The sequence below is a fragment of the Glycine soja genome, chromosome 16 (assembly GCF_004193775.1).
Source record: "Glycine soja cultivar W05 chromosome 16, ASM419377v2, whole genome shotgun sequence".
Lineage (NCBI taxonomy): Eukaryota > Viridiplantae > Streptophyta > Magnoliopsida > Fabales > Fabaceae > Glycine > Glycine soja.
The window spans coordinates 5,627,357-5,699,445 of NC_041017.1; the positions used below are offsets into that span (position 1 = coordinate 5,627,357).

At 31.6% G+C, this 72,089-nt stretch overlaps 6 protein-coding genes and 1 pseudogene across 7 annotated transcripts; 6 read left to right on the plus strand and 1 right to left on the minus strand.

Moving 5' to 3' along the window:
- The first annotated feature begins 4,079 nt into the window (after positions 1–4,079).
- On the plus strand, positions 4,080–6,316 carry LOC114389230 (U3 small nucleolar ribonucleoprotein protein IMP3-like). The gene is made up of 3 exons (XM_028349859.1): positions 4,080–4,298; positions 5,577–5,651; positions 5,948–6,316. Exons 1-3 carry the CDS (start codon positions 4,210–4,212, stop codon positions 6,177–6,179), a joined length of 396 nt encoding a protein of 131 aa, XP_028205660.1. The 5' UTR covers positions 4,080–4,209; the 3' UTR covers positions 6,180–6,316.
- Positions 6,317–13,921: 7,605 nt separating this feature from the next.
- Positions 13,922–20,449, plus strand: LOC114389081 (triacylglycerol lipase 2-like). The gene is made up of 9 exons (XM_028349671.1): positions 13,922–14,240; positions 14,499–14,615; positions 17,387–17,527; positions 17,965–18,075; positions 18,432–18,575; positions 18,930–18,970; positions 19,101–19,180; positions 19,616–19,711; positions 19,822–20,449. The coding sequence occupies exons 1-9, from the start codon at positions 14,061–14,063 to the stop codon at positions 20,142–20,144; spliced, it is 1,233 nt and encodes a 410-aa protein (XP_028205472.1). The 5' UTR covers positions 13,922–14,060; the 3' UTR covers positions 20,145–20,449.
- LOC114391102 lies at positions 20,433–24,071 on the plus strand (annotated as a pseudogene).
- Positions 24,072–32,521: 8,450 nt separating this feature from the next.
- Positions 32,522–38,925, plus strand: LOC114390830 (uridine kinase-like protein 1, chloroplastic). Its single transcript, XM_028351725.1, has 14 exons — positions 32,522–32,690; positions 32,786–32,877; positions 32,966–33,035; positions 33,119–33,237; positions 33,319–33,415; positions 34,620–34,699; positions 34,904–35,098; positions 36,713–36,796; positions 36,883–36,943; positions 37,132–37,192; positions 37,425–37,518; positions 37,616–37,688; positions 38,224–38,306; positions 38,410–38,925. Exons 1-14 carry the CDS (start codon positions 32,522–32,524, stop codon positions 38,554–38,556), a joined length of 1,425 nt encoding a protein of 474 aa, XP_028207526.1. The 3' UTR covers positions 38,557–38,925.
- A 1,072-nt stretch (positions 38,926–39,997) lies between these two features.
- Positions 39,998–45,569, plus strand: LOC114390738 (DNA replication complex GINS protein PSF2). 2 transcript variants are annotated; one of them, XM_028351608.1, is made up of 8 exons: positions 39,998–40,399; positions 42,530–42,689; positions 42,774–42,848; positions 42,936–43,050; positions 43,352–43,451; positions 43,533–43,656; positions 44,507–44,659; positions 45,194–45,569. In XM_028351608.1, exons 2-8 carry the CDS (start codon positions 42,642–42,644, stop codon positions 45,209–45,211), a joined length of 633 nt encoding a protein of 210 aa, XP_028207409.1. In that variant the 5' UTR covers positions 39,998–40,399; positions 42,530–42,641; the 3' UTR covers positions 45,212–45,569. The 2 variants fall into 2 exon arrangements, with proteins under 2 accessions (XP_028207409.1, XP_028207408.1); XM_028351607.1 differs by having other exon boundaries at positions 42,568–42,689.
- A 4,964-nt stretch (positions 45,570–50,533) lies between these two features.
- On the plus strand, positions 50,534–53,342 carry LOC114389304 (pentatricopeptide repeat-containing protein At3g04130, mitochondrial-like). Its single transcript, XM_028349946.1, has 2 exons — positions 50,534–50,785; positions 50,954–53,342. Exons 1-2 carry the CDS (start codon positions 50,773–50,775, stop codon positions 52,354–52,356), a joined length of 1,416 nt encoding a protein of 471 aa, XP_028205747.1. The 5' UTR covers positions 50,534–50,772; the 3' UTR covers positions 52,357–53,342.
- A 4,531-nt stretch (positions 53,343–57,873) lies between these two features.
- On the minus strand, positions 57,874–61,757 carry LOC114390661 (uncharacterized protein At3g27210-like). Its single transcript, XM_028351478.1, has 3 exons — positions 61,235–61,757; positions 59,058–59,138; positions 57,874–58,651 (listed from the first exon to the last, which is right to left on the minus strand). The coding sequence occupies exons 1-3, from the start codon at positions 61,470–61,472 to the stop codon at positions 58,221–58,223; spliced, it is 750 nt and encodes a 249-aa protein (XP_028207279.1). The 5' UTR covers positions 61,473–61,757; the 3' UTR covers positions 57,874–58,220.
- Positions 61,758–72,089: the final 10,332 nt, after the last annotated feature.

The window sequence follows — 72,089 nt, forward strand, 5'->3', positions numbered from 1 at the left end:
CGAATGACATTTAAAAATCAAATGAACCGAATGATTCGATCGGTCAGTACTCAGTATGACTGTATGAGTTGGCTAAATCTCTTATCCAATTTTCATAGTTTCATTATTTCATTTAATTATGGTTTAATTACTAATCTACGAAGACATAGTGAATTAAATGTGCCTGTTCTCAAGTTAATAGTTGTATTATGCTTTCCACTTCAACAAGTTAGTCTTGATACTCATGATGTTTGTACTGTTCCTTTACTAAATTTATTTTTCACAATTAATGAAAGGAATTATACAAAACAGAATCAAGTTATTAGTATCAGACATTATAGTGCTTATGCATTATCACTATTCTAGTTGACAGCATTTAGAAGCAGTGAGATTTGTATAAAATACTCCTAATGTACTCTTCTCTTTATCATTCCTTAAAAAATATTCTTAATGCTTGGTATATACATACAGATGCTTTTTTTTTTTTTTTGTGAATTGCATAAAGAATAGAGACTAAAAGCCTCTAGGGAAACAAATCTGAGCTATATCAACTCTTATGATATCAACAGTGAAATTAGGAGCAAATTCAAAAACATGAAATCTAAAGTCGTCCTTCATCGCATGTTTGGCTATGGCATCCGCCACTTAATAAACAGTACATAAGCAAAACTGAAATCCCCGGCGAAAACAATTGAAGAAGCATCTGCCCTTAAGGCATTTAAATAAAACTTAGCAAACTCAAAAAATTTAACATAGATTATGCATACTCAGACCTTGTTTGGTCAATGCATTGGATACTTGGTTTGCCAGTTTGCCTCTTGCAGCACATTGAATCCAATATTTGCTGCTTAAATTGAATAAAAAGGTACAATTTTCATCTCCAAGAGCCCCCCTCCCCCTAACAAAAATTACACATTTCTCCTCTCTTCCCTCCTTTCCCCTTCCTTTCTCACTATTATTATTTCGCTTCTTGCTATATTCCTTGCTCACGCGTTATGCTGTGTTTTTTTTTTTTTTTTATGATGGAAACATTCCTGTGCGGACAGAGATAACTAGTGTCCATTCGTTTGTGTATAATGATCGTATTAAAGTTTGAACTTATGATCTCACGTATATTATCTCAAGCCTCCTATCACTTGGATAGTCCTAATGGTTCAATTGGTGTTTGTTTGTTTCAATAGATATAAGGGAGAATTAACATTTGGATTAATGGAGTGCACGTGAGTTATTTTCCTCTTTAGAATTTGGGGTAGATAATAGGATTCCAATTCAATCATCTGGCACATTTCATTGATCCTTTTAATGAGATAATCAATTATTCCAAATGTATGAAATTGCCACTTGCCAATAATTGATTTTTTTTACAATTATAACGATTGATTAGTTGATTTATATAATCGATTAAATGCAACAATTTAATCGAGTTTTTGAGGTCACCTAACACGACTATGGTAAGAGTAAAATAATATTTTAATCAGTTCATTTTTATTCTATTGCTTCTATTTTCTGCAGTACTGTAATTTTCTAGATGTTTAAATATATTTTGTCTCTTATTTAATTTAGTATTTTTTATTTTAATTATTGTATTTTTTATTTTGCTCCTTGTAAAATATGTTCATTTTATTTTTTATCTTTAAAATACTATAGTATTTTAAACAGAAAAAAATATTGTTTAAAACATTTTTTTATATGCAGGAATAAAAAAAAATATCAAGAACTTATAACACTCATTAACCATCTTCAACGAGCTAGAACCTATGATATTTAAATCAATTTATAAAAGAAAAAAATACATTATGGAATAAAAAAAAACTTTTTTTCAAGAACCGAGAGAAGAAAAAGATATTTAAGGGGGTGTTTGGTTTTGTTGTTTTCTGTTTTTATTTTAACTGGAAATAGAAAATGGTGATGGAAATGTGTTTGGTTGGATTTCTGTTTTCATGTTCAGTAAAAATATTTTTCCAAACGAACCAAAAACTGAAAACAATAAAATTTCGTTTTAAGTTGAAACCAGAAACCTCATTTTGGGTAAAATAAAAACGCGGTAGCAAAAAATGTAATTTTAAACAAATCTAAAAATGCATTTCCTTTCGAAAATGCATTTTTAGTGTTTTTATTTCTTAAAAGCAGAAAACAATGTTTTCAGAATTTTAATCTTTTAAAAATGAACACAGTTTTCAAAAAATAAAAATAAGAAACGAAAACAGAACATAAAAATGTAAACCAAACACATTCTAAATATTTTGTCAAACGAAAGGACAAAAAAGGACAGGAGATATAAAGTTGGTTAGATGATTAAGGGAGAAGGAAAGACAAGAAATGTCAGCAGTTCGACCCCTCTTCTAACAAAAACTAACTATACTAACAATTAACATTTGCCAATAAAAAAAATTAAAATCATACCACTATAGCATCGTTGGGGTCTGTTGCCTTGCACTGCTATTCAAGATTGATAACTATGAGTGAAGTATAGAAGGTAAGCTGGAAATAGGCTTGGGAGAGACTAGATATTGGGAAAAATCCAATCCAATATAGATTATATAAGTAGGAGACAACTCTCATCCTATGAGCTAGGTTTTGGGGTTGAGTTTAGCTCAAACCCACATTCATAAGATGATATCAGAGCCTATCGTAGATCCATTAAATGAGTCACTCACCATATCATTCACGCACCAAGTTCAGAAGTGTTGGACGTAAGGGGGTGTATTGGAAAAATTTCAAGTCCCACAATGGTCAGAGAAAGGCAAGTGAGGGACAACTCTCACCCTATGAACTAGTTTTTAGGATTGAGTTAAGGTCAAGCTCACATTCATAAAACTAGACACCTTTTTGAAACTGATTAGGAGACTTTCTTCCCATCTTTCTGCCATTGTACACAGAATATACCAGGATCTGAATTCCCTTGAATACGACCCGTTACTGGATACAAATATTTTCATACTTAATTTTTACCTTAAAGTCTTTCTTGCTTGCTGGTAGGTGCCTATCATTTTGCTCCTTAAGGAATTTGATTGTGTGAGGTTGAGATTAAAGAGGGAGATTTTATTGGAAGGAGTATAGTTAAAAGGATTATTTCATTTAGTAAGCATTGCTATGCTGTCTCACTAATCCTATTGTATTTTTTTGGCATTTATTTTGAAGAAATATGTACCTAATTTGAATTTTACAACTTTCCTAGTTTTTCAACTTCACCATGGCATCTATCTATTTCTTCTCTCTCAATGCCCCTCTTCATGGTTAATTCTTCTTTTTGTGAATTTAGCTGAACAGTTAGAAGGGATCATGCTGCATTTCACAATTTAAATGAGTAGTTTATTAGCAGCCCTTGCTTTCTTCTAAAATGTTTTATCTCCATGTATTTTCTTGGTCTAAACTACATTTACTATCTGACTACTTCAGTTGAGTATGTTCTTCATCAATCTTCGTGAACAAGGCTGTGTTGCATGCTTTACACCATAGTAAGCTCACAAATTGTTGGTCTAAATCACACCCCTTTTATTTTATTTTTTAATATTGTTTAGATGTCTCTCACTGACTAGGAATATGACCACAATACTCTTTATTAGACTTGGGTAATCCTCCTACTTTGAGGTAGCTTTTGGAAGTTAGTTACTCCGGTTTGTTTCTAAGATGATATTAGAGCTTATCAAGTCTTAATGTTGTGTCTCCCACAGATTTCCTGTCCAGTAAACTTCACTCTCTAGATGTCTAGTCCTTGGCATGGGGAGGTGTGTTAAGATGTCCCACATAAGTGTGTGTGTGAGTTAAACTAGTGGCTGGTTGAACAAAAGCTTTGGACTTGATAGAGCAATTTATGGTTCTGTTGAATTTGACAAAGTAGTGGTGTTTTTGAATGCTTAGATATGCATTTAATAGCTGATAGATAAAACAAGCAGTTCTTCTACCTTTAATAAACTAATTATTTGTTGTGGGTATTCTGATGACAGTGAAAAACAACGAGGAAGCTAAAGTTTCATGAAAAGAAGCTTTTGAAGAAGGTAATTTTTTTGGAATGGAAGAGGGAAGGGGGTCACAGAGAGAACCTGATTATGCAACGCTACCATATTACTGGATTGGACGATTACAAAAAGTATTATGCATAATTCATGATATCTATATTTTCTTACATTATGTAATTTCCTTTATTTTGGATTAGCTTTTAGCCGACACATTTTATGTTTTTCCCTCTGGTATAGTGGAAATACGAATAGATATTCAGGTTTATGCCATATGGTTCAGAAGTTAGTAAACATATTGAAACAGATGGATCAAAAGGATCCTTTTCGGATTGATATGACTGACAAGCTTCTGGAAAAACTGTAAGTCCATTTTTATTAACTTTTTCATGTGAACTTTTAAACATATTATTGAATCCATTTAGACATAGTTTTATTGGAGTTAAAAGTTTAAGCATATGACTTGAGATTTGAGAAATGATATTAAATTCGTAGTTAGTAATGGATATCCTGTTTTGTAATTATATTAACTCTTATATTTCATATTTATATTTTCTATTATTCCTTTGAAACAACTTGAACTGCAATGTCATTCTGAGACTCCTCTAATCTATGTGTGCATCAGCAGTTCAGCTATTTTATTTGAACTGGATTGGTGTAGTTGGTATGAAATTGGTTTACCTGAATCCAATTACAAATAAAGTAGAAAATTTATATATAAATTGTTTGACGGATTTTGTTAGCCATTTGTGCTATAAGTAGTACATATGCATGATCAAATAAAATATGTTAAAGCATCTATTGATAAACTAATGAAATACAATATTGAACATAGAACTATAATACAACAATACACTTGCTGTCCCAGAGTATTAGAGTATTCTTACTTGCCAGTTAACTGACATTGTACTGACAGTTATCTATTAGTGAGCTGTCAGTTTGTTAGGATACTAACTGTAATTAATTAGCTTTCGGTTAGAGTTAGTTTTCAGTTACACTCTATATAAAGAGCTATAACAGTATTGTGTAAACTTACCTTTTTCATTTTTCAATCGATGAGAAATTTTATCTTTTCAGCTTCTCTCAAACTCTATCACAGAGGCAAAAGTCTGCTAGAGAGAGTATTCACTCCCCACAAACTGCAAATAACAACACACTCGCCTAGTTACACACCTACTATTAGATATAATTCTAATTTGTAGCTGCCATTCTGCAATTTCTTAAGCAGAACAAATGTAGAATTAAATATATAAGTTATTTTATATAACATTCTAATATACTTCTAATAATATCTGTCTCCAATCCATCAAATGAATCCTTCCTAACCCACTTGGATATCAGTTCCCATCTCAAAATATAATAAAAATAGGTGAACTAATTGCAATGGCCCTCGGGTGCTTTTGGTTTTCTCTTGATGACCATAGTTTGCTATATAACATTTAAGTTGGTATAAAATATTTGAATGGATGTAACTCCACTTCTAGAAGTATAAGTTAGCCTTGCAGTTTCAAATAGAAAGATTGTATTCATATAGCGACCACTTTTTAACTTTTTATTTCTTCTAGGTATTAGCCTGAAGGGAAAAAAAATATTATCAGCTATTATTTTCTCACATATCTTTTTCTTCCTTTTGGATGACAGTTACAACATGGGTGTGATTCCAACCAGGCAAAGCATCATGCTATGCAAACGCTTAACTGTGTCATCCTTCTGCAGGTAATAAAAATTGAGTAATTAATTTTATTTGCTTGCACTTTTCACATTAGAGTGTCCAAATGAAAATTTATCCAGTAAAGAGAAAACAAATAATCTACTTTCAAATGTAGTTTAATAAATAATTTTAACCTAATGATCCCAGATATATGATCAGTTGCAGAATAATCTAGCCATCTAGGAAAGTTTCTGGGTTGATTATAATCAACCTTCTGCTAAATTTTCTTTGTACGACCTCTTTGCATTATATTGCCCTGGTTTGTTCAAAAAATTAATGATTTTTTTCGTCTATCGTGCAGGCATAGGCTCTCAACAGTTTTGGTGCGACTAAAATTTGCAGAGCACTTGAAAGAAGCCGTCACATACATTGAGCAAGGGCATATACGAGTTGGTCCAGAGACAGTTACAGACCCAGCTTTCCTTGTAACTAGAAACATGGAAGACTTCGTTACATTGGTGGATTCATTCAAAATAAAGAGAAAGGTGCTTCAGTACAATGACAAGTTGGATGACTATGATTTAATGAATTAAGTGGAAGGCTAATTAGTTGTAGTTTACTGTATGAATCGTGGACGAGTGTTTCCCTTGGCAGGTAGCTTAAACAGGCTTGGAATTTTTTTTCTTTTCAATTTTTAAATTCATGCCAGATTAAGGTGATGATGTAATGAACCTGGAAATTAGTGAATTAGTAAATCATGATAGTGATATCAAATATTTGATATGTATCCTGCATTTTTCCAGTCAATTGTTTAAGGATCAGAGGTGCCCCCAACTTGCATTTTAAGTGAATGATGAGCCATTGAGGTTGATTGGCCATAAGATAGTAATGGTGTTTTTAATTGCAAGGTCTAACTCGGTTGATTGATTAAAATGTGTAAGTTATTGTAAATCTCTTTATATTATCTTCAATTTTCTCGAATAATTTTTTTTTTTTTTTGCAAGGATTTGCCTCTCGGTCTTGCAACTGTGTAATAATATTCTATGTTCATGTTCAGATTAGAGTTGAAAGTCCAAACAAAAATACACTTATTTTCGAAGTAACAAATTTTTTCTTGTTCAGTTGATGCATTGGAATTCACAAGTGTACGTAGGAATTTGTAAAAGTATTTTCTCAACTTTAATCACTAAATTTAGACTGTTTCATGGTGATGGATTAAGTTCAAGTTCATGTTGGTGTTCTGCATCTCTTGCTCGTTTCCTCCATTGTCCAAATTGCTGTAACCTCACCTGTAGCTTTTGTTTGTTGTTCCCTTTCACAACCTTCACCACAAACTAGGAATGCTAAACATACACACTATAAATTAGTTATCAGTTGATTTTATTAGTTAACTACTTGATACGTCTAAATCTGATACAAATAGTTAATTTTGTATCCTTTTATTACGCCAGTTACTATAATTTATCGTGTATGTAAGTAAAACTTGGACATGCAACAACAGTGATAGAATCAATTCAATAGGATTCACACCTAAGACTAATTCTGCATGTTTCTTTAAACTTTCTTCATCAGTTTCATTTTCGACAACCATTTTAGATAACATAATGTATGTTTTGATTCCCACTAACATTAGTTTTATTGGGATGCAACAAAGTATATTGTTCATAAATTCTTTTACATCCTTTTATGATTTTTACAATAAATACTTATTCTTTTTAGTTTCTTAACTAATGTCTTATTAACAAGACTATTATTTAAAATGTTAGCTTCATTTATAAATCTAAACACAGTTTACAATTCTGTTAAGTCAACCTTATAGCTTCATGTAACACCCTATTTTCACATTCAATCAGAGATAATGTAGACGCTAAATAAAGAGAATAACTTTGAATTTGATCTACCCAGTGTTTGGAACCAAATCTACAAGGTGGATCGTCACTCTGTCTCCACGTTTATCAGAGTTGAACCTGTTGATGTGATTTTAAATGTTGACGCGATTTTGTGATGCTGAACACACTATCCATTCTTTGAAACGTATAACCAAACTTACACTGAATTTATCCAGCAACAACTAAACCATGATAGTTCACTTTGTTTCTTCGTTTTTAATGATAAAATGAAAAAAAAAAGAGTTTACTTTTACTTTTCTCATAGTAGATGTTACGAAGAACACTAAGGGTGTGCCGTTAGCAAAAGAGCAGCAGGGAATAAGTGAAATCAAGCCCAAGAGAAAGAAGGCGATACCCACCTATTTGGAAGACTACGTACGAAGTGGATAATTAGCCATGCAAATTGTTGTAGCGTGAAAAGCATGTCATTCTGTTATACCTTCTAGAATATTCTCGATTCTATTATTCGCTGTAAGAATAATATTTTGTTAGGTCGTTGAGCCATATAAATACATTGTAATAACTCATTGGAAGGCAATGAAAATATATTGTTTCTCATCTTTCTCTTTGCGTTCTGGAGGATACTTGGGCCTCGAAAACCAAGTGTAACATTGGTGCTTTCATTGCACAACAATGGCGGACGCGACTCGTTCCAAGGTGTATGCAGATCACCTCGAAGACGCAATCACGAAGCTTACAGCGTCTCAGCTTGCCATGAATACGAAAATTGACTATCTTCTTCAGCGTATGACGCAACTAGAAGCAAACCAGCAACAATTGCAATTCCACCATCTTCTTCGGCGGGACAGACACCGTCGACGTACAGTTTAGTGCACCGTATGAAACTCGATGTTCAGAGGTTCGACGGCTCCGACCCAACTGGTTGGACCTTCAAGATCACGCAATTCTTCGAGTACCACTCCATGCCGAATCAGGAACGGTTGACGATAGCATCGTTCTACATGGAAGGGTCAGCCCTTGCATGGTTCCAATGGATGCATCGCAAAGTGCAGCTTTCTTCGTGGTCAGCGTTCCTCCATGCGTTGCATTCCCGTTTTGCTTTGTCGACATATGAAGATCCCACAGGTTTGTTGTGTAAGCTTCAGCAACATTCATCGGTAAGCACCTATTTTTTTGAATTTGAGTCTCTAGCGAATCGTATCGTAGGTCTGTCAGCAATGTTTGTTTTGAGCTGCTTTATCTCGGGGTTGAGCCCCGCTATTCGTCGAGAGGTGCAAGTTCTGCAACCTGTCTCCTTGGTTCAAGTAGTGGCATATGCTCGTTTGCAGGAGGAGAAATTCCTCGATGCGCGCCGGCCGCCAGCACATCGTTCTCCAACGACCACCGTAACAACCACAGTTTCACGATCTCTTACAACCAATGCTACCTCTCCATTGTTACCCAACCCTTCACGAACCTCAGCTCCTTCCATTCCCTTCAAACGGCTCACATCAGAAGAGCTCGTGGTTCGCCGTGAGAAGGGGCTGTGCTTCCACTGTGATGAGAAGTATTCACGAGGACATAAATGCTCACCCTCATTATTCCTGTTAGTGGTGAAGGATGATGAGCTTGCATCAGATGTGACCTCGCTACGGTCGCCATCACCAACCGCGGACTTACTCCCTGAACCTCCCCCGGCGCAGCTCAGCTTACATGCATTATCAGGCCATTCAGCGCCTGAAACCTTACGTCTGAAGGGGGCCATTAATGAGCTTCACGTTAATATCCTTATTGATGGAGGTAGTACGCACAACTTCCTCCACCACAGGGTTGCGACGGTGTTAGGTCTTTCACCCAAAGAGATAGCTCCACTTAGAGTTACGGTGGGTAACGGAGACGAAATCCGTTGTCATCAGCTTTGCATGGCTGTTAAAGTACAAATCCAAAGGTACTTTTTCACGGTTGACTTTCACATCTTACCATTGTGTGGCGCGTACGTCGTACTAGGAGTAGAGTGGCTCAAAACACTGGCTCCAATGCTCACAGATTACACTTCATTGACCATGAAGTTCATTACTAAAGGCAAGCTAGTTGAATTACACCGTGACCGTGAGAAGGACGGGGAGCCTGTCTCTCCTTCCTAGTTATGTCTCCTCCTTCACACGAGTCCCTCCAGTACCTTCTTTCATATTCGAGTGGAAGCATACCCGCAACCAGCTCCAATGACACAAATCCTCCCAGAAATCACCTCTTTAATCTCTAAATACTCTTCTTTATTTCAACCCCTCGCAAACCTGCCTCCGTCTCGTTCAACAGATCACTCCATCACTCTACTACCTAATTTGACCTCGGTGAATGTGAAGCCCTATAGATATCCCTACTATCAGAAACAAGAGATTGAAGACCAGGTGGCTGCCATGCTTGTGAAGGGCTTTATTCAACCTAGTTCAAGCCCATTCTCTTCACCAATTTTATTAGTGAAAAAGAAGGATGGGGCCTGGCGATTCTGCGTAGACTATAGGGCTCTTAATGCCATTACAGTGCGAGATCGCTTTCCAATTCCCACTGTGGATGAATTGATGGATGAACTCGGAGGAGCATGATGGTTCTCTAAGCTGGATTTGATGTAGGGATACCATCAAATCTTGATGCGCAAAGTGGATATCAGTAAAACGGCGTTTTGTACTCATCACGGACATTATGAGTTTTGGGTAATGCCTTCTGGATTGTGCAATACGCCTTCCTCCTTCCAAGCGATGGTGAATCTGTTGTTTCAACCATGCTTGCACAAGTACATCATCGTTTTCTTTGATGATATACTGATATACAGCAAAACGATGGCTGATCATCTTCTTCACCTGGAAAGCGTTTTTCAGATACTGGTAGCAGGTCAGTTTTCTCTAAAGCTTTCCAAATGCCTGTTTGCGCAATGATAGTTGGAATATTTAGGTCATATTGTGACGGGTGAGGGAGTAAGACCAGTTCCGGAAAAGGTGCAGGCTATACAGACTTGGCCAACTCCACGTTCACCTTGGGCTTTAAGGGGTTTCCTTGGCCTCGCTAGGTTCTATCGACGGTTCATCAGAGGATATGCAGCTTTAGCAGCACCTCTCACCAAACTTCTATGCCATGGTCAGTTTCAGTGGTCATCTGAAGCTAACGTCACCTTCCAAAAGCTCAAAGACGCTATTACAGTAGCTCCTGCTCTCACATTCCCTAACTTCAAGGTCCCCTTTGTTGTCGAGACAGACACGTTGGGCGTCGGCATGGGGGCAGTATTATCGCAAGGAGGTCACCCCATCGCCTTCTTCAACAAACAATTTTGTCCCAGGATGGCTAATTCTTCAACATACGTTCGTGAGCTAGCAGCCATTACTGTCGCCGTTAAGAAGTGGCGGCAGTATTTGTTAGGGCATCAATTCATTATTATGACTGATCATAGAAGTTTACGGGAACTCATGAATCAAGCAGTGCAGACTCCAGAACAACACTGCTACTTAGCTCGTTTGCTGGGTTTCAATTATACAATCCAATATCGCTCAGGTCAAACCAACATAGTGGCTGATGCATTGTCGAGAGTAATGGAAGAACCACCTGCATCTCTTTACCTATTGTCAATGCCTCGGTTCGTCTTTATAGAAGACCTTCATAAGGAATTAACATCCTTGCCAGCGTTCATGGAGTTGCGCAAACAAGTTCAGGCTGATCCCACAACTTACCCAGATTACTCGTTGACTCTAGAGCTCATCTTACACAAGGGACGAATATGGCTTCCCTCTAATTTGTCTTTCATTAAGTTGTTACTCGAAGAATTTCATCAATCACCTGCAGGCGCCCATATGGGAGTGCAAAAGACCTTACATTGTCTACAGGAAAACTTCACTTGGAGTTCAATTCGAGAGTATACACGTGCTTTTATCGCAAGCTGCTTAACCTGTCAATACACAAAGTACGATAACCGGAAACCAGGGGGCTTGCTCTGTCCTCTTCCGGTATCGGCACAACCCTGGGAAGATTTGTCGATGGACTTTATCGTAGGGTTGCCAACTTATCGGGGAAATACTTGCATCTTTGTCGTGGTTGATCACTTTTCTAAGGGGTTGCACTTAGGCATGCTACCTACTCATCATACTGCCCACACCGTAGCTATGTTGTTCATGGAGATGGTAGGACGACTTCACGATATGTCGCGAAGCATTGTTTTCGATCGCGATCCGCTTTCCATCAGTAAATTTTGGAGAGAACTCTTCTCCTTAAGTGGTACAAAGCTTCGCCTGAGTTCAGCTTATCACCCACAATCTGATGGGCAAACTAAAGTTGCTAATCGTATCATTGAACAATATTTGAGGGCATTTTTTCACCAAAAACCTTCCGCATGGGGTCGCTACTTGCTTTTGGCTGAGTGGTCTTATAATACGCCGTGTCATTCTACGACTGGCATGACCCCGTTTGAAGTCACCTTTGGTCAGAAACCACCTAACTTTCCTCAATATATCTCAGGCACTTCTAAAATAGACGCGGTTAATGATATACTCAGCCAACGAGAAGCAGTGTTCGAGTTGCTCCGTCGTAAGCTGAGTAAAGCTCAAATTCAAATGAAGGCAACAGCAGATAAGCAGCGTCGCGATCAAGAGTTCGAAGTAGGGGATTGGGTTTTAGTGAAACTCAGACCACACCGACAGACATTAGCTTCTGGTTTAGCCTATTCTAAATTGGTTAAACGATATTATGGGCCCTTCCAAGTCACGGCGCGTATGGGCAAGGTGGCATACAAGTTGCACCTACCCAACCATTCGCGCATTCATCCCGTTTTTCACTCTTCTCTCCTTAAACCCTATGTGGCGTCTGCAGTTCCAAGGGATATCACTGACCTTTCACCAATGGCTCTTGACAATCATCCTGTCATTACTCCCCTAGCCATCGTAGCATCCAAAATGATCCCTTCTAAAACAGGCCCAAAGCATATGGTGTTGGTGCAATGGAAAGGTCTGGGCCTGGAAGAAACTTCGTGGGAGGAGTGGTCAGAGTTCAAAGCGCTCCACCACCTTGAGGACAAGGTGTTGTTTGATGGGCACGGGAGTGTTACGAAGAACACTAAGGGTGTGCCATTAGCAAAGGAGTAGTAGGAATAAGTGAAATCAGGCCCAAGAGAAAGAAGGCGATACCCACCTATTTGGAAGACTACGTACGAAGTGGATAATTAGTCATGCAAGTTGCTGTAGCGTGAAAAGCATGTCATTCTGTTATACCTTTTAGAATATTCTCGATTCTGTTATTTGCTGTAAGAATAATATTCTGTTAGACCGTTGAGCCATATAAATACATTGTAATAACTCATTGGAAGGCAATGAAAATACACTGTTTCTCATCTTTCTCGTTATGCATTCTGGAGGATACTTGGGCCTCGAAAACCAAGTGTACCAGTAGACCATTACAGTTTTCATGGTTTTTCATCAGACAAAGTAAGTCCTTTCAAATGCAAATTCAACTCAATCTAATAATGAGAAAAGGAATTAATAACACCGATTGATTACCAAAAAATAAGAGGAAAAGAAAAGAAAAATCCTTGTATTAATTGAATGCTTTAATTAAATGTCCTCTTACCCACTTCTATGAATGCACTACATCAACTGAAACATTTTACCTCAGGAACTACTCTTATGAAGTAATTTTAATTCAAACACTTTTTTCTTTTCAGATTCAGCACCAAAATAAATCTTCTCTCCTGTCCACACCTAAAAGCAGAAAGCCTCAAAAGAGTGAAAACATCAATGTTCTTAGTACCCACTGACCACTTGCCTCTTTTTCTCAAATTTCACTCAATCTTCCTTTTCCTTTTTTTTATCATCCATCTGAGTGTTTTTTTTTTTTTTGGTCAGGCACAAGTGTTTTCTAAGCCACAAGATCAGAGATTAATTATGTTTGATACATAAATATTATTGGTTCAAGAAAAAAATCAAACATAAATTCTTTTTAATTAAATCATTCTCTCACTTAAACACAACAAAACATTAGGCGTCAACCTATAAGTCATGGCATTAGAAATCAGATAGAAGTCTCCTCCCATAACGTAAAGAGAACAACCCAAATGCAAAGTGGGCCCCACAATCCCTTTTTGGCACATTTCTAACCCCCACAGGCTTCAGCCAAAGCAGAGAGAGAATAGAGTGCCCTCCAAAATTTCACACTGCCAAAGTTATCTCATCAGCACAGACTTGGCACCCCAAGACAACACCAATTAATTATCAACCCAACAGCGATGTGTATCAGAAATCATGGCATCAATTTGTTGAATTGATTGAAAACCCTTTTTCCATTTCCCATTTTGCTTGCCCGCAAGAAAGAAGATAGTGGACCCCCACAATGTGAAAAAAGCCTCATACCTTGATGCCAAGAAATCTTCTATAATTAATTTTGCTTATTCTACATTAGCCCGTTATGCAAATAAAGAGAGGAAAATAAGGAATCAAATATTCAACTCGTTTTCCCATCCTTTTGTGTCTCTCTTTTTCCGTTTCATACACTTTTTCTTTACCTTTATTGTTCCAATCTTATCCTATCCTTTAAATATACACACACAAAAATACATTAACACTTCAATCCCACGCTTTCAATAGATAGATAGAGCATTCATTCATCACCAACATGGCTCTTCTAGGCTTAATGAGTTTTGCTGCCTTGACCCTTTTCTTGGTCCTAACAACTGTGCCTCGTCAAGCACACGCTTCAAGCCGTGGCAACTTAGGCAGAAACATCAACCCTTCAGTGTATGGCATATGTGCCTCTTCTGTCATTGTGCATGGATACAAGTGTCAAGAACACGAGGTAAATACAGTATCATAGTGGGCAGATAACCTTATTTTTTAAGTAAGTAGTCACAAGTTCAATATCAAGTTTGTATATATGAAAGAATATTTGTTGAGAAAAATCAAAATCTCTAAAATGGACTTGAATAGCTTGAGGGATTAATCTTTGACTTTTGGTTAGAGATAGCTTGAGTTCACCTAAAAAAACACACACACAAATATGGTTGAAATGGTGTTAAAGATTTAGAGTGGCACGTTGTGTTGAAATGTTTTTCAGGTTACAACTGATGATGGTTACATTCTGAGCCTGCAAAGGATCCCAGAAGGTCGAGGTAAAAGCAGTGGGAGTGGGACAAGGAAGCAACCAGTGGTTATACAACATGGAGTTCTTGTAGTAAGTTGGCAACTCTATATATAATGCATGCACCCATTAATTCCCAGTTTCAAATTCAAATACCCTTTTCTTGCCCAAAACATATATATAAGATAAAACTATATATATATAATATGGTTTTATCCAACAGCTACAAGACTGTTTTGGATTTCAGTTTTGTATGGACAAAGTGTTTCAACGGGAATCTAAACACATATTGAGCTTTTGAAATTGAGTAATTATTATTTTTTATTCGTGGAAATAGAATTTAATATCAGATTTTACAATAAATCACGAATTATTCTCGTGATTGTATGTGTGGGTATCATCCTTTTAAGAAAAAGCTAAATTTAATTTATTTAAAGCTTATACATTATCTATATGAAACGATCAAAGAGCTTCAATGCAATAGTATGTCGTAAATATATTGTAACTGATTCACATGTTTTTTTGTTACTAATATTTAAAATTGTTTGGATAAACGGTTTCTCACAATGCTGTGATAGATTTCCGCATTGAAAATTCGAGATTGTTTTTTCAAGAAGAAAATTTGAGAAATTATATGTTTCGATATTTTTTTTTGACGTTCTTTTTATCTTTATATACATTTATTTTATGTCTCTTTTATAATTATGCTTTCTTTTATTACATCACTTGATATGTTTTTTATTCCTCTCTGCCTTCCATTCATTCATTTCACACGGTTTGTTATGCTTCAAACAAACGTTACCACAAATATCTTCCACCTAGATAGATATATCAGCTTATTTGTTTGAGGAGAAACGTAATTTTTGTCATCAACGAAAAACTAGTTTCACTGCTCTAGATCACTGTTTTCTTCCAAAAGTAATTAAGCAATAAATAAAAAAAAAAGTGCATAAAGTATAGATGCCTCAATATTCACGAGGAAAAAGATAAATGAACATCCATAATACTATTATACAGGAAAAAAAAAATTAGACACCTAAAGATAAATAAAATAAAATAATGTTAACTATTGTAACTCTATTCATGATTGAGGTGTGAATGCGACTCGATCGGTACATGACAATGTGAACAAAAAAGGTAGAATTCCGCGTCTGTCGCATTATGACATAAGAATGGCTTTATCTGTAATTTGCTATTTTAGACTAAGGTGACAAATTAAGTGACGATCATATGTTTCGTTGCTTAACGCATTATAAGTTACATTTTGTTAAGTAAATGACGTTATGATTAAATCTACCGAAAGGTGCTTGAAAAACAATCATCACATGAGATAATTTAGGAAAAGGGTGTTTTGTATCAATCTTCCCCAAGTCTTATGTTAATAGTTAAGGTCAACTGAATGAATCAATAAGCTTCATGATATATATTAAATCATGCAGACCAACATTATGTTGATCTAATTAAATCAGCGTCAATCTTGTTAGTAAGTGTGGTTTAACAGTTAGTCCCCACTATATACGCATAAAAAAAAAAGGTCCCCACTATATGCTATAAAAACGATCTCTTTCAAATATATTTCAAAGTAATGTTTGTTTCCTACGTAATTCATGTTTCATTATGACTTCCATAAACAACTTTCATGTTTCTTTTCTTTTTTCCTTTTGGGTATACTATCACAATCATCGTGCGTGGCTTCAAATTAACGATAAAAAAGAATATCAATAACCTCTCTACTTGATTGCGAGAATATCCCAATCTTAAAGTTGTTCTTTTCATATTATGAAATATAAAAAAGAAGACACATTTAAGAGGCATGCTAAATGTGTTAGTGGTTTACAGCACGTTGATTAATGATGCTGCCTAGCTAAGTGCTCATCGAAAGTGTAAAATGTTGAATCCAATCTGCCATGACCAGAAAAAAAAGTGTGTTGTTTAGTAATTTCTAGGTTAATAATTAGTGTAATGGAGGACCCATTTACGAAGTGCAATTTAATTTCCTTGATCGTGTGACACATAGGCAAGTTTGTAAAATTTAACAAACCCGAAAATCTATGCACCGTCTCAAGCACTGATTGGAACCCCCACTGCTAGTGTCATACACAGACTTTGAATAATGCAGCTCTGCCACAAGGGTTAGCAACTTTTGTTTCTTCCTTGCCAATACAGCATAGGAACATGGTTCCCACTAGAGTAAGTGAGTGTGCACTTCAAAAGATTCAGAGGATATGAATTTTAAAAATTTATATTTAAGTTTAGGATCTTACTGACCAATAATTTTAGAGTATTAATTAAAAATTTAAAGGAAAAAATATTTATTGGGTAAATTATTTTGAGAGTATAAAAAGGATTTTTACTTTAAAATTTTTTTAATCAATGTTCTTTGGAACTAACTAATGGATAAAAACAACATAATTTTTCATCTTTTAATAAAAACATGTTATTTTATGTTTGTTAACTGGTTAGCATTTCACTTAAGTTTAAAGGTCAAACATGTTTTTTTATTTCTCAAAATATCTTAAAATTCAGTTTTAATTTCCATAAAAAGTTTAATATATTTGCCGCTACATTTATAAAAGTGATAATACAGTAAATATTTATAGTTATATTTTTATATTAATATTGATTAAAATACCACAACAATTAAATAAATTTAATATTTCAGTATGTCTATAATAATTTTTACTCATTTTTAAATACATTTTTTTTCTTGCAACTTAAAACATTTATATATTATATTATAGTCTGTTGTATTTTATAATTGTTTAAATTGATCATGGTTCTGTTTTGTGTAGTGTCAATTAATTAAGTGTTTTTGAACATTTTTAGTGAACATTATTATATCTATATGATGATGGTGGGTGCAGGATGGTATGACATGGCTTCTAAACCCACCAGAGCAAGATCTGCCGTTGATTTTAGCTGATAATGGATTTGACGTGTGGATTGCAAACACAAGAGGAACCAGATATAGTCGCCGACACATCTCATTGGACCCCTCTAGCCAGGTTAGGTTTATCTTTCTTGTTCATGTTTAGATTGCTTTTGTGTACCTTATAATATTATACTATAGATTAATTAATTCAATATATTTAAATTTAAGTTAAAGATAATTTATTAAATAATTTAAATTTTATCATTCTTTTATATTTTATATTTTTTTTACACTCACAATTAAATGTAAATAAATTTATAATTATTTTATCTTTTAATATAGTGCACGTTTCAATATAATCCCACGATAAAAATGAAATGAAAATACAAGAGTTTTGATCCTTTTATAAAAGTATTTTTGTTTCTAGCATAATTTTTCACCCAATTATCAAACATGCACTTGGGTGCATATGTTCTCCTTTAATTGTTTTATTTTGTTCTTGCTCTAATATTAATAATGTCTTGGTGATTTTTAACATACCGAATTAACACTTCTATGTAAATGTGACAGGCCTATTGGAATTGGTCTTGGGATGAACTTGTCTCCTATGATTTCCCTGCGGTGTTTAATTATGTGTTCAGCCAAACGGGGCAGAAGATCAATTACGTTGGCCATTCATTGGTACTTAATTCATTCCATGATACTACTGCCTTAATACATCCTTTTAGTTTAGAGTTTAATTATAACATACTAATAGCTTAAGTTTTTTTCTTATAATAACATCTTATATAATGATAAAGTTTAAAGTTATTAATTTTTCCACTATTATTTATATTTTTTTTATCAATTCATAATGTAAAAATCTGAATATAATTCATATGCAATGACATGTGACATGCACATATTATTTTCTTAAAATGTTTTTTATGTTAACAATGTATCATAATTAAATGGTTTATTTTATTTAATTGGAAGTTATCAGCTAAAGATAAAAATAGTAGAATTGAGTTCTGAAAGTGGAAGACCATGTTTGGCAGGGAACTTTGGTAGCTTTGGCATCCTTCTCGGAAGGAAAATTGGTTAACCAGCTGAAATCAGCAGCCTTGTTGAGCCCTATAGCCTATTTAAGCCACATGAATACAGCACTTGGTGTTGTTGCAGCCAAGTCCTTTGTTGGTGAGGTACGCGTTACATCATAATCACACTACCTCTTTTTACTATGAAATCATATCAACTAATCAAGCATAAATAATTCTTGTGTTGAAGTTAAATTAATTGTTCAATTATCATTTGAATTTGATCTTTGACTTTTTGTTAGACTTTATTTATTTTTCAATTGAATTTCCAATTAATCAAGGTCTTTTTTTTCTAATGAGTCAGAGGATTAAAACCAAGATTTAATGATTCAACCGTAATTAATCTGTGGTCATTAATAAAATAATATTTTCAAAAAAATATCATGTGTACACTTCATGCATACACACAAGTAGACACATTTGCTTATTCATGGAAATGCTTTTTCTTTTGCCAAACAGATCACTACCCTCTTCGGTCTAGCAGAATTTAATCCAAAAGGGTAAGGACATAGAACTCAACATAAAAAGAAGTCGTCTCCTTATATTTCTGAATCCCTACTATGATTCTATTCTATATAATAATAATATAAACAATTTAATGCTCTCTCAACAACTGCATATATTGTACAGGTTAGCTGTTGATGCCTTTCTCAAGTCTCTCTGTGCTCACCCTGGGATAGACTGCTATGACTTGTTGACTGCACTAACTGGTTAAGTCTTTGCCCAAACTGTATTGACTTGATAACAATTTGATTTTTAATTAAGCATTATATATTGGACATTTTGTAAGAAATAGATTAAGGATTAACATGTTTGTTAATACAAATTTTAGTTTTACTCATTTGATTTACTTTTGTTGGTTATAATAGTTCTCATCAATTTTAAAACTTCTAAAAATGATCTTTATTGTTATTTATTGATGATGTGACATACATCTAAACATGATATATTACATGTCATTTCAAAATAGTTTCTAACATCACATTTTAATACATGTTATGTCGTCACTAATAATAGAGATCAATTAGAAAAAATTAAAGAAAATTAAAATAAAAATTTCATTCTATTACACAAACTAAAACTACAAATTAAAATATCAAAGTTTACTGACCATATGTGTGATTGAAATGTGATGTCCTATTCAGGTAAAAATTGCTGCCTCAATTCTTCAACTGTTGATCTATTCTTGATGAATGAGCCTCAGTCAACATCAACAAAGAACATGGTGCACTTGGCTCAGAGTAAGATTTTCTCATCTAGCTACATAACTTGGTGTAGTGAATTCAATTTCTTTTATCAATAACCAAGAAAGCTTATATTTAATATAATGTTATGACCATGCACTTTGCAGCTGTTAGACTTGGGGCGTTGACAAAATTCAATTATGTGAGACCAGACTATAACATTATGCACTATGGAGAAATATTTCCTCCAATCTATAACCTTTCCAACATCCCCCACGATCTCCCTCTCTTCATTAGCTATGGTGGAAGAGATGCACTTTCAGATGTCCGTGATGTTGAGAATTTGCTTGATAAACTCAAGTTCCATGATGAGAACAAGCGCAGCGTTCAGTTCATCCAGGAATATGCTCATGCTGACTACATTATGGGGTTCAATGCCAAGGACTTGGTGTATAATGCTGTTCTTTCATTTTTCAATCATCAAGTTTAACACTGGATAGAATGAATCAAGTTGTATGAAAAGAGTGCCTTCATGTATTAGGTAGCTATCATTGAGATCAATCTAAGTTATCTAGTGGAGATTAAGTAACGGCTAATTACAAAAGTAATGAAGTATTATCACTAGTGATTTGCTTTGGTGTTGCAAATGGCTATTGCATCTATCTATTGTGTTGCATTGTAATGCAGAGGAAAGTGGCTTTTGGCTTCAGTTATCTAAGATGAAAAACGTGGATGAGATCATTTATCAAAAGAATTATAAAAACTATGTTTCCAAACCATGATGAAGCATATGTATATGTATGTGTGCAAAGTGCTCACCACTGTTTACATTATACGTAGGAAGGTTTCCAAAAATATATGCATATTGGCGATGGTAAGCTCACATCATTAAAATATTTCATGTGAAATATAATCTTTCTGGTCTCAAATATACAACAACAACAACAACGCCTTATCCCACTAGGTGGGGTCGGCTACATGGATCAACTTCCATCATAATGTTCTATCAAGTACCATACTTTTATCCAAATCATTAAGTTCGAGATCCTTCTTGATAACCTCTCTTATAGTCTTTTTGGGTCTTCCTCTGCCTCGAATTGTTTGCCTTCTCTCCATCTGATCTACTCTCCTCACTACAGAGTCTACCGGTCTTCTCTCTACATGCCCAAACCACCTAAGTCTATTTTCCACCATCTTCTCTACAATAGGCGCTACTCCAACCCTCTCTCTAATAGCTTTGTTTCTAATTTTATCCTGTCGAGTCTTACCACACATCCACCGCAACATCCTCATCTCCGTTACACCTACTTTAGTCTCATGTTGGCTCTTGACCGCCCAACATTCTGTTCCGTACAAAATCGTCGGTCTTACCGCAGTCCGATAAAACTTTCCCTTTAACTTGATCGGTACCTTTAAATATATGTATAAAAAAAAAATTCTTGGTTTTGATGTGTCATGTTTTCTTTTCTTTCTTATATTTGAGACCCAAGGAAGTAAATGCTTAAAGTTTTTGTAATTGAAACTCATAAGTGCATGCCAAATATCAGTTAATCATTATGAGCTATTTCATATTCATATTTACCAAGATTTTCTTAATCTAATTGATCTTCTTGGAGACACATAATTCTGAGCCTGCAAGATAAGGACTCTTTGAAGATCCACAACTCACCTTGTCTCTTTAATATCTATGTTCAAAATCCTAATACTGATTATGGCCAATAATAATTCAATTCTTTGCCAAGCTAGGCCCCTATTTTGACTACACTAACATAACATAATTTGGATACCCTTCTTGTGAAATGCAAATTGGAAGAAGTGCCCACTTTAGCTCTTCAATTTGAGGATATGTATTTTTGCCTTTTAATGTCTTACTGTTTGTCTCCTACTCTACAGAGGATTACAAGCTTCCCTGAGCTTTAGTTCCTTTAAGGTCTGTTTGAATGCATTTTTCTAAAAGCACTTCTAAGAGAAAAAATAAGAAGAGAAAAAGAAAATAAATTTTTCATTAGTTAACCATTAACTAATTTGTAATAGTTTTTTCATATAACTTTTCTAAAAGATGAGAGAATATCTAAAAATTAGTTAATGGAGAGTTTATTTTACCTTGTAAAGAAATTTATTTCCTTTTTTTCTCATATATTCTTCTCCTAGAAATACTTCTAGAGAAACTTACTCAAACATATCCTTATTTTGTCCCCCAAAGTACTAAATCAAAAGATGAACAAATAAACAATACATCTTACATAGTTAATAAGTATCACTTTAAAAGAAAATGATTGCATCAGAGAAAGCACATGAAAAATATGGTATATTTCTGGAACTTGTTGAGTAAGATAGATTTAAGATAATAATTATTAGCCACTTTTTTTTACCTGTTTGATTCTTAACAATTTTCCACATTCTTAAGGCTATCGCCTATCAAGACTTCAGTTACTTTATTTCTTCACCTTTTCCATTTTTATCCCTGCTACTTGAAGATACTAGAGTTTTGAGAGGAGATACGTGTGCATGACACCAACTTGTTGTGATAAATAATCATAGAGCTCAAAGTACACAAGAAAACTTTCATCGAAGTAACTTGTTGTATTGATTTGGATGATTCATATAAAAGATATTAATGAGACATGAGTGTGATTCATGTTCTATTTATAGAGTTGTATATTCAACGAGTAAATAACAACTAACCGACTAACTAATCTCAATAACCACAACTAACAACTTGTAAAAAAGAAAAAAAAAATCAGCTTAATTTTTACCTGATAATTTGAAGAAAATAATATTTATCTCAGCCATTTCTTTTACTGGTTGGTTTTTAAGGCCATAAAGATTTCAGTTTATTTCTTGACCTTTTTTCAATTTTATCCCTATGACTTGAAGATATCAAAATTTTGAGAGGAGGTTTATGTGATCCCAACTTGTTTGAGATAAAAAAAAAATCATAAAGCTCAAAAAACATGAGAAGACTTATAGAAATTAGTCATTGAATTGATTTAAATGATAAAGATACCAGCCAGTGAGGTGCATGTTCTATTTATAAAGCTTATTGAACTAGTAACCAAAAAACTAATTAACAACTTGTAACAAATAGAATGATAGAAACTGGTTCAGATTTGTAGACAGAAATTATCTTTATTGATTGAAAAACTGTTACAATCCTTTCTCGTTGTGCCGCTGTCTGTCATATGAATTAAAATTTGAGCTTCCAGTTCCCCCTTAAGATGATTCATGTTAACTTTCTTTGAACGTAAAGCTTTCACAACTTTTACCCGCCAGAGTTAATTTACTTGGCTTCTAACTAATGCAAACACTTAAAAAACGAAGATACTACACAAAAGTGCATTCTTTGTTTTGCCCCGGAGACCAAAATATGGGCAAGTATGTTGAGCCAAATAGAAGGAAGCATTCTTTATATGTTATAACATTATTGTACAACAACTTATTATATTTAATATTATTTACACATACATAAGATAACGAAAGTTGGTTGAGCAGTGTGTGAGTGTTGTAAAGTTTTTAGGTGTTCAATTCCTACACATAAAAAAAAAAAAAAACATAACCAAGATAACCCAAAAAAGTATAGAGACCCAAAAGAGAGAGATGGGGGCACAAGAACACAATTTTCTTGGCACTGGTTGTTGCTTTGATCACACAGGAGGCCATGGCAGAACAACATGTAGTTGGTGGAAGCCAAGGTTGGGATGAATCCACAGACTTCAATTCTTGGGTTTCAGGCCGAACATTTATGGTTGGCGATCAACGTGGTATTTCTTACCAATAATTTTAAAGGATTTAATTCAAATGCACAAACTATAAAATTGCTTTCAATTATAAATTATCAGATTGTTCACTTTTATAATAGTCACTTTACAAGTCACATTTACAATGATTTCTAATTTTTACATTCAATTCATAAAAATTAAACTCTAATTTAAAAAACTTAAATGAATTTGAATATTTTCTCCCTTTCAAAAATTGTATTTGCTTTGATTAATAAGATTATATGTTTATTCTTCTTTTTTTCTTGTGGCAGTTTTCAAGTACTCTTCTTTGCATAGTGTGGTTGAACTAGGCAGTGAGAGTGAGTACAAGAATTGTAATATTGGCAATGCTGTGAACTCAATGAGCAGTGGCAATGATGTTTGTGAAATTGAACAAGCCTACCACACGTTACTTTGCATGTGGTACAATGGGTCATTGCGATCAAGGCATGAAGGTGAAGATCACAACAGTGTCTAGCTCTGGGACCTCTTCCCCATCATCACCATCGTTATCATCAGCAGCATCAGCATCAGCATCATCATCATCTCTTGTGTTCATTGCTGCATTGTTGATTGCCTCTATGCTTAACCAGTTTTGGTCTATGACTATCTTCTTGGTTGGACTTCACCTACATTCTATGAAGTTTAATTGGCCATGAATTTCATTTCTATGTTGAAATAATAGTTGAGTAACAGTGGCCATGGATATTTCAATCAATTTGGAATTGTTATATACATAGAATGTCAATAGGGTTGGACTTTTGGTCATCTTGTTATTTTGCTTTTGTTGGAGAAAAGTTAAGAAATTCTTTGATAGAAATATGTGAGATATACAGTTTTCTCATACAAATGATTTTATTTGTATTAATAGTTTGTGTGTTGTGCTTAACTTTAATCCGCTTAATTCACCACAATGCAAACATTTGCATTTGTGAGAAACGTAGTTAATAGTTCTATAATATTTAGCAGCCATTTGTGTGTGTGGGTATGTCGGCAAAATCTTGAAGAAAAGATCTTGATAGTATTTTAAACTGATAATGTTCGGCAACATCTTCCGGTGTTGGGCAAATGTTCATATTACCAGAAATATAATTGATTATTGATTATGTTGTCAACCTAAACTATTGAGTAACTAGCAGTTGTTACATAACCGTTATATTAATAGCATAATCAATTCGTAGACAATAAAAAAGAGATGAAAAAAAATAAAGGTTTAATTACTCATTTTATTTTTATAGTTTTTAAACTTATCTATTTTAGTCTCTAGTTAATAAGTGATTTTTTTAGTCCCTTAGTTTACCATTTAATTCCCGACAAGTTCCTACCGTTAAAATTGTTTAACACCGTTAAATTATTATTGTCGATCATCCTTCCCGAAGCTCCCTCTCTTTCGAGAGACCCCGGCAACGGATACTACACTTCCACCCCCACTCTCAGCGTCGGTGCCCGCTGCAAAATCGGCATCGCCGTCAACCTCTCCGACACATGCATGCAAAGGTGAGAAACGGAGAGGAAGGTTTTGACGGTGTACTGCGGAGTTTTTCGTTTGAGACATAGCACTCAATGATGATGACAAATGTTTTGTTTCTTTTCATCCCCGTCGTCGCTCCCCTCCATCTCATTTTCACCATAGATCTATTCTTCCAACGCCGTCAACAATGGTTGCAACCACTCTTCAACCACGTATAAACCTCGAGTCCTTATTTGATTCCAACGACAACAACAACCTCGGGTTCATATTCATAGTTGACGGCAACAACTACGGGTTTAGATTCATCATCGTTGAGTGTTATGTCTCAAATGGAAAACTCCGCCGTACACTGTACTGTCAAAACCTTCCTCTCCATTTCTCTCCTTTGCATGTGTCGGAGAGGTCAACGGCGATGCCGATTTTGCAGTCGGCGCCAACAGTGAGGGTGGGGTGAAAGTGCAGTATCCGTTGCAAGGCAGGGGCCTCTCGGAAGAGAAGGAGCTCCAAGGATGGTCGGCAACAATAATTTAACGGTGTTAAATAATTTTAACGGTAGGGATCTATCGGAAATTAAATGGTAAACTACAAGGACTAAAAAAGCCGCTTATTAACTATAGGGACTAAAATGAATAAGTTTAGAAACTATAAAGACTAAATGAGTAATTAAACCAAAAATAAATAAAGCAAGGTGCACAAGAATCTCCAGGATCAATATTAGCAAATCAGTTTTTATTATACTTCTGCCAACATTTTTACTGCATTTCATCTTATTTTGAGGTTAAAGTTTAAGGTAACGAGACCCACGTTATTTTCAAAACTTTCACTTAAATTAACCCCTACCAAACAACTCAATCTATAGCATTCGTCCCAATTTAGCCCAAATCAATTCCAGTTCTAGATTCACCCCCTTAAATCAAACAAACCCTTAGTATGCTACATTTCAGGCAATAGAAAGTCAGTGACCGTAGGAGAAAAAAATGTTTAACAGTAGTATTTTTTTTAGGCCGTAGGTTAATTTAATGTTTATCAAGCACCATTTTTTTTCTTCTACAATTGCGAGTGTTTTATGCTTCAAATTGATAAAACAAGCCTTCTCCAATATCATTTGTCCTTTTTCTGTCATCTCTTGCACTCAAGTTGCATATAGCAAACAGTTTATCTTAATAATGGGTCTTTATAGGCTATGACTACGAGATGCTATTTACAGTCATGATTTGCTTTCTGCACTGCCTGTCTATTTATTGTATTCTTTTTATATAAATATCCTTTTATACAAACTAATTTTTGCAAAGAAGTTATGTTCTAATATTATAAAAAATAATTTCTGTAACATAAAACTTAATATAACAAGATTATTTTCTGTAACATTCTATTTTTTATATATTACAAAAACTAATTTTTATAATACTTTTACATGAAGGAAATTAGTTTTTGTAATATAAAATTCTATATTACAAAAACTAGTTTTTGTAGCGTATAAAAAAATACATTATAGAGATTTTGTAATGTATTAGAACTGACTATTGCGAAAACTAGCTTTTGTAAGATATGTGGAAAAGTGGGTGTGTGAAAGCCGGAGAGAAGAGAGCATTTTGATAATATTAAAAAAAAATAAAGAATAGAGGTGCATAGAGTAAAAAAAAAAACTAGAGAAGAGAGCATTTTTGTTCAATCCGCTCCAGTTGAGCCCATTGTTTTTTAAAATGAAACTTTATGGGCTATAACCTAGGGGATTATTTCCTACACCCCTTTTTTGCTTCTTGCACTCACAATAATCATGAAAGGACAAATTCAGTTTTAGTCAACACCCCCTTCCCCCTGCACAACCATAGTCGTCAACACCAATGCACTACAACTCCAACTCCAATTAACAATCTCAAACAATCTTCTCCCATTCAAATACCACGTGCAACCATGGCGGACAACAATGGTGTCAGCATGGATGATTCTTTACCTTTAAGAGAAATAGGGTTGTGGTTGTAGTCAATGTTGAGGCTAAGAAGGAGGAGTGATTGAATGAGAAGAGAGGGAAAAAAAGCAATTGCCAAGATTCATTTTTGGCAAGATTTTCTCTCTAGGTGTTGTTTAGAGAGAGAGAAAAGAAGAATACAGGAATGGAAAGAAGAGAATGGCATAGGGAGTTGCAACATCTCAAGCAGAGGTTTTCTATGTGTGGTGTTATCGTGAGAGGGGAAGAAAAAAAAAAGTTAGTGAAGAATGAAGGGGAGGTTTATAGGAAGGTTGCCCAACACTCTCTCGCTCTATTTCAAAATGGATATCTAAAAGAGTATCTTATTCCAGAATAGTTACTTCAGAATATGATTTTTCATATTGTAGAATAGGTTTTCAAATTACTTATCTTATTTCATAATAGCTATTTTGGAATATGATTTTCATATTCCAGAATAGGATAAGTAATCCAAAAATCTATTTCGGAATACAAAAAATCACATTTTGAAATAGTTATTCTAAAATAAGATACTCCTTCAGAAAAGTCATTCCAAATTAAGAGTGTTTGATAAAGGGTACTTTTGTCCATTGAAGTTTTTTGAGGGTGCATGAAGCAAAAAGGTGCAGGAAGTAAAATCTTAGAAAGAGCATGTTATATCTTATTTTATTTTTTGAACTAATTTACTTAAGGAAATATTTGGTTTATATGAGAGAAATAGAACAAAAAATTTTGAATTCAAGTAAAGTGTGAGAGATATAAATTTTCACATGATAAAGAATAAAATTCCTCTTATATATTATTTCTCTCTCTCTTCAAAAAAGAGTGTCTATACTCAACATACTTGTTGTGAAGGGATAGAAATGATATATAAGAGGATTTTTTTAGTTCATAAATTTTATAATGGCCAACACTTAAAATTTCAGAAATCACTTACAAGACTTTTCTAAAAATAAAAAATCTATGAACCATCCCAAGCATCTTCTAAAAAAATCACTTACAATGAAAGAAACTAAAATAAGGCTTTTCTCAAAAATGAATTATGTCAATGAAGTGATCCATCCAAAGCATCTTCTACTAAGGGGCAACCTTTGATTCTAATCACAAAATTTGTTTCATCACACTATCTCAAGAAGAAAAAATACAACGAACTTATGTGTTTTTCCTTCAATTCTCACCGGTTGTTCAGCAATTTCACATAAAACTATTCCAACTAACTCAAATTTGCTCCAATTGATTTACTTATGAGAGTCAATTCAATTCAACCTTCCAATTACATCTTCCTATTTGATAACTAAGAGTGTGCTTATTTCATGGATTAAAAGTGTATTCATATAGGAATGTAATATTCTCATATTTATTACTAGTTGTTAAAAAGTATTCACATGTATTATTGATGATTGTGGATATTAGAATTTTTTTATTCAACATGTTTTTCTTCATTTCTATTCCCATGAATAGGAATGAATAAGTGATATTTCTATGAGAATATAAAAAATTTATTGTCTAATATACATGTAATTTCTATTTTTTATTTAAATTATTTTAAATTTTAAAAAATATTTCCAAGAATATTAAAATATAACAAACATTTTTTAAAATACACCAGAAATAATTTTTTCATGTTATATTTCTGAGAATAACATTTTCCAAAATGGAAAAAGAATCCGTAAAACAAATGCTCATTTTTTAATTCGACATGTATAATAAAGTTATGGTGACAAAATGACAATAATAGAATCATTTAGTTGAAAAGAAGGAAATCACCTATGAGGCTAGAACAAAAGACCCCATTGTTATAACTATTGGGTGGGACACAATGGGACTTTGACCATAAGCTTGTTTCCCTACTGCTAATCCAATCCAGGAATGATAACCGGTCAAGTGAAAAAAAATTCGGATGGAATAAGCACTATCTAATTAAGCATTTGGTCTAAAAGTTTTGACAACATTCCATTCTCTCAACCATTCCTATCATGCACGAGGTAACCAATCTTGGCATTCACACAACTCTAAACAAAATATGTCCCAATTTAAGTCCTGACTTAAGCTCTGTACTTTGTAAAGTAATGGCTAAAAGAGTCTGTGTAGATATAAAGTTAGAAGTGTTTTGGAGGGTTTCTCTACTTAAAAAAAGTTTTATATTTCCAGTAGAAAATTTTTAAAAAATACTTATAATTTGTATCCAAACATACTCAAAGACTAAAGCTCTTCAACATTTTTTTTCGTTTTCAAAAAAAACATTACGTCAATATTAAGTAACACAGAATTATGAAATTACTTATAAACTTAACACGAGCAAAGCGAATGAAAGAACAGAATGGAAGCAACTTGGCCTTTTCCTATTAGTAGAAGTAGAAACATTCTATTCGTGTATGTAATTATACTATTTCGTATTCCATGTTCGTTACCGATGAAAGATTTCAATAACAAACCACACACGTACGCAAACCACTTTCAGGTTTATAATAATAATTCATCGTTATCTTATTTCAAGGAAGACGAAAATAACATTTACAATAATATTTAACACGATTCCCAGATCTGCACTACTCTTTTGCAAATCAGACAACGTGAACTTGAATATGTTCTTGTTAACTTTAAAATTAATTAATCATATTGGTACCCTACCAATCACCATGATTATTAATTGAATAATTTACCTGTCTGATTGTCCCTTTTATGATAGGGGTATCATAAATTGAAAGAAATATTCTCTTTAACACATCTTTTAATTTGTTTTTTTATTATTGGTTAAAGTTTAAGGTAAATAGCTTATTTACTATTTAGTTCTTAAAGTATATATCGGTTGTTTATTTAGTAATTATATTTTTTAAATGATCAAGTTAGTTCACAAAATGTATAAATGTTGCAATAAATTAGTTCAACAGTTAAGTATGTGTCATATTTATTAATGTTGATGATATAGAAAATTCATGTCACATATGTAAGTTGAGTGAAGTTATTTTTTTACCACTTTAACTCACCATTTAGTATTTCTTGTTATCATTAAAAGATAAACATTGTGGTTTTTCTTTTTCATTTTTTGCATTATTAGTGTCAATGACAATGATGTGACAATCATGTTTTTATATGACGCTCAAAATGTTGAAAGAAAGACAAAATCAAATAAACAACTATTGTAAAATTCAACTTTTGATTCCACAATTCTCAATGTTTCATGTAGCAAAATCCATCAAAAACTATATTGAAGTTGATGTTTGACCCGACGATTCTAACAATTTCAAGTAAAGTAAATAATCGAAAATTCTACATAATTTTCACTTGGAGTGTTTAGAGCAATTGAATCGAAACTTTAACTTGACAACAATAGTTAATTTTATTCAATTATTTAATATTCACTTTAACATTTTTAAACCATCATGTTAAAACTTTAATTTCACACCAACCATTGATATGATTTAATGTTATCTTATATATTATTTTAGTATTAATAATATATATGTGCACAAATTATTAATATACTAAATAATTGTAAAAAAATAATTATTAAAACTGAATATTCTAATACATTTATTAAATGTAATATACTAAATAATTATAGAATTAATAATTATCAAAAATATTTTTTTTAAAAAAAATATTTTAAAGTTAATATTACATTACCACTTATCTTATTAATTTTCTCTTGATTTTAAACCGCTTAAAATGTTTTTGATGTGACGACTAAAAATATTGAAAGGAAGAAAAAGATAAAATAAACAACCATTAAAGTTAAAATTTTGATTCGATAACTCTCAATATTTCAAGTAACAAAATCAAATCAATCATTTATTTAAAGTTGATATTTCAATCGGAAGCAAACAACTTCAAGTGAAGTAAGTAAACAAACAATCAATAATAATAATAATAGAAAACTCACTTTGCGCTAATGAGAAGCATTCAATGACACTTAATTATAATTAATATCTCCTACATGATTAAAATAATATTTTATGGTAATAAATAACTATAATAATTTATAATATTACACTATTTCAAAAAATTTAAAATAAGTTTTAATTTTTACAATAAATAAACTTAAAAATTATTAATTATGAACACATAAAAACCAATAACATATACACATAATACATACACCTACAAAAATAAATCACACATGCTCTCTTCTTTCTGTATGTATTTTTTATTATTATTGATTATTAATGCATTATTCACGTGGACAAAGGAAGTATTGAAGGATGGCTGATTGAAAAAGGGACCACTCGTGTCATTTTTGACCAATTGCAACCTTCAAACTGATTATATTCCTTAAAAGGTTCTTTAATCATAAATCCTCCCTATTTACGTTAAATTAGTTTTTTATCTTTTAATTTGCTATCTAAGTTTAATCTGATCTTTTATTTCTTTTAAATTTAATTTGATTATTTAATTTTTAAAATCAATTTAATTTAATTTTTTGTTTTTTTAAAATTTAATCCTCTAATTTTTAAAGCGGATACATTTTTTTTTAAAAATGTAAATTTTGTAATATTTTAAAATTACTTAGTAATGATTTTGAACCATTATAAAATATAATTTCTTATAATTTAATTTGAAAGATTAAATTAACTTGATTTAAAAATTAGATAATTAAATTAAATTTGAAAAAAAATTGAAAAGTTAAATTAATTTTTAAAAAAAAATAGAGAACTAAAAAAACTAATTTAACATGAGGATGATTATGATTAAAGAACCTTTTGATCAATATAATCAGTTTGAATGTTGCAGTTGGTAAAAAATGACACGATTCCTCCCTTTCTCAATCAGCCATCCTTCTAATAGTTCCTTTGTCCACATGAATAATACATCAATAATCAATAATAATAATAATACATACTACTATTATCAAACTATTCATAAAAGATTCCCATTGCTTAAAAAAGCCACATGAGAATAAATATAAATATAAACCCACGCTGGCTATCCAGTCATTTATGATTATCATCTGGTTAAATTAAATTTTCTTCTTCTGCTTTATTATTTAAGTTTGATATAGTTTATCATTTTTTTTAATTTGATCTTATCATCTAAATTGAATTAATATTACAAAATATATATTGTATGATGATTTCAAACCAATTAGTGACATTTTTAAATAGTCACAAAATTCATTTTCTTAATACTAAATTAAATTGATTTAAAAATTAAAAAATTAAATTAATTTTTTTTTTTTAAAAAATAAAGGATCAAATTAAATCTGAAAAATAAATTAAAATAAAAAACTAATTTAACCTTATCATTATCACTAGAAAAAAAAAATCAACCCAACTTGATTCAATTGGTAAGAAATCATACAAAAACTTGAATTTGATTTCTAGGATTGACATAAAAACCTTATTGACACCTATAAATGTTAAGTATTCATTGAGTCTTATACTCTTGCTGCTAAAGAATTTTGAGATCTTTCTATAAATATTTATTGAGTGTGCTAAAAAAATTTGAGATTCTGTCCACCTAAATTTTTTAGTCAGAAAAAAAAAAAGTTTGTTTCCTTTGTCATTAGTGGCGTGGGAAAAGAAACAAAGGAGTCATAACACAAGGCATATTCGACGCATTCCAAATTTCTTCCATCTACTACTACCAGTCTCCCATTTCTTGGTTGTTACACACAAAAAAGCAGAGTCTGCAGCACTCAAACGAAACGACAGTGACCAAAACAGAAAAACGACATTACCCAGAGAGCGACGATGCCGGAAGAAACGACGTCGATCGACTACGTGATGGAGGCTGCATCTGGGCCCCACTTCTCCGGCCTGAGACTCGACGGCCGGGTCCCGTCCTCCGCCACCGCCGCGTCCTCCACTCCCGATTCAACCCTAACCCTCGATTCCCTTCCCAATCAACCCTTCGTCATAGGTCACTGCTCTTTTTTTTTTTTCTTCACACTTTTCTTTCCTTCAATGTTCCAATTCCAAAATTAAAACGGAAATGCGATTCACACGTGTATGTAGGAGTTTCTGGAGGTACTGCCTCGGGCAAAACCACCGTCTGCGATATGATCATTCAGCAACTCCACGATCACCGCGTTGTCCTCGTAAATCAGGTATCTTTTTTTTTTCTTCTTCTTTCAATTTAAATTAATTAATTAATTTATAGTACTTTTTGTTTGAATTTATATTTTATAATTATAGGACTCGTTTTATCGCGGGTTGAATCCTGAAGAGTTGGAACGTGTTCACGAGTACAATTTCGACCACCCTGGTAATTTTCAATTGAACTCACTCTGTGTGTGTGTGTGTGTGTGTGGTTGAGTTTAGGATGATTACAGTTTCGTTTCTTTGTAGATGCTTTTGACACGGAGCAGTTGTTAGAGTGCACGAGGAAGCTCATCAGTGGCCAGGGAGTGCATGTTCCCATTTATGACTTCAAGAAGCACCAACGCTCTTCCGATAGTTTTCGCCAGGTTTTCAATTGAACGACGTCGTTTTATTGTTATTGGTTTGTTACTACTTGCTAGGATGTTAATGTGGTGCTTTTGGCTTAGGTGAATGCCTCTGATGTGATTATATTGGAGGGGATTCTTGTGTTCCATGATCAGCGCGTGCGGGATCTGATGAACATGAAGATCTTTGTTGACGCAGGTTTGATATCTCAATTAACCCTTCAAGTCTTCAACAATGATGTGTCACATTTTAGGTTTTAAATTGTGGTTTGCAAATTTGTTGCAATCCTGTATGTTGTGGGAAATTGTGGACAAATGCAGCCGCAATTGTGGGAGTGATGTGGTTGTTGGAAGTTGTAAAACCTTGATGTTGCCAGCCGAAATTGCGGTCGTTGATCATTTTTTAAAACCTTGGTCATGTGGAATTTTACGAATTGTTTATAAATACAATGCTGAGCTATAGTTGCTAATTATTTGGGGCCTTTATTTCTTGTCTCCTATTGAAATGTTTTGTTTTGTGTTTCTGTGAATGCTTGGTGAAATAAACTTCTAGAAACAACTGATATACAACATAATTGTTGTGTGACTGAAGAGATGGTCAAGCCATGGGGTTTATTGTTTGATTACTATAGCAAAGCATGATGATTTTTGAATTAGATGGCTTATATTAATAGATGGATTCCTAGAAAATATGTAGAAATAGAAGAGTTAGACTGCATTGTATTATTTTTTGTAATAAATGAATGGAAAGGCATTCTTTTTGAACAAATAGTGGTTTAAATTTTCTAACCAATTAGGCTTCTTGCTTCCCTTTGATATATTGTTTAGATCTGTATTTTTTGTCTCATGAATGATTATACTTTGCGAACTGCAATGTATCTGGTATATGCTCAGTTATATGATATAAGGGTTTAGGAAATCTGTTTGTCCATATGATCCCTATGTTTATTGCCTTTCCATTCTGTTGGTTTTGTAGTAAATTCTTAGGTGACGTTTGTTTCAAGTTATAATATTACATTTCTAGGAATGACATTCACAAGAATACTATGACCAAGAATGATGTTATTCCCAAGTAAACTAAAAAATAAGTTTGGTTAGATTTGAATATTCCTAGAAATATTTTTCAAAATTTAAATGATTATAAAAAAAAGTAAGAATAGAAATGGAAGTTATAATTGGGTTAGAAACTAACTTTACTTATGCCTATGGAAGTATAACTTTCCCAACCCTCAACATGGGAATAAAAATTAAGTAAAACAAGGTTTTACTACTTTTTTGGGCATGAACAATACCTATGAATAGGATATTACATTGCCAAGTTCACATTCCCTAGAATAAATTTGTAAATGTTGAAGCTCTGCCCTCTCTGTTTAATTTCGTCTTTGGTTATTAATTGCTTACAGATGCTGATGTGAGACTTGCTCGTAGAATTAGGCGTGACACAGTGGAGAGGGGCAGGGATATAAACTCTGTTCTTGAACAGGTAAATCCAACAATTTAATTAGTAAGCATGGCGTTATGGCAGCTAGACTAATAATGATAGCTCCTTTCATATGATTTTTGTTTTCTTTTTTGAGAAAGTTTGATGCTCTCATAGAGAGAGAATTTCATTATCCTAAATTCCTAATGACACGTGATCAATCACATTGCATATTTGTCCCTAACTGCTTGTAATGTTGGTTTGTAGTATGCAAAATTTGTTAAGCCTGCATTTGATGATTTTGTTCTACCATCAAAAAAGTATGCTGATGTGATCATTCCTCGTGGAGGTGATAATCATGTTGCCATTGATTTGATTGTGCAACATATCCGTACAAAGCTCGGCCAACATGATCTATGCAAAATATATCCAAATGTCTATGTTATTCAGTCTACATTCCAGGTATCTTTAAACATAGTTCGCCAATTTTATTTTATTTTTAATTTTCCACTTTTAATTATTTAATATTTGGGGAAGATCCAGTGACATATAAGGCTTTTGATACCAACGCATAGGCTACAGTATAGGGGGTGGAGTATCCTTTTAGATAGAAAGGATTGTAGGTTGTATTGTACTTTGGTAATTCTTGCTGCTCTCATTTTTGTTCACAAGCTACAAGTTGGTATAACGTTAGGTAAGTCCAATGGGCTAGCTTCTGTTCACGAGTGAGATAGAGTTAGTTAGTGATGGTTAGTTAGGATTCTAACAGATTGAAAGAGATAAGATATTAACAGATAGGGAGAGAAAACTACAGGATTGGATTTTAGTAAAGATGAGAGTGGATTTTGAGGGAGAGATCCCTGGCTGTCAAAATCCTAAGAGAACACTTGTATTCATTCTTTGCCAGTGAACATTATTTTTTCTTTCTATAATCCAACTCACTTCTTCCAACTGATATCAGAGCTCAGGTTTTGTAGTTGTGGGTATTGAATCTTCAAGATGATTTTGAAATTTAAAGGAGTAGAGGTGTATGGGTGGTTGATCAGCATTGAGTAGCACTTAACTGCTCTGAAAACAGTAGAGGTTGGTTGAGAAGCCATCGCATTCTGTGAAGACACTAAGAGGTTGTATTTTCAGATGGTGGCTTAGGTGGAAATGGCACAATCTGAATACGACATGGTGGACCTTTGTGAAGGTTGTGATCAAACATTTCCAACCAGAGTACTGCCTAGATCAAGTGGTCTGGGCATTGGAAAGAAACAAGAATGGTTGCTGCCACAAGTCTTGGAACCAGAGACAACCAAGAATGGGGAAACCTAGAGGGAGTATCCAGTCTCCTATTTAGATAAGTAACTAGACCTGAACTATTCCAATGGATTAAGAAAAGGAACCTAGTTAGAGGAATTATTGGATACTTCTAGGTCTGGAAAGGAGCCCATTTTCGTGGAGGGAGACCATCTTCTTAGTTGTTTGATGGAGAAATAAATGCAGATTCATCCCAGCAAAAATGTGGGAGAGAAGACAGAGGTAATTTGTCCTTGGGGCCTGTGGGTGGGGTGATGGTTGAACAAATATGAAAGGAGGCAGGCTTAGGTTTTGAGCAGTTTGGTCAAAACCACCAGACTGAGTTCCTCCCATGAATGTAAATGATTTATATGGCTCCAACAGTGGTTAGACTCGCCAAAGAGAGACTAACAGAATGGCAGTGATGACTGAAGCCATAATTACTAGTCAAGGTGAAAGGGCTAGTGATTTTTTTTTTGGTCTCATTCATATACTTAGGCGCTTCCAACTCATTTGAGAGATCCTCGATAGAAGAGATGTGAAGATATGCTGAGTAGTGAGTACCAACACTTGATAATGTTGTTGAACCATATGTCTAATTGGTTTTGAGATAGTTGATGTAAGTCATGAGGACAATGTTTTATTTGACCAGATTTGCTTTTATTCATATCTTTTATTTAACAATATGAGGCATTTCATTGATTATGTGTTTCTTTTAACATGATAAAGTCCTTAAAATAGAAAGTTCAATATCATACCTGGTCCTTTGTTGGCTATGCTTATACATTTCAGATCAGGGGAATGCATACGTTGATTCGTGACCGAGACATATCAAAGCATGATTTTGTATTTTATTCAGATCGACTTATACGCCTGGTACTGTATGCTCCATAACTCTGCTGAATTTATTTCCTTCACGAGTTTTCAGTGCTTAGTACATGAGAGATGATTTTCGTTATCAGGTTGTTGAGCATGGTCTAGGTCATCTGCCTTTCACCGAAAAGCAAGTGGTTACTCCCACAGGTAATCATCTGTCCTTGTCCTCGGTCCTTGCAATTTTTATGTTCTTTATAACTCCTATTATTTGGGCAACAAGATTTATGCTTTGTGAACTGCAACATATCTGGTACAGAAGTGACAGATCGACAGTAGTTCACAAATGAGGTTTATGTTGACAGCGCTAATTAACTGAAATGAGGTTTATATTGCAGGATCTGTTTATACTGGAGTTGATTTCTGCAAAAAATTGTGTGGTGTTTCAATTGTTCGAAGGTGAGCATTCAACCCGGTATTAATTTTGGAAGGTGCAGGTTAATGATAGGGTACTAATAGAAATGCAATGATGCAGCTAACACTTCCCTTGTTTGATAAGCTTAATGATGGGAGTGTCTACCGTTCAGTGAACATTTTGAATCCCTGTACTAAAACTGCATTTATTCACTTCCACACTCTGTCTAGGCTATTTCCCTTGGGCTTATTGTTTTTCATTATTTTTGGATTATAGTGGTGAGAGCATGGAAAATGCACTTCGTGCATGTTGCAAAGGCATTAAAATTGGTAAAATTCTGATTCACCGGGATGGAGACAATGGAAAACAGGTAAATGAATTATTGAAACCCATGAAGTTGACTTAGATGTATAGTCTCTACTGACGTGGTTGGTGTTCAATGATAAACCCTTTGCTTCTCTGAGCAGCTTATATATGAGAAGCTCCCCAAGGATATTTCAGAACGGCATGTCTTGCTTCTTGACCCTGTCCTGGCCACAGGTGAAGATTTTAAATGTCATCCAATTTATTTTACTTTATCTACCTTTACCTTGTCATATTTCAATAGGCATTTTTTTCTTCTTGAAACCCTTTATGGACGCAGTTAGTGCTCTCATTTTTGTATTTTTATTTTTATTTTTTTGCATTCTTTGAATTCATGGGAAAGAAACCATGTTAATATGTACAAAATAGCTACGTAGCATATTGTGTTACTGGTATGAATGATTTCTGTGAATATAGAACTACTATTTTCTAGGGAGTCTAGGATGTGGTAATGGGTGATATAAAAATATAATTGAATTTGATATAACATGGATGCAATTGTATTGCTAGATACTGCATAAACCAGTGAAAGCTGAAAGTACTGACCCACTAAATTGTTTCCTAACTACTATTTTGAGATGGCTCAATTGTACTAGCCTTGAAGTCTACTGTTGATTTCTTAGAATCCTTCTCATCTGATGGTTTACTAATCTTGATTCATTCTCTGTTCACTGCTTATAAAAAAAATTAACATCAATAACTTCCATTTTAGGTAACTCTGCCAACCAAGCCATTGAATTACTCATTCAGAAAGGAGTACCAGAAAGTCACATTATATTCCTGAATCTCATTTCTGTAAGTTAATTCTGATTCTTTCTTTTCCTGATATTATCATTGTTATTTGACTATCTTTTTGCACTGTTTACATACACGGATCTTGTGGATCTTTTGAATTCAGGCTCCTGAGGGAATCCATTGCGTGTGCAAAAGGTTTCCATCATTGAAGATTGTCACATCTGAGATTGACATTGAAATAAATGAAGAGTATCGTGTTATCCCTGGATTGGGGGAATTTGGTGATCGATACTTCGGCACCGATGATTAGTGTGTCTTAAAGTGGATACACCTCTTAGGTAGCAGCTGCCTTGATTAAGAATATGAGAAGCAGCTGGCTACATTGTATTGAGATACTAAAGATTCAGCAAAAATCAGCATGATTGTGATTTGAGGCCAGGCAGATTGCAATAATCAATGCAAACCTACTCCAACGTTGATTTGCATGAATGATTGTCATATCGAATGTAGAGATCATTCTTAGCAAGATGATGATACCACACACAATTCACAATTCTACCAATCTTGTTCTCCAAAGTTTGTTATGTGGAAAATATTTCCTAGTTATCAATGCAATCTATAACTAACCAGATCAATCGTCAATATATGCAAACTGTGTTAATAGTGTTATTGTATTTCATACATAGTATCTGATAATCTGAAGCAAATAAGCTGTGAAGTTTATGTTTTTAAAAAGAGACATGATTACTATTAGGAGTGGTTGTGGTTTGAGTATTTACATAACTATAATCATAATTAATAAATAATTAGATTATAAGTGAGTATTATAATTATAACTTGTTATAACGATTAATTAGTTATTATTTTTAAAATATGGATATATAACTGATTATGAATAAATTAGTTATATAATAAGTTATATTTAAAATTAATTACTAATTATGAACGAATAAAAATAAGTTATTTGAAATAATTATTTTTTTAAGATATTTTTTTATTACATTGATTTTATGATTTAATTAGAGCCTAGAAATAACTGACTGTATAATAACAAAAATTGATGAAATAAAATTTCTTTATTATCAAAATATCTTATATTTTTTAAATAATATGCAACAGTATCCTTATATTTTAAGGCCACAAATATATAACATTCTTATATTTGAAGATCTTATTAATTATAGCATGACTTGGGGGGTCTGGTGCGAATCTATTTTAGGAAATGTTTGAAAATGTTTTTTAGTTGGGTGTTTTGACAAAATTATACTGGGAGGCAGGAATCTAATTTCATCAAGTTAAAAAAAATATTTTCAATAAAAATGTCACCTTATTCTTATTGGATTATTTAACAAGTAACGATAAAAAAATTGATTTTAAGAAAACTTATATAATAACTTCAAAAAAGAAACAAAATTGAACTCTTTGTACTCATTCAATTCCGTCCTAAGATTTAAGGAAACTTATATAATAATTTTAAAAGAAAATTAAATAAATTTTGTTGATTGTGATTTTTCAAGATTTAATAACTTGCGAATCCGCGAATCAAATCGATCAAAATGTACACATCTTTAAATTTATAGATCCAATTCTTACTTAAAATATATATATGTTTTTATTATATATATGTTTTATAAAATATAAAAATATATGTTTTATAAAAAATAATTTAAAAATCAGGAAAAGTGTGTTACTGCATTATTTTTTAGTGCTTTTAATAAAAATATTTTTAGTAAGTTGAAAGTTAAAACCACCTCGTCAAGCCAATAACAGGTGGCTTCCTTTCCTCCTCTTCTGTTCTTTTATTCTAGGGTTACAAAGTTTTCCTTCCATACTTGCCGGCAGCCGTGTGGTCTTGATAGAGCGACACCGTGCCACCGCGCCACCACCCAACCTTGCAGCCCCAAGTCTGCGTTTCCGCAGATCCACTGTCCGCACATAAAGGTGTATACTCTGCTCAGTTATATCATTTGCTAATAATTTTCACTATCTTTACGACGCCGCCACCGACCCCAAGCCCGCCGTCTGCGCCGCGCACTCCGACGCCGCGGCGGCCCATCTGATCAAGATCAACGGGAGGTTTACTCGTTCGTGTCAAGCTCAAAGGTTGAAACAAACACGAAGGCGCTGAAACAACCCTAAGAAGTAAGAACCAGGTAACCGCCACTCACTCTCGTTCTGAAATCTCAATCTAGTGTTTACAATTTACAAATTACATTCTGTTTTGTTTCAAAATTTGATTTACTGAACAACTAGAAATGTTTAAATCATCATTGCGTTTTGTGTAAACATCAAGCTTTTGTGATGGCTTTCTGAGAGAGTTTTTTTTTTTTTTTTTCTTGTTCATAGATTTTGCTTAGTTAATTAATTTTATCTTAAGACTATACCTAAATTTACCCAGCATAAATAAATGTAACATGTCTGGCAAAATGTTCTGAAACAACTCCTCCACCAAGCTGCCCCACAAAATTGCAAACACTGAAAAAATTGATGGCAAGATGGTGGTGTCTTTCTCACCTTGGGCAATACCTATTATTGAGAACAGGAACCCCATGCCAACACCAACAAAGAAATCAGCCTTTACTATAGCCTCAATGAACATAAAACCTTCCCAGCATTTATGCCTTCTCTTCTGATTCACCGCTCCCTCACTCGAATTAAGAAGCACAGCCACCTCAGACGAATCATCCTGGTCATAAGATGAAGACGCTAGCAGTGGCTCCACATTCTCATCTTTCCCTTGTGTGAGAGATTGACATGATCTAATGAAAATGAATTTTCTACAATTGTCTGTCTGATTTTAGTGAACGTTTTCCTATGCAATATATTTCTATTTTGGGGCCTGCAATAGATTTTAGAACCTTAAACTCAGAAATTCGTGCAGGAGGAGCATGAGATCATACTTTTTTCTTTTGTTTTTATTCATGTGTACAGAATGTTGCCTAGCATAAACATGATCAGTGGGTGTGAAGGGTGGTTTCTCACAAATCCGTCCTTTCTGGTACAGTAAATTGCTTTATTATTCATTCACTTCACAGCAAATTTCACTTTCGGTTTTAATAAGGAAAAGAGGAACAAAAGAAACTTAACTGGAGGGTCATTCTTTGAGCATATAGGTGTGGCTCATGTCTTAAGAAGACAAAGTGACAGAAGTCTTGGCCAGTGAAGATTGCACATGATCATAAAAGAGCTGTGACAATTAGTGTGCCATTGACACCTTATAGGCCCATTCACAGGGATTTTTTTGTTCAATTTTGCAAAAAATCTTGATTTATTACATTAATAATAGAAGTTAAATTATTTTTAATGCACGATTTGTATGGAGGAAGCAAACAGTAAAGTGAATCTGAGGCTGGGTAATGAGAATATGAGATATTGGATTAAGGGCAATGACTTAAGTAAACTTTTATATTCTCCAAAGCCACAAGCCCCCAAGAATATACCAATTTGCCCATCATATTATTATGTTTATGTAATGGTGCCAGAGCAGTATGATGGCACACTGCCAAAATTGAATGAATATTCAATGAAGTAATTGCCTTTGCTTCTCAATAATGGCAATCTTATGATGATACAATTTATGATCCAAGAATTAGCTTTCTGCTTTGCTGTTTAGTGTTTAATAGTAATTTCATTTGATCACGTTTTATTTTCAAAGTTTTTATGCTGTTTGTTACAATTTAGATGCATTGGAAATTAATTTTATGATGTCTCGTTCCACTTATCAATCTCGTGTCTTGACTTTAGTTGGACAAGTAGTATGCCTATGGATTTTAAAGTTTGGAAAAAAATATACAAGTGTTTATCGACATGTTGGTCTTCAATTTTTTCTCTCTCAATAATGCAAAGTATCATCATTTTAGTGCCTAACTCATGCAAAAATGTCATCTAATTAGTCCCTAAATATGAGCTCCACTACATTTCTTCTAGGACCAATTTGAGGACATGGGACTAAATGGATTCTAAATTTTCTGAGAACTAAAATCATGATGTTTTTTGTTTTTAGAATACAAAAATTGGGCTTTAATAAAAAATAAATAAAATAAATAATCACACACACACACATATAGGTTGGGTTGGTAAAATACTAAAATGCCAGTAGTTAGCTTTGTTTCTTTGGCTTTTTGTTTTTCAAGAATAACCTTTGCTTCTTTGTTTTGGTGCCTCTTCTCCCTCTCTTGTACTATATTCAGTTGTTGTCAATGGCTTTTTTGTTCGTTTGTTTCTTTTTTCTACTCAATTTTGCAATAGATAATGATATACTACTGAACTTGTTGAATTTGCAGTGGGCTGCATTTGTTAACTGGTATATTTTATCCTCCAGATTTTATCTCCATACAGTAGAAGTAAAACAGTATATTGTAGCCATTCGGTTGAGTTCAAATTGAAAGAGACAAGATGGCCGGGCAATCAAACCATGACCTTTCATTGTTTTCAGCTGAGGAGGTATGTTATTTGTATTCCATAACTTTCTCAAATTGTCATTTTTAATAATTATATTAATATATTATTGTTTTGCCTTTCACTCAGCTTGAGTTCATTGCTGAAGATGAGATCGTGGACATTGTACCCAATCTCAAAATGAGTGCTCTCAATTTCATTTCTGTAAGCAATAATTTGAACACCCCGACCCTGGTTCTTTTTGCTGATAACATAAGTACATAACCTTTTCTTATTTATTAACAATGGTAGGGAGATTTTGGCCCATTTACGCCCCAGATTGTTACCCAAGTACCACTGTGGTTGGCCACTGCTCTCAAGAAGAGAGGCAAGTGCTCCATTTGCCCTCCCCAATGGATGTCTGTTGGTGAGCTTCCTTTCTTTCTTATATTTTTGTTTCAACAACTTCATGCCAGTTTTTTAGCCCCCATTGTTATATGCTATTTTGGGTCCTGTTAATCAACTGTTTGTATTTTATATTGCTTGATTTTGCTCATGACAAGTTGTCAGCTGGTTTATAATGTCAAGGTAAGATATGAGAGTAGTGCTGCCTTTTGATCATTTGCTGGTTTAAGATTCATGGGAATATTATGGCTGTGTTAAGGTAAAACCGTAAAAGTAGCAGGAAATAAAGACCTAATATTACTCCAATACATTTGTGTGGTTAGAGAAGTTGAGTCAAGTTTTGGAGGCAGAGCGAGACTCTCAAGAGATGTCAGATCAATTGCCATTTCATTATGTGGAAATCTCAAGACTTCTTTTTGATCAGTAAGTTTAGAGGCACTAATATCTTATTCTGTTAGATACTGTCATTTTACTACGTTAACTTCCTTTTTTTTTAATCTTTAGTGCACGTGACAACATTCCTGATGTATATATGGTGAGGTCTCTAATTGAGGACATCAGAAATGTTCGGTTTCATAAAGTTGAAACTGATTTGGAAGCATTTAATGGTCGTACAATTGCTGTTAAGGTAGTATTTCTACTTTTTTTTTTTGTGGTGGGGGGTATTTATTTGTAGTAGTCTGGATTCATCTCTGATTCTAAATGCATGCTTTTAGTAAGGTTAATTAAGATCTACTGAAACAATTTTAGACAACCATCATACCATGTGGTGTAGTCAGTTCCTCCTGTGTATCTGTTTCTTTTCTGTTTACTACTAGGATTTATCTAACAAACAATCATATATGAATTCTTCATCTCATAAATTTAAACTTGTTTGTGGTCCTTGTTGAAAGGTAGGTATATAACCATTTTCTCATCTCATTTGTGCTTCTGCTACCAATGTTCAAGAAATTTTCCATGTCACTAAATTTAAGAAAACAAAATTTTGAAGAAAGATGTGAACATAACAAATTCTTCATTAGCAGTAGCAGATCACAACAACCAAAATCTTCTGAACCCTGGATAGATTATAAATTTGAATCTTAAGTTTGTTTTGTGCTGCATGTCTCTTTCATATTAGTACCTTTGTAAACTGAATGCAAGCCAGGAAACAAGACAATTTCTCCCCCGCCCATAGAAAGCCACTACATGATATAGATGATGTCAAATACTGCATTCTAGGCTCATAATTGTCTCCATAATCATAAAATTAATTTCAAATTGGAAGTGGAGAAGATTGGGATGTTCGTCTCTCACACTGCATTTTTAATAACTGCTTTGAGAATTGAATGCATTCACCTTTGTTCAGCCTTTCTGTAGCTTCTAGTGTTTTGGTATGGGAGACAAAAGCTGGCTGGAGAACAAGGCCATTAGTCTCATCACATGTCTTTTTATTTCTCTGCTGACAAATGCATCTCATACTTCTTTGTATATTGCAGATTAAAAATTTATCTGCAATGGAAGTGAATATTGTTCGTCCATTTATTGGAAGAGCTTTACAGGCATTTTATAAGCATGATAGTCCAGAGCTGATACCAGACCCAGAGAGAGTTTCTGATAGGCGCCCCCAAGTTATCAACAATGCTCCAAGAGTATGTTTGATTTCCATGGAAATATTTTTTGCATTCACTGTATAATTTTTGTTAGCTTAATTATGTTTAAGTCCTTCAAATTTAGGAGTCAGTATTTTTTAGTCTTCCAAATTAAAATTTGCATTTGAGTCCCTCAAATTCCTTAAATGCATTTTTTAATTTCTCCTGACAAATTTTTGGCAGTTTGAATGCATAAATTGTGGCAGTTGTTGACTGCAAGAGGGACTAAAACAACTTTTTGCAAATTTGAGGGATTAAAAAATGCAAATTTTAATTTGAAGGACTAAAAAAGACAGACCTCTCAAATTTGAAGGATTAAAAGTATATTTAAGTCATTTTTTTAATGCTTCAGATGATGAGGAAATTTCTGTGAAACTATAGATCCCCTTTTATAGTCCTATTCATTTCCTACATCATTGATACAAATCAATATGACTAAAGTATAAATTGATTGTGGGAAAAAAATTGGTAGATCACATGCATTATCTTCATCTTAGGAAATGGTTTTCATGCAACTGATATTTGCTTTTGCAGAGACAACTACGAAGATAGTCATTGTCACCTATTGGTAACATCTCTTCTAGAATCATAAGCATTTGGCCCGCTTCAAAGGGGCATCTTTCATGAGAAATACTTCACAACTTTCTTTGCTGCTGACTTCAGTGTAAATGAATGGCTTGAGACATGGTCGAATCTTCAGAAAGTAATGTTCTCTCAAAATATTCTCATAATTATTTGTCAAGAGTCTGAAAAAGCAAAGCACTTCATGGGATTAACATGGCCATGCCCCCATATACTTTATGTTGTTAATTCTATTAGTAGTGTTAAGTATTTAATGTCTATCTTTTGCTTGCTATTATAGTGATTGAGGATTAAATACGAATGCAGGGAGTATCGGTCATATTTTTTATTTACTTTTGTAACATAAAAGAAAATGTTATGTGGCACGCGATTGTATTATAGTATGTTGTAAGAAGCACGGACACGGATACAGAGACACATGGACACATGGTGTAGGACATGGGTTGTAAGAAGCACGGACACGGATACGGAGACACATGGTGTAGGACATGGGACACGATATATATATATATATATATATATATATATATAAAATCAAGACTTACAAAGGGTGTACTTGAAACACACCAAATAAGAGGAAGTTAGCGAACTAGAAAAGAAAAACAAGGCTGCAAACGTTGATGACACAATGACGAAGAAAAATAACCAGTGACGTCATCGGATATAACAAAAACATGCTTAACACTGTCTGTCGTGTGTTTGAAGAGTGTCGGTGTCACACATGTGGACACGACATTCATCAAAAGTGTTTGTGCTTCCTAAGTTGCAACAAAACAAATTAGTATAAAGTATATTCAATGAGATTGTAACCGAATATCCATAGAAAGGAATGTATAATGGAAGATGCTCTGTTATGAACTCAATTTGGTACTTTCTCTAACCTTTCAAATCAGTTTATTTTTCAACTCAACTTATAGGTCAAATCAATTTTCTTAAAATTGGATCAGTCATTACATCGGTTAAGAGCAATGGCTTAAGGTTTATTGGTTCAATAGTGATCAAATCGATATAATAAAATAATAATAATGCATAAAATAATATTTAATAAAACATAATATCATAATTTATAGCTCTAAAAACTAAAATAAAATCACATTTTATAGGATTTTAACTTTTAACATTCAAAGTACAAATAAAAGTTCAAATAAAATATATCATAATACTTATATTTATTTTTTTAATAAAATATACAACAATATTCAATAATAACAAATTTACATCTAGAATAAAACAAAAAATGACATATTAATATAATATAAAATTATGAAAATTAAGATATAAAAATTTGTAAATTAATATAAATGAGTAGATTATATGTTTTATAAGAAAAATAATAATAATTTACAACAGTTTTATCGTTCGTCGGTTTATTCTTTTTTTAACAATTGCCCCACTACTTTTTAGTTAATTACTTCCTTTCCTTACTTTTTTTTTTACTTCTAAACCTTTCTTCTTCCTTTTATTTTATTTTTATTTAAAATATATAAAGAGACATCCCCTAGTAATTGACAAAAACAATTTATACCTATTTGTAGTTCTTATTAAATACAGTAAGTGTTTATTATTATTTTTTAAATACTGATTCAAATCAAGTCTCTTATTGGTTCTTGATAGATTTTGGAACGGTTATTGATTGGTTCACACTGATTCTAAAATAGTCTAATTTTTAGGAGCAAACGAATCGATCACTAGACCAATTTCCAAGAGAACTGATTGAACTAGTCGGTCCCATCCGATTTTTAAAATCTTGGGTTAGACCATTAATTATAATTATGCAAAGCTTAGAACTAGGCCTACAACTTTGCTGAATAAATTGAAATCTTATTATGAAACTGTCATGAATTGAGCTATAAGTTTCCGCTGTTATATTTACAATCATGGGATTTGATTCAATTTCCATTTTCTGGTATCGATTAATGAGGTTAAATTTTTAATAAATTAGAGTGGAAAGTCTGCAAATTCTACGAAGGAATCAACGATAAACAAATTATGATGCTTTTTCATCTATTAATGCTTTACAACCATGCAAACTGACTATCAAGCCATAAATCAACATATTAAGTAAAACATTTCCTACTCACAAGAATCACACATTCATCCTTGGAAAATCCTCCTCATGATTAAGGTGATCCAAGTTATAACTATAATATAGAGTTGACTCCAAAAGTGTTGTTTAACATATATGTGATCCACTTAATATTTCAAAGTGCATAGTAATATACAAAATATTAAGTTCACAATATTTGTAAGAAAATGATAAAATAATGACCAAATAATAACTTGTGATATTTCTCACATATACTGGTTATGCACTAAGAGATCACCACAATGAGAAACAAGCAAAGAGATTTATGCACTAAAGTCGTCATCTTGAGTGGACTTAATTTCCAACTCATTGTCTCAATCTTCGTCATCTAATTGGCTTTTCTCTATACTCAGGTTATTAAAAAAAATGGTGCTTTCGCTCACTCATTTATTTATTTATTCCAAATTTTTCCTGCTAATCTTCAAAATACCACAAATTGTTTTAATTAATTGTGGTGGTTTAAAGTAAAATCCACTACAAAATTGTCTTAATTGTGGCAGTTTATATTGAGGGATAAAGTTCGTGAAAAAACTCATTATCAGGAAAAAAAAATTATGATATTGTGTAACTTCAGGGACAAAAATACATAATTAGGTTTTTTTTTACATGAAAATCAAAGAAAAATAAATAAATAATTTAGATTTTTTTTTTATATAAATTGACAGGGAAGAATGAGGCAAGAGAAGGAATCATAACTAGGTTAGCATCCCTCAAAATCCCACCTCAGCACCACCAGTCAAATATCATTAATAAGAAAGAGAAAAGATAAACAAAATGGGAGGATTAGACCAAAACCCATACAAAATTTATAGAAACCCATAATGGGGTAGATTGATTCTATTTCTAAGGAATTCATCCCTAACAAAAAATGGGACTGAATCCCACCAGGTGAAGTCAGCTGAGACAAGGCTCTAAAATTGGCTAACTAGTCAGCACAATAATTGCTCTCCCAATAAATGTGTGAAAAGACAAACTATGTCTTTACAAAAAAAAAAAAAAATCCCAAAGCCTAGGCAGGCACCAAACTAGGACTCTTAAAAGCCTAGATAACCAGAGTTGAGTCACTCCAACCAAATGTTTGTCCAGCCTTTTTCTTTGGCAATTTCAAGAGCTAAAAGGGCAGCAAGAACTTCAGCAGACAAAGCTGATTTGATTCCTATATAGGAAGAGAAGCAACCCACTATGCCACCACTGTGATCTCTAAAAATGCCTCATGATCTAGCATGACCAGGGGACCCCCCCAGGAAGAACCATCAGTATTATTTAATTGTACTAGCCAAGGGTGTATATTCAATGGTACTACTATATATAGTGGTAGCATGAATTCCATATAACAATACACATAATTTTGGTATGAATGTCATGTGCCAAATAAATTTGTACCATATAATTCACTTGCTGAAATTAGACTTACCTACACTGATAAAAAAATATAAAACAAAAATCATTTAAGTGGGACAAACATAATATACACCTTAAATGACATATGGTAAAAACTATAAATGATCTCTTCATTTGAATAATATTATCATATCGATTCACATGAATACCAAAAAAAATAATGAAAGATAAATCAATATACCAACAAAGTAAATGACATATGACTGAATATTTAAATAATTCATTAAATGACATGTCACTCTGTGCATAGTTGCGACATGGATGTCATATGAAAAAGATATATTTGGTCTATTAAATGATACTAGTATATCAATGCATCATCATAGCATGAATTCCATATAACAACCAAGTAGGTGGAGTATACATAGTTGCAACATGAAGGCCATGTGGTGAACAATTTTGAATGATATAATCCACTCATTGAAATCTGCTTACCCATACATGAATAAAAAATAAAACAAAAATAATTTAAAGTGGAATGATTGTAATTTATAACATGAATGAAATATGCTAAGAACTACAAACGACCTCTTCATTTGAATAATGTTACCATATCAATTCCCATGGACAAGTAAAATAAAATACAAATAACTAAAAGATTAACCAACATAAATTTCACCTGAATGTGTATGGTCGAAAAAGTCCACTCTTGATTGATACCATGAGTGTGTGTGTGCAATCACTAGAAGGGAGATTGAATAATAACATATGAACTAATTAGGTTTTTTCTTTTTTTCAAAAGACATGTTTGCTTTTGGTTTTTCTTCTTAATCTTCTTGCTTGAAAATTAGAAGATATTTAGGAGTAAGGTTTTTTCTTCTTAAGTACTTGGATAAAATGATGAGTTTTCGAGTAAAAAACTTAATGTTACTACTTTAGAAGCTATCTTATAAAATCACATTTTTTTTCACACAAATTTTGGTTTTTCACTTTTCGAATGCAAGGTAGATGTTGCTTTTTAATAATAAAACTGCTTTGTAAAAATCTTTTGATAAAATATCATAGTAAAACTTTTGTAAACAAGGTTTCTACAAAACTAAAAATAATCATGCAACTAACAAAAAGTAAATAAGTACTATAGAAGGATACAACACATAAAGGAATTTAAATTATTTGAATCCAACATGAACAACATTTAGTACCTACACTTGTAGGCTTTCTCCATTAAGACCAAACACATAGTTGTGATATTCTTTTTTTTAAATACTCCATAAGTTCCCGTACCCAATATTATGAACCTCTACAAGAAACACTTAAACTAGTATTTTAAGTCTCTACAAATTCCATTTACTAATCTCTAAGCCGCTATAGGCTCTTCTAAGTATTTTTTTAAATTTTTTTTTCATACTTTACCCAAATATTTTTTTCAACTAGTCTCTTTGCATTTCACACCCTAAGTAGCAACTACTACTTGATGGAATGTGTTCACTGTGAACTTAAGAAGCAGTATCCCCTAATTACTCACTCTTTCCAGCCCTTCCCTCTAAAAAAAGTGTAACAATTATGTTTGATTATTTTATTATTATATTAGGTCATGTGTACTAAACTTTATTATCTCATTTTTATTTATAAAATTCAAGTTTAAAATTATGTTTAATTTCTTAAATTAATTATTTTATATTAAAAATATTATTTATTAAAATAAAAAAGATAATATATTAATAAATCATTAAAAAAATAATGAGAAAGATAATTTTAAAAAAATTATAAAATTAATATAAATTTATTTTTATCCACTAAATTAACAAGTCTTCTTAATTTTAATGAATTAGATAATTACATATTGAAACGGAATATTGGTGCTGAAAATATTCAACTTAATGGTGAAATTAGTCCGATCCAATATCTAAAAACAGCACCGCATTTCCCAAAACCTGCCTTTCCGATGAAATCTTCTCCCGCCGCCACTCCAAGTCCACCCGTTGCCGCTGGTTCCGCCTTGAGCGCCGAACCAGCGCCACCCATCTCTTCCTCGACCCTTTCTCCACACACCGCACGTTAAAAGCAGAGGCAAGTTTCTCTCCTTGGAATTGCTGCTTCTACTATGCTTCCTCTGGGTAATGCTTTTGTTGACATAAACGCTTCTCATTCGCATTTACTCAAACCCTAATTTCTGTTCCTGAGTGTTTGTTTCATGTTTTCTGAAACCACCCTCATGCAATCAATACTATATCGTGCTGTTGTTATTGCTGATTCCCGTTGCATATGCTATGCATCTTCTCTAGGAAATAGACACTTTTCCCATAAAGAACAATGTGAAGAAGACCTCACCAGGTATGTGGACATTCTCACTGCGAAACTTGGCAAAGGAAGCAGTGAGGAAGAAACCCTTCACACCCTTTTCAATGATCAAGCTTGTGATTTCATACCCCTCTCCCGAGACCTTGTTCACCGGTTGCTCTGGCGATACAAGGATGATTGGAAGTCTGCATTGGGGGTATTCAGATGGGCCAGTTCGCGACCGAGCTTTAGACATTCGTCGGAGTCGTATGATATGATGGTAGACATATTGGGTAGGATGAAGGTTATGGAAAAGTTGAGGGATTTGTTAGAAGAAATGCGCGAGGGTGGTCTTGTCAATATGAATACTGTGGCGAAGGCCATGAGACGGTTTGTTGGAGCAGGGCAGTGGGTAGATGCTGTGAGGATATTTGATGACTTGCAAGCTCTTGGATTGGAGAAGAACACGGAATCCATGAACTTGTTGCTCGATACCCTGTGCAAAGAGAAATTCGTGCAGCAAGCTCGTGAAATTTTCTTGGAACTGAAGCAGCACATTGCTCCCAATGCTCACACGTTTAACATCTTCATTCATGGATGGTGCAAAATCTGCCGTGTGGACGAGGCACATTGGACGATTCAAGAGATGAAAGGATATGGTTTTCACCCCTGTGTTATAAGTTATTCCACCCTCATTCAGTGTTACTGTCAAGAAGGGAATTTCAGCAGGGTGTATGAGCTTCTTGATGAAATGCAGGCTCAAGGGTGCTCTGCAAATGTGATAACTTATACTTCTATCATGTGTGCACTAGGAAAGGCTAAAAAGTTCGAGGAAGCTTTGAAAGTACCTGAGAGAATGAGGTCTTCTGGATGTAGGCCTGATACTCTTTTCTTCAATTCGTTGATACATACATTGGGGAGAGCAGGTAGATTAGATGATGCTGCCGATGTATTCAAGGTGGAAATGCCTAAGGCTGGTGTTTCCCCAAATACATCCACCTATAATTCAATGATTTCTATGTTTTGTTATCATGCACAAGAAAAGAGAGCTTTAGAAATATTGAAGGAGATGGAAAATTCAGGTGGTTGTAAGCCTGATGCTCAGACTTACCACCCATTGATCAAGTCTTGCTTTAGAAGTGGAAAAATAGATGGTGTGTTGAGTGAGATATTAAATGACATGATTAATAAACAGCATCTCAGTCTTGATCTTTCAACCTATACACTGCTAATTCACGGGCTTTGTAGAGAAGATAGATGCAATTGGGCATTCTCTCTATTTGAGGAGATGATTGATCAAGATATAATACCTAGATACAGAACTTGCCGTTTGCTATTGGATGAAGTCAAGCAGAAAAATATGTACCAAGCTGCTGAGAAAATTGAGGATCTTATGAAAAAATTGTAAATGCATGAGTCTCTTATTTGTGTGCCCACAACACTGCCTTGTTGCACATTATTTTAACCATTTGAGACAAAACCATGACAACAATAGAAGAGAATGGCATGGAATATTTTAGAAAGTATATCATAGCTCAAGTGCTAAGACATTTCTTATTTTCTAAGCCTTTTAGTTTCTACCCTTTGATTAATAGTATAAATTTTTGAGATCCATGTTCATCTTTGCTCCCATATTATGTAACATAGCCTCCTCCGCTTCTCAAAACACTTTAAAAGTCATGTGCTATCCCTTGATAATTGTTCCTTTGTTCTTCCCTAAAACCCTTTGGTTTCTCTTTACTTTGGCCATACTATCCTCGGATTGCTCAATAATTTTCTTCTTTGCAGGCATGTTTGGTTTTAGAGTTGCCAGGCTGAGACTGAATTAGAGTCTTGTCCACATAATTCTGAATTTAGGCTCCAGTAATAACTGCCTAAGGAGATAAAAGAATATCTTCACCTATGTTCAGTGAATCACCTTTGCTGCATTACAAAGCAAATCATGCAAATTTTGGCTCAAAATTTGCATTGAAGAACCAAGAAACAATTACAAAGGACAGAACATGATTTTTAAAGTGTTTTTGAGAAGTGCAGTCTATGTTTATGGGAGCAAAGATGAACATAGATAACTCTGGCATAGTATCCAATCCCTTTACACTTTACAGATGAAGAATTTGCTAATTGCTATCATTTTGAAGGATTTTAGAAGATGAAGGATAGGAGCAGGGAGATGGTATAGTAAAAGAGCAAAATGAAGAATGAAGGAGTTCTATTTTTCATCTGTTTTGAGTTGCATTTCTTGTTTTTTTATTCTTTGTTAAATGGTTTACCTACTATTTATACTTTGTGTTTTGTCTTGGTGTTCATCTCGTTAGAACTTTTTTTTTTATCATTTCAAATTGTGTTGTCCTTTGATTGTTGCTTAACTTTCATGGTTTTTGACTTTTTGGTGGATATTTTATTTTAGTTGAAGTGGTTGGGATCCCTTTTTAGCTAAGTTTTGTTAGAAATGAATGGTTCTTACTCCTTAGTCACTTTGAGCTGTGAAATTTCATGTTACACTTATTAATGGAAGTGTTTGTTTTTTATTATGATGGTAGTGTCTAGTTGTTTTGGAACAGGAAATTCTATAGGGTTGTCTATAAAGAGTTCAGTTCTATCTCATGATATGTCGTTATTGTAGAATATGAAGTTGATGATTGGGGATTTGTTGAATAATAATGTTAAATTTCATCTGAAAAAAAAAAGATAAACAAATTTGAAGGGGCTCTACTCTGCTGCCCTCTTATGTTCAAATAACCAAGTATTTGGACTACTGAGGGGCATGAGTAAGCCATAGAAGCTTAACAAGTTGAATGTGGGATACAGGTAGTGTCTATTACTTACCACATCTCGAGACCCCAAATATAACATAAACAATTAGAGATATAAAATGTTCTTAATCATTTTCATGCCAATTTCTTTCATTTCATTTAACCTTTAAAGCTGACAACATGTTTCTGAAGGTGGTGCAAGAATGATTAGAGTTGCTTTTGGTGCCAAAACTGTATTTATAGTTTATTTATTGTTGTCAACATTTGTTCTCATTGTAAAGTTTGAAATTGAAGGCCACACGCTGCATGAGTTGAACTTGTGATTGTTACAGGACATTGCATAAATTCTTGGCAAGAGTTGTACTCTGTATGTCTGGTGTTTTTATTTCATATGGCCGAAAAAGGTTATGTCTAGCCTCTTGGGAAGTTAATCAGAAAATTTTGGTTACTTCTCATATAATAAGTGGGCTAAAAATGACCATGCTTAGAAGCTATAAGTATATAGATGCGTTAATTATTAAAAAACAAACAAACAAACTTAACATAGTCAAAGGGTAATCAGGTATGGCATGGTATTTTGACATTACGCAATTGTAACACGATTGTATCAGTCACATTTTTTCGTAATTACCTGTAATGTAAAGGTTTTCTAATTCATTAGAATGTGACCGCAATCGCAAATTAAAATCATAACTCAAAGGTTAAGTGAAAAGGAAGAATCTTAGAAGACAAGTCAGATACTTGGGCTTAAATTTATTATTTATTTTTGTAATACATGGATCAAATTCAGCAGTGGTGTTAATTTTTATAACTAAATTGATGTTTTTCAGATAATATAAGATAAAAAAAACTTTTGTCCAAGTTTTTTGTTAGTTATTTTGTGTTGGTGTGAGGTCTTTAAAGTTTTCATTTTCGAGTTTGCATGTGGTGGTGATTTTAGTTAGGATCCAAATGCTGCGAATTTACTGTTTTTTTTTTTTTTTTTTTGTATTTCGGGGATTCACTTTGTGCCATTTTTTAAGTTGTTCTTTCAAAGAAATCTTAACTTTAATATATTAATATGAAATTTGTGAACTTCAAACTTTTTTTATTTTCTGAAATAAATTCTTTGGATCAGCATTTGTGTTTTTTTTGTTACCGGGAAAACTCAATACAATTCATTATTAATATGTAAAGCAATACAAGGAGGACAATACCGGAGCAGCATGTCTTAAACTTTCTTTTGTTCACCTATTAGTCTATTACGGAGTTATATATACTAGTATCACAATGTATAACAAGTAACAACAGATATCAAACTACAACAATAGTGCCTCAATTGGTCATATGCAAAACTTATTGAACATGCTTAAGAGTATTCAAATCCAAAAGTCAGCAATTATAATGATGCGCCCCAATTATAAATTTTTTTGAAATAATTTAAGTCCCGTAAGAAAAATAGTTAATTTACTTAATCATATTAATTATTTGTATTATTATTCTAAAATTATCATTTTTTTATTTCTATTCACTTAATTGATTCTCATTAATATTTGGAGAGAAAATAATTAAGATACATAAAAAAATTAATACATCAAGAAATTTTTTTAAAAAATCTTATAAAAAAGGATAAATAAAGTTATAAAAATAATCTTATAATTAAAAACAAAAAATATAACACTTGACACCTATAAAAGTGTAGTAAGAAGCACCAAAACAACTTGTAGGTGTTACAAATATCACTGTATTGAGATGGAGAAAAAGTCAGCCTTACTGTGGCCCTAATTGTGCTTCAACATCTCCTCGTTGGAGTAGTACTTAGTAGTACTTTTACATATCAGGAAGAGTCCTCTGATAATTAGAATAATAATGTTCCTTGATATGTTATATATGAGGATAAAAATGATCAATTCCAACCGTTAAACCAAAATCTCATAATAAATCTTAAAATTTATAAAAGATTTACTAAACAGAAAATCAAATATCCAAAAAATCTAATTTGTTACGTCTTAAAACAATTTAAACTCATCGTTATCATCATGACTATTACTACTACTGTTATAATCATCATCATTACCACTTTCATGACTGCCACCACCATCAAAAACAATGGTAATGTCAACAATAATGACGACAATGACTAGTGGTGACAATGACATCATGATTGTGGTGATAGTAATGATAACTTTTAGATATTTTAGGGCATGATAAATTAGATGTTTTGCATATTTGATTTTCTATTTAGTGAATCTTTTATAAATTTTATGGTTAAATGATGTTTATTTTGAATTTAAAATATTTTTAATATAAACCTTCAATTTTAATCTAACGATTGAGAGGGTCATAGAACTGTTAGATAAAAAAATATTTTAAATTCAAATTAAAATTTCATTTAACTACAAAATCTCTAAAATACTCATGAAAATCAAATATCTAAAAGGATCTAATTTATCACTCTTAAAAATATCTCAAAAATTATTATGATCTGTCATAATCAGCACCGTAATCATGACATTTCCTTATCATCATCACCGTCATGATGACCACCGTCACTACCAAAGTAACCTTTGTAACCATTATTGTGTTCATCTGCATCACGTCCCCTCTCTCTCTCTATATATAATATGAAACTATCTGATGGCACTACCGTTAGAAACTTGAAAGCCTATAACATGCTTTCCGAGGTTGAGTTCGTTGCCCTTTGATGAGTGCTGGCAATGTTGTATGCAAGTGATGCCGGATACTTAGTTGTATCTAAGTAAAATGATTACTTCAATTAGAAATTATAACATATAGAAGCATTGATAATAAGTTTCAAGTCAAATAATATGTCTCTGTTGGTTCTGTACAAAAGAGAAATCGATGCCTACTTAATGTCGAGAAAAGACTTTAAGGAATTTGATTTCCTCGTGCTTAATTTCCCCTAAAGAGGTTTTTCCACCTACTACTATAATTTGATATCTTCTTCAGCCAAACTACAACAGCTCTCCCAAAGTCTTTTCTTCTTCAAATAGCCCCACAATTTGCCCACCAACTATTAGGATTGACAACTAATCAAACCACTCAAAATTAAGAATTCATTGAATTTGGTTTATAAACCAAATTTGTAATCCAATTAAGTTTGGCATACATTAAAATGCATTGCATTAGTAACTCGGCTTAATTATTTTGAATTTGAAGTTTAACTCGTGCATGAATCAAATGCATTCATAAGATGATGAATTTGAAGTTTTCGAATCCAAATTATTTTGATAATTAATTCATAGGATTTGAGCGAATAAATTAAACTTGTCAGGAACTAGAATTGAACTAACAAATATGGCAAATTCAAGTCGAATTTTGAAATGTATCAATTTTTATTGAATGAATTATATTGAAATAAGTTCAGCCAAATTTGACTCGATTTCACTCCTATCAACTCTATGCTAAAACTTTATTAGATCAAGTATTTGAGATTTGAAACATTTGGAGAAATAAAAATAACAAATAATCTCTGCATTTTTAGAGGAAAAAAAAAAAAAAACTCAGCACTGCCATTTTAAAACACTCATGAATAAAGTTACCAGTGAGGTATTGAAAAATTATTTATATATGAAGAAAATTTTCATTTAAACTAACACCCATGAATAAAGTTACCGGTGAGGCGTTGAAAACATATTTATATACGAAGAAATTTTTCATTTAAACATGAGTTTAAACTTTAATGATTAATTGCACTTTTTAATGATAAAATTCACCAAAAAGTAAAAAAAAAAAAAGTTGAGTATAAAATTTGTCAAAAAAAAAAATTGGAGTAAAAATGCAATTAAGTTAAAGAATAAATTAATGGAGGATAAAATTCACCCCTTTCTTAAAAGTTAGAAGTAAAATTTGCCAAAAATTAAAAAATTAGAGATAAAAAATACAATTAAGTCAAATTTTTAACTTGATGTCTTATTAATATAAATATTTTTTTTACTTTTTGAATATCATATTATTGGTATTAGGTTGTCCAGATGAATATCAAAAAATTTGACTAATCAACTTTAGTATGATTCTTTTCTATTAACCACGTTTTTTATATTCATAAGACTCGAATCTAAAATTATACTTAAAAAAATCGAATCTAATATCACTTAAACCAACAACTTATTAACACATTAAAATATTTTAACTTAAAATAATGATTCCGGTCGACAAAATGAGAATTTGACTATATGTTTGAAAACCTTGCATAAACTTAGTACATCCAAAAAAAATGTTATGATAACTAACCTTACTTAGTTGGATCATGTTTATGTATCTCACATACAATAACAGTACCTAACCTAAGTATAGAGCCAATTTAGATGATGTTATCCCCTTGAGAATGATTATGAAACCAAAAACTCATTGCTTATTGACATAAAACGTCTCTTCCGTTTGTGTACATGCTTTCAAATTCATATTACTACTTGGCTCTTTACAGGGATAACTTTAAAGATGTACATTATCATATTCAATTCATAGATCTTTAACTTCCATCATGATTATGTCTAAGAAGGTACATTGCTCATCTGAGTCATGCTGTTCCATTAGCTGCTATTGCAGGACTTGTCTTCCTCTTCCTCTCGCTGAAGCTACGACAAGAAGCCAAGCTTGGAAGGCAGCACTGAACAGATTTAACTGGTTTCTCTCTAATCGGTGCATGATCATCATTCATTGTTCTTTCACTGCTACATGCAGAATTTCCTCCCGAGACATAAGGAGTACTGTGTGCAGATTTAGGAATAAGATCATGTACCATTGTTGGTTTCACTTCTTTCTTTTCGTTGCCGAAAGTGTTCTCAGCATCATCACTTTGGTTTTCTCTGACACTTTCGCGAAAAAGATCCAACAGCTTTTTCTTTTGTGTTGTTGGAGATGGTTCCGGAACAGAACAAGGCTCAGAAGGAGTGGTTTTGTTGAGAAAAATGTGGTGCACTGGAGTGCTGCCACGAGATGGGGTAAACTCTAGATGAAAACAGAGGAATAAACAAGTCAATTGGAGGGAGAAGGGTGGGTCATGGTAAAACGTTGAGAAGAGAGAAACTATAGCAAAAGGAAAAAATATCCACAGGCTCTATAGAAGTTCTGCATTCTTCAAAAAAGTGGTTTGATAATTCATATAAATGCTAATGCTGCTGATTAAGTTATTATTTACATGACAATTTAACTGTCATATTCTAAATCATGAACCTTTCATGACTGACAATTTTGTGTTTCCTTCCAATTTTTTCCTCCATAAAATATTAACTGTGCAATGTTTCATCTCCTATTCATTGTTAAGCACATAATATGATAATCATGCCAAGTAAACAGATTAAGATGCTCTAGTAAAAAAACTGCTAAAGGAAAAGGCATTGCAGGGTATCCTTACCACCCTTTACACTATAGAAATCATCGTCACAGTCTGAGTCTAACCAGGCCTTTGAATCAAAAAATGATTCCTCTTTGCCATCTGTACAGTATAAAAATCCAAGTTCAAAAAATTGTTATATGAATATTACACTGACCAATGAATATTACCAAAAAATAATGATAATAAAAAAATGTGTATGACATATGAAGGGCTAACTTGGATTTCATTAAATGAACTAATAAAGTAATAAAAAAAATTCAAAGCGACCAGTAAAATGATAAGTTGGCTTCTTGATTCTGGAATTTTACTAGAGACAAAATCTTAGTCCTTACCACTTCATCTATTGACAAGTATTTCATAGGGCCAATGTAGTCATTTAAGTTCCTTTGTTGGAAAGGGGGGTATAAGACAGCATGAATTCAACTACTTGTAATTAGGTAACTAACATGTTAAAGTTGATAGAACTTTCCATGTCAGTTAATCTGAAATCTCAATCACAACACAGACTCTGTAAACAAGCACATGAGCCAATTCAAGTCTGCATATGGGACTCATTTATTGCAAAAGCAGTTGAGTCTACTTTCTGTTCCAGTATGTTAAGAAGACCCTACTCAACATAAAACAACATATAGTAGTCCAAGAGCCATAGCATAATTGTTAGAACAGGTCAGAAAGGCAGATTACATTGTTCGGACATTTCGTACATTTTATGATAATTAGAGTTACATTTTCCAATATTATCTTATCTTTGTCATTAAATAGCAATTTTTCCTTCATCCAATTTCAAGATAATTACTAGTTCTACAATTCTTCCTCAATAGTAACCTTCAAATGACCAGCATGTTGTGGTCCATAACTTGAAATTGACTGCAAAAATGCATAATATTTAGAGAGAATACTTATTCACAGATAGAGTTACTGCCATCAGAGTGGTGCTAAACTACTGGTCCCCAATAGGATAAAAGCTCCAAAAGGAGGGACCATGATCACTTATAAGCATTACCATAATATCATAAATAACAGTTAATACAAATTATACAATACTGTCATAATAGCCTCCATCACATGAACCTAAAATCATAAGTAGCAATCAAATCATATCATGAATGGAACCAACACTTTGCCAATGAAATGGCCTATTATACTCTGTCTATCTAAACTTTCATGCAACCAAAAACAAGTAGCACAAAGAGAGAAAGTCCTCAATTTTAGTAAAACAGGATCCTCAAGGACACTGGTGGCTTTTTGCCATATTTTAAAGCAAATAATTAGTATAATTGTTAATGGAATCCTTGCTTAAAAATAACTCTAGCAGCAAATTCATTTACAAAAAAATTACCATAAAATCATTTGTGAAGAAAAAAATATCGAAGTAAGGAGGAAGAATTTCCTATTCCTAATAAAATAAAACAAACAACTAAACAACAAAATAATACTATTTAGCAAAGTAATCATCGTTAAGGCTTAAAAAATTGCTGATGCCAATAGCCTTTTATTCAGAAAAATATCCTACCCCCACAGAGACCAAATAAAGGTAAAAAGATTCCATAGACTGCATACCCAGGACTAAAATCCATCGTAGTCATCACAAGCATATGCAACAAAAAAGCATCATGGAACTGAAGAGGCAAACACAGCATATTTGCAGAAATAGGTTCTGTTAAAATTTAAAAACAGGAGAAATACACTGTGCTATGAAAAATCAGAATAGTTTTTCTACCAACAATTTGTTTATCACAAAAAGCAATGATCATACGAAAGTACAACAGATATTTAATATATAAATCATATCAGATCGAGCAAACACCAAGGTAATCATTATAAACAATTGTAATTCAGAGAATTAAAAAAAAATACTGTAACTATGAAAAAAAGAATAATCAAAATACCATGTTTTAATATGATAATTAATTCCATAGCTGAAATTTGTAAGAATACCTCAAAGTTACAAGGCAAAACCTCTGACTACGGTAATTACAATAAAAATCCAATCTTAATATAAAAAAAACCCCAGATAAAAAAAAAAGTTTCAGTTCTGACAATTTATATCAACAAAACAGCATCTTTAAAAAAAATCTTTATATGATGATGATACATGAAAATAAAATATAAAAAAAAACAACTTTTTATGATGATGATGATTGATGAAAATAGAAAGTTTTGAAGAAAGGAAGAACCCAATAGAGAGACCCTACCGTTATCCCCACAGTCTTTGACTGAGAAGGTGGTGGTGGACCTGGAGGGTGACCACTGCTGAGGCTTAAACGCATCATCATCAGCAACAACCACAAAGTTTCCGTTTTTGGGTTTCTCTTTGTCTTCGAAGGGTGATGAAGGAATCAGAAGGCTTTCAGTTTTGGACTCAAAAGAGAGTGTTAGATGATGCTTCATGTTGGTTTGCTCGTTTCGGTGGACAGAAGAACACAAACCCATTTCACTGTTCAAGAGGAAGAAGAAGAAGAAGAAGCACCAGCTTGCAGCATATAAGAAGAGTTCATGATGTGAGAGAGAGAAGAGTGGAGTGGAAGTGAGAGAGAGAAGAGAGGTGAAGAATGAGCAAAGTGGGGGTGGAAAGAGAGGAAGAAGAGAATGAAATGAAGGAGTTTTGGCGTTATGTTATGGCAAAGGGTGGGGAAAGAGAAGAAGAAAGATGCGTTGGTAAGAAAAGAAAAGTAAAACGCCCAATGGAAGGGAGAAGAAGAAAAGATGGGGTGAAAGGAAGAGGTGATTGGCCTTCAAAGGAAAGGGGGGTTGCATCACACATATGCATTAATATTACTCTCATAAATAAACTACAAATTGGCCCCTTCACAATTTAATCAATTCTCAAAATAAAAATAATAAATTTACTCCTTTGTAAAGAAATCGTATATGTACTAAAGAGATTTAACTCAATCGATATTCTAATAGAATTTATATGTTTTGTAAACCTATTGATACTTGTTTTTTATTTTTATGAATAAAAAAATAATATATATATATATATATATAAGCTATGTAGTGTGTTCATCTTAAGCATATTATATATATATATATATATATATATATATATATATATATATATATATAAGCTATGTAGTGTGTTCATCTTAAGCATTAATCTATGAATTTAGAATAATTGTTAAGTATGAAAGTACAAAATAAATTTTTTAAAATATTTTAAGAAATAATACTAATTTATGTTTGTTTACACAAGTAAAAAAAATTACAAAAATAATTGATTTTATCAGAAGTTATCTAAAATAGTAGATTTTGATTATAATATTAATTTTTTTATAATAAAAAGTTTAGATGAGTTCTATCAGAGGTTACACATATCAATAAAACATTAATAATAGAAATTGAACTCATATTTTTTAGAATATAAGTTTGTTTCTTATCAAATATATTAAACTTTCATTTTGGATTTTTTAACCTTTTATCATTATAACATCTTAGTCTCTTCTAACAGTTTCAAGTTACATTGTTTTTTGTTTTCCTTTGTTATATTTACATAAAAAAGATATCCGATGATTTATAATTGTTATATATTACGTGTCAAAATCAGGATATTTAGATATGAATGAAAATTATATTACTTATTTCTAAAAATAGTATTTTGTATATAAATTTTTGGTTTAGATTGATTTATTATTTTTTAAAATATATTAATGTTAATGATGATTATATTATAGATTGTATTTCTTTTATTGTAGTTTGATTTGATATTCAAATCCATGTTGTTTAATTTTTGTTTTATGTCAATTGATTTATATAATAATAACATGTATTACGATTTAAAAAGTATTTCAATCAAATCAATTAATGCTACACGTAGGTTTTCATGGTTATTAAAAATGAATTTAATTTCTAAATATCCTGAAAATGGCATGTGTAAATTTCCTTTTAAAAATATTTTTGTATGTATATAAGTAGAAATAGAGTATAGAGTATAGATTTGATCCAAATTTAATATAAAAGACTATTTATGAAATGAGTAAATTTTAAGAAGTATTTGGGATGTAATTGAAATGCAATTACAGTTGATAGTATCTATTTACAAAAGAGAAAAAAAATTAATGATTAATTGGATAAAATTAAAATTAAACTTTAGGGTATCTGTTAGTAAAAGTGACAAAAGTTTATGGATAAATAAAATAACATTTGAAATTATCACTACTATTTCATATGTATATAATATCTTATAATGTTAAATTTTTTTAACTACTATTTAGTTATGATTTTTATTTTCTTTCTGTTTAAAATTTAATTCATCACTAAAATTTTCAATAAAAATTTAAGCCAACAAAGGCTTATTATTAAAATATGTATTTGAATTAATTTTTTAATTTTGATAATCTTAAATTAATTTACAATTTAAAAATGTTATATATATATATATATTACACTATTTGAAATAATTTATGAAACAATAATTTGGTAATGTAGCTAAAATCATTACTAAGAATTGTTCATATTAATAATTATTAAATTTAAATTGGGTGTAAACTATCATGGCAACCAATTAAACATCAATAATTCTCTTTCTATCCTTTTATATGACAGAATTAAACATCAATTATTAGTACATGATCAAAATTGTAATTTTCTTTCCTAAACTGAAAAATAATTTCATCATTCTCTTTGCTTAATTTAAGTTTTTTTCTTTTACTAAATGTTTATTTTAAGGTTCTTTCTCTACTTATTGGCTTTAAGTTCCTTTATGTAATAATGTGTGTATTTCCCTGTCATCAATTGGATTAGATCTGTTTTTTATTCATTGTAGAACTCTCAATTAAAATTGGTATACACCTATTAAAAGAGGCAGATCTACATTAGATCTATTCGAATTATTAGTATCCTATTCACAATAATACTACGAATAATTTAGACTAAAATTATAAAAAACTTATTTTTTATTATCATAATCTTTATCATGATAACATGCTTCTAATTTTAACAATAAAATAAAAAACAATTCTTTACTAAAATTGATAACATGATGAATTGAATCTTAGGTATACATATTTATCTCCAACATCATATATCTTACTCAATCAACTAAGTTAGACCCCCTTAATAATTATAAATTTTTAAAAACTAATATGATTTATCATTTATGTGTTTATATAAAAATACAACACATATAACATAATGACATGTTTTTATTTAGAAAAACAAATGATAATATTAATGAGGTGTCATAATATGGATCATTCGTTGATATAGAAGGTTAAGATCTTTTCATTTTATCCTCTAAGGTGTAGGGTGTACTTTAGAGGAACCTGGTCCTATAAGAACGATAGCTTTAAATAATTAAGATAAATTACAAGAATTGTAATAATTAATAAAAAAAATTATAATTGACTATTACTTTAGAATGAATGTTTGATATTTTTTTTAAAAGAATGAATATTTGATATTTATTTTAACATTAAGATGTATAAAATATTTTTTGAAATCTTGTTATAAATAAAATTTAAGTGATTTTCACTTTTGTAATGAATAAAATTTATTAATATTTTTTTTATTTATACCTCACAAACAGGAGTACAGACTATTCGAGAAACCTGGATGCATTGTGGAAGGGGAAAATTAATAAAGTAAGCAATTGAATTCGAATAAATAAAGGCGTGGTTTTTTATATCAACTTTTCTCTTTTTGTTTCTATTGCCATCGTAATCATATCAACTTTCCTATTTGATGTGTAAGTTTTCAAATCAGCAATAAGAGACAGAGAGAAGATACTTTTTTTCTTAAATAAGTTTGAGTTGATTTAGGTTAAAGCTGAAAATGATGGAATTAACTAACAATATTAACTAACATTATTGACCAAGTTGGTGTAGGAAGATAAGATTTAGTGTATGTTTAACTTTTAAAATGGTTGTTTTTTTATTTTAAAAAAAGATTATTTCATAAACTTTAAGTTAAATTAAACATGTTTTATCATAATGTTATGATTTAGCTACCATACATTCAAAGATGTAGATAACATAACTAAACATATAAACCTTAAAAATTTAATTTTAAGAGTTGAATTTACATGCACGGTCAGTTGTTTTTTACAGACAGTATAAAATTTTATATATGAAAAAAAGTGTTAAAATTTATATGCCCCCTTTCAAAAAATTATATTCCCCATTATGAAAATATTCCTTTTAATATTCGAATCGTTACATTTTTATACTCGTCAATTAATATATAATTTCAGCTAATTAATATTCTTGTCAACTTTGACAATTGCATGTTTCAACTAGCTAGTCATTCCTACCCTTTCTTTTATCTTTAAACGGAATCTCAATAAGTTTTTTCTTAAAAATTTCATTGTTCATTATAAATCTAAATTATAATTAAATATTTAAAAAAAATATTTATTTTAAGCTTAATTATAATTTATATATTTATAAATTTTACTTACATAAAATAATTATTTATTTAGTGAAGTACACCAACTAAATACCGTTTATATTTAATGATTCGACCAAAAAAATGTTCAGGTACTACGCCCTAACGGTTAACAACAACTTTTTTGTTTTTTTGTACATGTGAATACTCAACTTATTTTTTTCCCAAGTTTTATAAATTTTACATGTTTCTTTTCAATTTAAATATTTTATTTTTTTACCTATTTATTTCAAATAATTAAATATTACGCATATAATTTAAAATATATTATTTATGTTTTAAAATTAAGAAAATTTCCATACAATATATGACATACTCGATTTGTTTCAGTTTATATGATATTTTTACAAAAAAAATATTTCGAATTAGTTGTCATTTTAAAAATCAATAAAGTATTACATATTTTTTATTCATGAAATAGTTTGTGTGAGTAGTAGTTAGATACTTTACTTAATTAGAGAAATAATTCGTCCTAAAATAAGTATCTTCTTAGTTTATTTTACACTGATTTAGAAAAATTAATAAATAGATAAAAAAATAATTTTACAAAACTAACTTTTAAATAGATGAAAGAGAGTAGTATTAATATTATATTAAAAAATTAAAGTGATATTTATATATTTATTAGGAATATTGGTGAAAAAAAGTAATTAATATTACATTGAAAAGTTAAACATCACACTTATTTTGGAACAATTTTTTTTTTCCAAATGACATTTATTTTGGGACAAAAGGAGTACTGAATTAGGAAGTCGCATGAAATTTTTCAATAAAATTCAAGATATTAATTGCATTTCCTATAATACATGTGCCCAAATTTTAAATGTCATATAATATGAAACGGATGGAGTACTAATTAGGCAAATGTTAGCTAGTTCTCTTAGGACACTATTTAAGGAAATAAAAGAGAAAAATATTTTATTGAGATACATACAAATGTGTTATTTGTGATTTTTAAATATGCTCTCTTATGATTTCCAATAAAAATATTTCTCTATTAATTATTTAATCGATACTCTTAGGACACATGGTTAGCAAGATTTTGTTATTTATTATAACAATGTGAAAGCTTAGAATAAGATAAATGTTAGCCATATGATTATTGAGAGGAAAAGTTTTTATCAAAATGTGTAAATATGAGCTCTCTTATGATTTTAAATTGCACTCTCATATGGTTTTTAATAAAATCTTCTCTCTTTTATTTTTTTAACTAAGGACATTATTTAACAATTTAACAAGACCCAATAATATAAAGACAAGTGAAGAATTGAAACTACTTGTAGGTGATGGACTCACATTAACCACACTCATAACCAGTGGTGGACTTGGTCACAAATGAGGGGTGGACAAATGCACACCCTCGGTATATTCAATAAAATCACACCTATTTGCCTTTAAGTTTTATATTTTGTATCCTTTAATTTTATATATTTAAACTCTCTGAATTTAATAAATACACTCTCATACTTTAATAAAATCATGAGTATCTATCTTAAAATTTTATATTTTACACATTTTATTTTTTATGTGTTTAAATCATTATTTCATTTTTTTCACTTTTCTTATATCTTTATTCATATCTTTATCTTTATATACATATAATAATTTTTGTTAAATTTATATTTCTAAATAGATTGTCCCATTGACTCAACATCTTATATTCGTCATTGCCCATAACATCAGTGTACAATGCCCTACACATCACGAAGTTTTCTCCATAACAATTAATTTTTGCATTCAGGTTCATTAAAGAAGGTTGGGTATTTGTCTATTTCCCTGTTCCTTCCATTTTGTTCCATTTTTCTTTCTCAAACCCTTTCCCTTTGCCTAGTTCAATTATCGTATTTTTTTCTTCTTCTTATAATCTTATCTAGTTCAATTATTGGTGAGTCAACGTACATACATTAATTCAAATCAAATACGTGCATGAAAAAGTAAGGACTCGCTTGTCGTCAATACAATATATAATACTTTTTAATTGAAATGAACGAAAAGCTAGAAAGAAAGGTACTACTGAAAATGGATTCATCATTCATGTACATTCTTTGATATTTTAATGTATATATTGACTTTTATGGCAATCATAATGGAGATATGTGGAAATCATAATAGCGGGATCTATCGGATGATCATGAAACGGAAGATCATAAATATTTTATAATAATAGTATTAATATTTTATTTTCAGATTTAAATCGTTTATTTTCTTGGTTTTATTTTTCTTTCAACATCAATAATACTAATAATATAATATATATTGATAGGTATGATTCACTTGCCGATCGATTTTTTATATGACAAATATTATACTATTTCAAAGGATTTGAATCTTCAGATTAATTTTTATTTATTAATTTTTTTACAGTTAACTAATTTTTTTATCTTAGGTTAGAGACAAGGAGGGTCTCTCAACATACCATGTCATTGTTCCCATCCATGTCAACTTAAGAGGACCTTATACCATTACACATTACAAGAATTATGATTTTTAATAATTAAAAAATTGTGACAAAAATTCAAATTGTAACTAATCCTTATATCATTACATCAATCATTTGAGTTTATGTAATTAACTAATTAAAAATAAAAATAATATAAATTTAAAATGAATATTATAAAATTTAATAAACTTATCATTTAACAATTTGTTATTAAATAATATTATAAATTCTTTTTATATTGTCACTGTATATTATTTACTCTGAGTCTTACTAATTATAAAACATGTGTTTTTTCATTGGTAAATATTAGTAATTAATTGTTAATTTTCGTTAATGAAGAAATTTAAACTTATCGTCTCTTTTTCTCTCTTTTTTCATCTTTGGTATAAGTCAATTTTATAACTCCGCTCGTTATAAATACTAGTACATTTTAGAGTACTAATATGTAATAAACACTAGCACATTACTTTAAACATTTTATTATTTTTCTTTCTTATCCTATGGTGTTACTTATATTATCATTTTTTAGGTGTGTGGAAGATGCCAAAATAAGTTTTTAATTTCACTCTATAGAGTATAGAGTGGTGTAAGAATAGATTGAAAATAATGCGCCATACTTTAACATATGAGCGGTTGGCAAGTATGTCGCGGTCTCATGTCTGCTTGCGGCAATTAGTCCAAATACGCATTAAGCAACAAAAGCATTAATAGGAAATTGTCTTTATTTCCTTTTCTCCTTAGCCATGATTTGACAAATATTATTTTCATAACTTTGTTAATAGGCTATTTAAAGACTTTATATATATCATCTACAATTAATTCCAATTAACTCTTCAAAATTAGAAAATAAAAAATAAAATTAATTTTCTTTATAGTGAATAAATATATCATATTTCTTTTATACTTAAGAAATTATGAGTGTTCCTTAATTAATCATGCTGGAAACTAATCTTGCTTGTAGTGTATGTTTATCTCTAGTGTAAGGAAATTTTAAAAGAAAATCTCATATATTACACAAATATTTATAATATAAAAATATAATAGTATTTAGTGGAAACATAATTAAGTTAATAGGATTGTTTGATTATCAATAAAAAAAAACTAAAATATAAAATAAAGATACTGAAAATTTTAAATTTTAAAAGTTATCAAATTATTTAATTGATAAAATTGTTTCAATAAAGAATTGTGAATATCTCACTATATTTAATATAAATTAAAATAAAAAAAATAAACATTTTATTTTATTAAATAATTAATTAATGAAGAATTAATATTAATTTATATGATGTAAAGTTAAGAAAATGTGGACTAAAATTTAAAAAATTACATAAGTGAAAATAAGATCATTAATAGGGCCTGTAAAAAAAAAGACCATTAATAGGGATTATTTTGTTTAAGAAGCGACAACTTAAATTTATTGTATTTGGAAAAAAAAGGATGTGAAAAAAGTGGAGAAGAATTAGAAATAGTTGTTATACTTATATATTATTCAAGGATAAAATAGTCTTTAAAAAAGTGGAATGTTTTTTTTTATAAAACTCAGTAATTTTTTACTCAAAAACTCGATAATATATTATTTACCTTGATTAATGAGAGGAGACTACTTAGCACTGACCCATAAAAGCCATCATGTTAACTTGGGAAGAAAGCGGCACTTTGTGCCTCATAGTTTCTCTATATTTTTAAAAACAAAAAGAGATCAGAAAGAGATAGATAAGGAAGATATAACAGTGGGTGGTTTATAAAATTATTTACAAAAAAAGTGTGGGAGTGAAAGTTAACTACTGTAACCTGTAAACTGATGGAAAAAAGGATGTGAAAAAAGTGAAGAATTAGAAATAGTTGTTATACTTATATATTATTCAGGGGTAAAATAATCTTTAAACAAGTGAAGATAAAAAACGGTTACTAAAAAAAGTTATTTTTATTGTATAATGATATAGATAATAATTTATTGTTTAACCTGATATTGATATTGGTATGAAATAACCTTAATTTTTGTTAAGAACATATATAAATAACTGTTTTCTCTATGATACAATTTATTTAATACTCAAATACCAATTAAGATTTAAATTCTAAATAATTTAATTAAAAATACAAATTATTACCACTTATATCAAGTACTTGATAGTATAAATAATAATTTATATCCAATTCATTACACAATTTAAAAGAATTTAATTTATATATAATATTGGTATAAAATTATTTAGACGTTTGATAAGATTTAATTATTTCACTACATGATTCTATGATATACGGTAGTAAGGTAAATTTCTATGAGAAACTATTGGGGAAACACCCCTAACATGTCACTCTTAGACACATTCAATATATTTTATAAAAATAATATATACAAATTAAGCAGTAAGAAAAATGTATATAAATTAAGTTTGATTTAGAATAAAGTTTTCATAATATCCCCATTCAAATATTACTTTCTTTGACGGCGATTAGTTTTGTAGATTTGCTACCCAGTAACGTCATCATGAACTAGTTGGAACTCACTAAACAAAATTTTGTTTTTTTCTTCTTCTTCTTCTTCTTTATAACAACTTTTGCGTGGGAATGCATTCGTTGATTATGTTGATCAATAACAATATAAAATGCTGAGTTCTACAAACACCATTTATGGTTGTTAAAATAAATCCCAATTTGTTCTCTAAAAATTAAGGGTGTTGGCGTGCTGCTACAAAAATAAAATTCACTGAACTGTAGGTATAGTTGTGCACTTTAAATTAAGAAAAACAGGTTACTTAATGTAATTTTTTAAGGAATTAAACACGTTTTTTAATTTTCATGAAATAAGTCGTAATTACGATTTTGTAAATTAAAATCATAAATTTTTGTATTTTAAAAGATGCCATTTTGCATCAATTAGAAGTTGTATAAATATTTATGATTTTTATTTACAAAGTTATAATCACTCTTAAGACTTACCTGAAAATTAATTCAAAAGTGTTTTTAATAATTTCGAATGATTGAAAACGCAAGAAGAAAAAACAAGTTTTTTTTTTACATAAATTTATCATTGAATATGTAAATTGATTGACATAAGTTGTTATATTATGATTAATCAAACACCATGAAATCCAAGTGCCTTTATACCAAATCATGAAGAACAAAAAGTAAGATTATAATGGCATTAGGGATTCTCACCAACTAAGTGTTGTCACCTACATATGCCCAATGTGTCTTCATCCAGTGATGGATCAATTATCCTATGCTCTAAATAATTGTTGATTATGTGGATGTGTAGTTTCAGTTTCCACATAGCATGGGCCTCGTTTGTGCAAAATAAAAGACTGGGCCCACTCCTCAAGGGGGTGTTTGGTTATTAACTTATAATAGTCATAGAATAGGATGCCATTCTTCCATTATGTTCTCTGTTTTATTCCAATTGAAATTAACAGGTTTGATTTGACAGCAGTGCAAAAGACAACTTGAAGCTCTAGAACCATCCTTGGTAAAATTAGTTAGGACCAATCATTTTAAAGTTACAATATATTTTTGTTTCTATACAAAATAATTTGATTTTTAAACCAAATTGAATTATATATATTGTGTGATTCATACAATTAATCTCGTTTAATAGAATTATTTGATACAATTATGTTTAAATTTGATAAAATTATTATGGATACCAAAACTTTTCACCAAATATATAATATAATTTTATATCCAACATTCAAACTTACAACTTATAATTAAATTAAAATAATTTATCGTTAGTTAATTCACACATTCAGTTATATCTCATTTAATAAATTGTTTTTTGTACAGAATAGTTTGATTTTATATAAATGAATTAAACTTTTATTTGCGAGTATGGGTGCATATTTTTTTATTATAATATTGAAATTAGTTTATAGTCACCGTACAATAATTAAATTAATGACGAATATCACATTTAAAAATATCATACTTTTATTCTTGCATGTAATATTAACTTTCATTATGAATAAGAAATTATTTTTTATTTGTTTTTATTCTTCAATAATTTATGATTTTAAAAAATACTGCTACTATAACATATCAACGGTGAAAGTTAAGTTGAAAATAATATAGAAGTATGGCAATTAAATGGAAAATAAATATCATGTATATAATAAAGAAATATGGTAGCCATAATTTTAACACTTTTAAACAAATTTAATAATTTTTATTATTCATAAACATTAAATATTTTTGCTAATAATGTAAAATATTTTTAATTTTTT

Bases quoted from the DNA above. Each gene is read 5' to 3' on its own strand.
- LOC114389230 (XM_028349859.1), top strand. From the start codon at position 4,210: ATGGTTCAGAAGTTAGTAAACATATTGAAACAGATGGATCAAAAGGAT. The intron at 4,299-5,576 runs GTAAGTCCATTT...TTTGGATGACAG, and splicing joins GACAAGCTTCTGGAAAAACT to TTACAACATGGGTGTGATTC. The intron at 5,652-5,947 runs GTAATAAAAATT...TCTATCGTGCAG, and splicing joins ACTGTGTCATCCTTCTGCAG to GCATAGGCTCTCAACAGTTT.
- LOC114389081 (XM_028349671.1), top strand. From the start codon at position 14,061: ATGGCTCTTCTAGGCTTAATGAGTTTTGCTGCCTTGACCCTTTTCTTG. The intron at 18,076-18,431 runs GTACTTAATTCA...CATGTTTGGCAG, and splicing joins ATTACGTTGGCCATTCATTG to GGAACTTTGGTAGCTTTGGC. The intron at 18,576-18,929 runs GTACGCGTTACA...TTTGCCAAACAG, and splicing joins CCAAGTCCTTTGTTGGTGAG to ATCACTACCCTCTTCGGTCT.
- LOC114390830 (XM_028351725.1), top strand. From the start codon at position 32,522: ATGCCGGAAGAAACGACGTCGATCGACTACGTGATGGAGGCTGCATCT. The intron at 32,878-32,965 runs GTATCTTTTTTT...TTATAATTATAG, and splicing joins GCGTTGTCCTCGTAAATCAG to GACTCGTTTTATCGCGGGTT. The intron at 36,797-36,882 runs GTACTGTATGCT...TTTCGTTATCAG, and splicing joins CAGATCGACTTATACGCCTG to GTTGTTGAGCATGGTCTAGG.
- LOC114390738 (XM_028351608.1), top strand. From the start codon at position 42,642: ATGGCCGGGCAATCAAACCATGACCTTTCATTGTTTTCAGCTGAGGAG. The intron at 43,051-43,351 runs GTGAGCTTCCTT...TTGTGTGGTTAG, and splicing joins TCCCCAATGGATGTCTGTTG to AGAAGTTGAGTCAAGTTTTG. The intron at 43,452-43,532 runs GTAAGTTTAGAG...TTTAATCTTTAG, and splicing joins TCAAGACTTCTTTTTGATCA to TGCACGTGACAACATTCCTG.
- LOC114390661 (XM_028351478.1), bottom strand. From the start codon at position 61,472: ATGGGTTTGTGTTCTTCTGTCCACCGAAACGAGCAAACCAACATGAAG. The intron at 59,139-61,234 runs GTAGGGTCTCTC...TATACTGTACAG, and splicing joins CAAAGACTGTGGGGATAACG to ATGGCAAAGAGGAATCATTT. The intron at 58,652-59,057 runs GTAAGGATACCC...GTTTTCATCTAG, and splicing joins TTTCTATAGTGTAAAGGGTG to AGTTTACCCCATCTCGTGGC.